The sequence below is a fragment of the Macaca thibetana genome, chromosome 18, assembly GCF_024542745.1.
Source record: "Macaca thibetana thibetana isolate TM-01 chromosome 18, ASM2454274v1, whole genome shotgun sequence".
Taxonomy (NCBI): Eukaryota; Metazoa; Chordata; class Mammalia; order Primates; family Cercopithecidae; genus Macaca; species Macaca thibetana.
The window spans coordinates 9,467,862-9,539,950 of NC_065595.1; the positions used below are offsets into that span (position 1 = coordinate 9,467,862).

Consider the following 72,089-nt stretch of genomic DNA (forward strand, 5'->3'; position numbering starts at 1 on the left):
GAGACAAATGCCTGAGATTGAAATTGAGTTGATTCTACTTTGCTGTGCTGATTGTGCCTGGTAATTGGACATTGGAATTAGAACTGCCCTGACCTTTCACAAGAAGAATGAATAAAGCTCTGTTCAATTTGCTGGACTTTTTTTCTATATGTGAAGCATTTTTGTTGAATGGAGTAATTTACTCTTATTTTTAAATGAGCACCACCAAGAAGCCTGATTCTCACATTGCTCTGTACATTTATTCACTAATTCTAGTTCTTAAATCAATAAAAACCAATCTTTTTCTCACTTTCCTGTCATCTCTTGCTCTGCTCCCAATTTCCTGCCCACCTCGCCTTCCCACGTCCTCTGTTTGTGGAACTTACTAGAGCCAGCCTGGTGCATGGGAAGCAGGACTTATCTTCCCAGCTGTTGATGGTTCTCAGCCACCCACTGAGAGGCCCCCAATTCTTAGAGTTACTCCACCTAGTGTCATTTCTTCAGTGGCACATTCAGATATATTGTTTAGAGTTATTGTTTTAAAATGGGATGAGAGAGGAGACATGGAGTTCCAGCTTCCGATTATGCACCAAAAAACAAGAACAGGGCTATGATTTATTTCTCCAAAGCACATTTCACTGATGTTACATAACTCATCCTTTTTGTTTCTGCATTTAATCATTTCACAAACATTTTTTGACTGTTGCTATATGGTCAGCCATATCCAGGTACTTAAATAAGACATAATATTGCTCAAAACAGGAAAACAAACAAACAAACAAACAAGCTCCTGGCCCTCATGAGGCTTGTATTCCAGCGGTAGAGACTAGCAATAGTAAACATAAGTGAAATACATTAATAAAAGTAAGTTCAAAATTTGTTTAAATGTAAAATATGTAATATATGAGAAGGTGCTAAAAGCAATGAAGAAAAAAATTAAAAGCATAGAAACAATAAACTGAAAGCTTTCAGAAGGAAGACCAGGAATTCATTTTGAACATGACACAATTCAGACACATGTCAGACGAGCCGAGATCACCCAAGCAGAGATCCTAGTAGGCAGCTGGATAAGCAAGTATGAAAATCAAGAGATAGATATGGACTTAAAATATAAACTTGGGAGTCATTTCCAGAAAGATTATATTTAAATCCGTGAGACTGTATCGCAGCAGCAAGAAGGAGCACAGATTTTAAAAAGGGGAAGCCCAAGGATTGAGCCGAAAGTACTTCAACATTTAGAGGCCAGAGAGATGAAGAAAAAAACAGTACTAGAAAAACCAAAATGTTTCCCAAGGCAGCAGGTAGTCAGCTGCACTAATTGACACTGACAAAACAAATTTAAAAAAAAATTTTTTTGGCCAGGCACGGTGGCTCAAGCCTGTAATCCCAGCACTTTGGGAGGCCGAGGCGGGCGGATCACGAGGTCAGGAGATCGAGACTATCCTGGCTAACATGGTGAAACCCCGTCTTTACTAAAAATACAAAAAACTAGCCGGGCGTGGTGGCGGGCGCCTGTAGTCTCAGCTACTTGGGAGGCTGAGGCGGGAGAATGGCGTGAACCCGGGAGGCGGAGCTTGCAGTGAGCCGAGATCATGCCACTGCACTCCAGCCTGGGAGACACAGCGAGACTCCGTCTCAAAAAAAATAAATAAATAAAAAAAAATTTTTTTTGAGACGGGAGCTCTATTGCCCAGGCTGGAGTGCAGTGGCTTAATCTCGGCTCACTGCAACCTCCACCTTGCCTCCCGGGTTCAAGCAATTCACCCTGCTTCTGCCTCCTCAGTAGCTGGGATTACAGGCGTCCACCATCATGACTGGCTAATTTTTGTATTTTTTAGGAGAGACGGAGTTTGGGCATGTTGGCCAGGCTAGTCTTGAACTCCTGACCTCAGGTGATCCACCCATCTCAGTCTCCCAAAGTGCTGGGATTATAGGCGTGAGCCACCGTGCCCAGCCTCTCAAATTTGATAAAGAAAGGAAGTTGGCTGGCGGCCTAATTTACATGGAAGTCATTGATGAGAACAATATTGAAGCAGGAATGCAACTCTGAGTACCTGTTACACATCTGGGGATGGAATCACATCCAGGCCTCCAGGGTGATTAGGACAAAACAGTGGTTAAGAGAATGGGCCTTGGTATTGCCTAGGTTTTCTTCTAGGGTTTTTATAGTTTTAGGTCTAACATTTAAGTCTTGAATTAATTTCTGTACAAGGTGTAAGGAAGGGATCCAGTTTCAGCTTTCTACATATATCTAGCCAGTTTTCCCAGCACCATTTATTAAATAGGGAATCCTTTCCCCATTTCTTGTTTTTGTCAGGTTTGTCAAAGATCGGATGGTTGTAGATGTGTGGTGTTATTTCCGAGGGCTCTGTTCTGTTCCATTGGTCTCCATCTCTGTTTTGGTACCAGTATCATGCTGTTTTGGTTACTGCAGCCTTATAGTATAACTTGAAGTCAGGTAGCGTGATGCCTCTAGCTTTGTTCTTTTGGCTTAGGATTGTCTTGGCAATACAGGTTCTTTTTGGGTTCCATATGAACTTTAAAGTAGTTTTTTCCAATTCTGTGAAGAAAGTCATTGGTAGCTTGATGGGGATGGCATTGAATCTATAAATTACCTTGGGCAGTATGGCCATTTTGATGATCTGGATTCTTCCTATCCATGAGCATGGAATGTTCTTCCATTTGTTTGTGTCCTCTTTTATTTCATTGAGCAGTGGTTTGTGTTCTCCTTGAAGAGATCCTTCACATCCCCTGTAAGTTGGATTCCTAGGTATTTTATTCTCTTTGAAGCAATTGTGAATGGGAGTTCACTCATGATTTAGGCAATACCATTCAGAACATAGGCATGGGCAAGGACTTCATGACTAAAACACCAAAAGCAATGGCAACAAAAGCCAAAATTGATAAATGGGATCTAATTAAACTAAAGAGCTTCTGCACAGCAAAAGAAACTACCATCAGAGTGAACAGGCAACCTACAGAATGGAAGAAAAGTTTTGCAATCTACTCATCTGACAAAGGGCTAATATCTAGAACCTACAAAGAACTCAAACAAATTTACAAGAAAAAAACAACCCCATCAAAAAGTGGGTGAAGGATATGAACAGACACTTCTCAAAAGAAGACATTTATGCAGCCAACAGACACATGAAAAAATGCTCATTATCACTGGCCATCAGAGAAATGCAAATCAAAACCACAATGAGACACCATCTCACACCAGTTAGAATGGCGATCATTTAAAACTCAGGAAACAACAGGTGTTGGAGAGGATATGGAGAAATAGGAACACTTTTACACTGTTGGTGGGACTGTAAACTAATTCAACCATTGTGGAAGACAGTGTGGCAATTCCTCAAGGATCTAGAACTAGAAATACCATTTGACCCAGCCATCCCATTACTGGGTATATACCCAAAGGATTATAAATCATACTGCTATAAAGACACATGCACACGTATGTTTATTGCAGCACTATTCACAATAGCAAAGACTTGGAACCAACCCAAATGTCCATCAGTGACAGACTGGATTAAGAAAATGTGGCACATATACACCATGGAATACACTGCAGCCATAAAAAAGGATGAGTTCATATCCTCTGTAGGGACATGGATGAAGCTGGAAACCATCATTCTCAGCAAACTATTGCAAGGACAGAAAACCAAACACTGCATGTTCTCACTCATAGGTGGGAATTGAACAATGAGATCACTTGGACACAGGAAGGGGAATATCACACACTGGGGCCTGTCATGGGGTGGGGGTAGGGGGAGGGATAGCATTAGGAGATACACCTAAAGTAAATGACAAGTTAATGGGTGCAGCACACCAATATGGCACATGTATACATATGTAATGAACCTGCACATTGTGCACATGTACCCTAGAACTTAAAGTATAATAAAAAAAAAATATGTCTTTTTTAAGATTAAAAAAAAAGAGAGAAAGAATGGGCTTTGGAGTTAGGCAGCCCTGGGTTCACATCCCAGCAGCCCCCTTCCTTCTGAATTGTAGGACTCTTGATAAGTCCTGTAAATTCAGTGTACTTTTACTTCTTCCTTTATAAAACAGGGTGTTGTTAATGCCTCAATTTAATTGGCCTCCAACTATAGGCAAGGTATAGCTCTAAGTGTCTTATTATTTTATTCAATGCTCACTAAAGTAAGAATCATTATTTTAGTCATTTGACACAAAAGAACCCAATACCAGAGACATCAGTGACAGAGACAATGACCCTGGCAGCCTCTGAGATGTCCTCAGGAACCCCAGCATCCCACTATTGCCTTCTGTTGAATGTGAGCTGGACCTAGTGCCGCACATGTAACATACGAAATGTGGTAAAAGTAATGGGATATCACTTTTAAGATTAGGTTACACAAAGGCTCTAACTTCTACCTTTCTAACTGTCTCTGTTCACTCTCACTCTCTTTCTCATGCACTCTGGGAGAAGCCAGCTACCATGTTGAGAGCCGCTCAGTGGAGCATCCCATGTGACAAGACACTGATGTCTCTGGCCAACCTGACCTGAGGCCTGCCAACAGCTACATGTGTGAGCTTATCAGCGGGTTCTCCCCTGCTGAGCCTTCAGATGAAGCCAGAGCCCAAGCTGACACTTTGACTGCAGCCTTATGAGACACCCTGAGCCAGAAGAAGACCCAAGTAAACTATGCCTGGATTCCTGAGCCACAGAGACAGTGTGATAACAACGGTATGTTGTTTTTAGCTTTTAAGTTTTGTGGTAATTTGTTACATAGCAACATAACTGATCGAGGTAGTAAATGGCAGGCTGAATTAAAATCCAGACATTTTGGTGCCAGAACCTGCCTAAAAAGAGAGACAGGTATAGAGCAGAGTGCTGTTAGGCTCCTTATGTGATTACAGAGTTTGGTCATTCTCAATGCGTCTTCTCCGTTGCCTCTTTAAAGTCCCAATTCAAGACAAGACAGTACTTTGGAGTGAAGGGAATCCAAATTACAATTATCTTCAAGATTCTCTTCTCCAGAGTGATCACAGGTGGGCAGTAGCCTCCAACCATTCACAAATGGTATGAATAAGCACAGCCCCTGTCCCTGATACTGTTATCGGTGGAGGATGTCCAGGTTCTTGGCGTCTTTAACAAAGAATTGGACAAAATGCACAAACAAAGCAAGGAAAGAATGAAGCAACAAAAGCAGAGATTTATTGAACATGAAAGTACACTCCACAGTGTGGGAGTGGGCCCAAGCACAGAGGCTCAAGGGCCCTGTTACAAAATTTTGGGGGGTTTAAATGCCCTCTAGAGGTTTCCATTCGTTACTTGGTGTTAGCCCTGTGTAAATGAAGAGGATGAAGTAAAGTTACAAAGTCATTTACTCAGCATACGCCCTGTGTAACTGGAGAGGATATTTCCTGTCATAGCTGAAGTGTGAATCGCCCTATGTTCCCTGCCTCCAGACCCTATTTTCCTGCCTCAGATACCTTCCTCTTCTAATTAGTTAAAAATACCTAAATTTATTTTATCAGGCCCCAGGATTTAATACATATGTGTGTGTGTATATATATGTATGTGTGTATATACGTGTGTGTGTGTGTATAATATATATATATATTTTTTTTTTTTCAAAAACACTCATAGAAAGTTCTTCTAAATATAGGATTTAAGTTTTGAAAATAATCAAAGCCGACTAGCACAAATTGCACTATGGACTTCCCCAATATATGAAATTGAATTTTTAAAAAGTCAACAAAATCAGTTCTGTAGGAAAATAAGGGAAGGGGCATTCATAAAAATCGTGAAGCTGTATCAATCAGTGACGTAGGATCAATGTGCTCTGCATGGAGAATAGTTGAGTGCAATAGGTTCAGTATAATGCAAATTACTTTTGTGAGCACCACCTGACTTCCTTCTTTCCTCCCAGAAGCTGTGCTGTAAGTCACTGCCCTACTCCTCCAAACCTGGTACTCGCAGTATTTGAGGTTCATAAAGAATAAGGCCCTGAGCCTCTAAACCAACCGCCCTGATTATTTCTACAAGTAAGCATTCATTTAGTGTCCTCCAAAAGTAGTATGTAATAATATAGTCTGGGCAAAATTGTATTTTAAATGATCTCTGAATGACCTCCTAATCTAAATTATTCAAACAAGGCAAAACCTTGAGGGGCATGTGGAAAAGTGTTATAGAAATAGGGAACTATAATGGCAAAAAAGTAAGAAGTTGTCAAGAAGCACTTTTAACATTAGTTTAATTACCATACCAAAAAATCCAGAGTTATAGCAAAGCTCAAAAACCAGATATTCAGTCCACGTGAAATGCATTAATGTTCAGATTTCATTCTCTGATTGAAATATGGATGTTTTAAAGAAGTGTAAAGCCTATGTAGCTCCAATTTGCTCTAAGGTATCTATAGCTCTCCCGTATGAAATTTTCACTCAAGCAACTTAATTTCCAAATAATTTCATCCAGCATTTGAGTATGAGCTTATAAGGTGTTGCACAGACTATACGTTTTAGTGGTTAATAAGAAAGCCTTCAGAATTTATTTTCTGAGTACAAATAAAGATAAAAGGAATACTATACTATTAAGTAACAATAACAGCAATTTAAAATACTTTTGTCTTGAGAAAAGTGCATTTTAGAATTAAATATTCAAGTGTTTAAAATCAAGCAAGTGCGAAGATTTGGCACAGACTTTTGGCAGTGATTTGATGTTCAGTGTTATTAAAATGCCTTCAGTCCTCGTATGAACCTCAGTCTGTTCCAAGCGACAGGCTTCATCCCTAAATTTAAAGTGGAAAGAATGGGTCTTAGGCTGGACTAAACATTAGAGCAAGAGAGAAAAGTAATTAAATTAACAACATGAAAAATAGAATAAAATATCGTTTATAAATCAAATTAACTTTGTCCTTGAAACGTTTCAGCTACTTAGAATGAGGAAATGCATAGAATCGCCACAAGGGGGTGCTACTGATAAACCAACAACGGCCCTTCCTTGGCCACTCTGATGACTAAATAGTCCTCCAGCCTCCAGCCCAGTGCACTGTCAAGACCAACTCAGACAGTTCACAGCAGGAGAGGAGAGATTTTAAAACAGAAATATGTTCGAGAACATATATCCAGAAAACAGAGCTTCAAACAAAAACAAGTTATCAAAGGGCAAACAGAAGAGAATACCAGGCCTTTATTTTCCCTTATCCCTCATCACAGATTTAGTTATTTTAAAAAGCAATCTTTGCTGCTTTTCAAGAGAGCATTAAACTTGAAATATACTTGCTCTTCATTCTCTTTGGGGAGCAATCCACTTAAAAACAACTCCAAAGCGGAATATCCTGGGGGAGTCCTTCCTGCGGACCCCCCACCACCAACCCAGCCAGCCTCCAATTACACGACCCATCATTTCAGCTAAAAGCGCTGTCTTTTCACATTGCATCCTCAAGGGCTACGTAAAAAAAACCAAATGCAAACAAACAAAAGTCCTTACTCCTGAATGTTTAAAATGCAAATCGAGTTTTGAAAGTCTAAGTCTTTGTTGTGCTCAGAATTACTGCCACTTTTTTTTAACTTCCCTGAAGTGAAGTCACCAAAGAAAGAACGACTGAAACTGTAGTACTAAAAGTTATTCACGGTTTTATTATTGAGCTTAAGAAGCTTTTCCGGTGAATGGCAATACAAAAACAAAGGTTCTCTCACAGCCCTGGGTTTTTGTCTTTTCAATGAAAACATATTCAATTAGTAAGACCCACAATACCTTGAGAGTCAATTATTTTTCAATAATTGTTTTTCATAGTGAGTCACAAAAGTTGTTTTCTTCCATCTTGCTAGCCTAACCTGCTATGCCCAAACCAACTACAATTTAGCTATTTTGGGTACTTCATTTCTTTTCTTGCTGCTCTAAACTTTAATGGACAAAATGTTAATTAAATAAGAATAAAGTAAAATGCATGACAGGGCCTAGCATGTACTAGAAGCAAAATGATTATTAGTTCTTCCCGGTACTCCCAATAGGCATCCTTTTTCGTGTGGAGGAATACCTTTTCTTTCGCCTACACATAAGAACTTTATCCATAGATGATGTTACCTAACTGTCTACTTGCTGTGATGGAGAATTCTGGAAGGTTCTCCCATCCAAGGATGTCTTATCGCACTGATGCCTGCCATTCTCTCTTGGACAGTTCCTTTTATGTGTTGCACTGTGTGAGGCACTGAGGGGCTGCCAATGGCGGATAAAGCACGGTCCTTAACTACAACAGCGTAAATAAATCCTGAGCCTGTGAAACACTGAACCTATGCATAAAGAGTATGTGATCAAATAGGAAATTTAGTGGCACAAAGTGATTGCACGGTAGCACAGCCTGGAAAGGATGCAGGCTTGATAGTGAGACTGATGTTGTAAATTGAGTAGCACCCCCCAGAAAGGTATGTTCAAGTCCTAACTTCCATGGCTCGTGAGTGTGACATTACTTGGAAATAGGGTCTTTGCAGATGTAATTAAGGATCTCGAGGATGAGATCACTCTGGGTTTAGAGTGGGCCCTAAATTCATTCCTTATAAACGAAAGGAGAAGGAGATTAAGCATAGATCGTCACAGAGGGAGACCTCTGTGAACACAGACGCAGAGATGGGTGTGAATCAGCTACAAGGCCAGGAATGCTGAGGCTTGCTGGCAGCCATCAGAAGCTGTTCCAAGAGGGAGAAGCGTGGAACAGATTCTCTCACTGAGCCACCAGATGGAACCAGCCCTGCCAACACCTTGATTTCAGACTTCTGGCCTCCAGCACCGTGAGATGATAAATCTGCTGTGTGAAGCCACCTGGACTGTAGTGATTTGTTACCACAGCCTAAGGACACTAACATAAGTGACCTGGGTTCAAATCAATGCATCCCCAGCCTGTGGCCCAGGGCATCAAACTTTGAATGTCCTCCTCTGTAAACTAGAGTTCCTAGTAGATACGTCGCAGATAAATCAAAAAACAGTCAAGACTGCCGTGATCCCCTCTTCACCCCTTACAGCTTCTTTGACCAAGGGCATGAAACTTAACACCTTGTGTCTCAGTTTCCACATCCATAAAATGGAGATGAAAATAGCAGCTACCTCGTAGACTGGCATGAGAAGTACAGGAGATGCTGCCCAGAGACCACAGAGGCGGGGCACATGAGGCCCTCGGCCCATGCAAGCTGCCTGTGCTGACCTGTTGTCATGGTGACCGCCATGGGAACTGAACTGACCGGAAGACCAGTAAGGTTTGGGATGAGCAGGAAGCTTCCGTAGGAGGAAAAACCTGAAGTGGACCTTGAAGCAATGGTTCCATTTGGATGGGTCACAGAGAGGGATCGGCATCTGGGGCGGGGTTGGCTCAGGAACCTAAGAAAGGAGTGGGACACACTGTGTGCGTGCATGCGCGGACCTCTCCACGTAAGCAGAGGCCCGGAGAGCCTGGTGAGCTCAATTAAGAAGAAGGCTGGACAGCTGGACTGAAATTAAATTCGCTAGAAACCCCACAGCGAGTTTAGAACATGGGATATGGTTTGGCTGTGTCCCCACCAAAATCTCACCTTGAATTGTAATCCCCATAATCCCCGGGTGTCACAAGAAGGCCCCTGTGGGAGGTAATTGAATCATGGGGGTGCTGTTGGGAGGTAATTGAATCATGGGGGTGCTGTTTTCATGGTAGTGAGTGAGGTCTGATGGTTTTATAAGCACCTGGCATTTCCCCTGCTGGCACTCATCCTCTCCTGCGGCCCTGTGAAGAGGTGCCTTCTGCCATGATTGTAAGTTTCCTGAGGCCTCCCCAGCCTCGCGGCACTGAGTCAATTAAACCTCTTTTCTTTATAAATTACCCAGTCTCAGGTATTTCTTCCTAGCAGCGTGAGAACGGACTAATACAACATGATACAATGGAAGACGAGAAGACATTAAAATCGTTGCGTAAGGGAATAATTCACAAGACAAGGATGTTTAGGAAGGATTAACCCAGGAGGACTGAGTAAAGCTGTGCTGCTCAAACCTTCTGTGCTGAAGGGCGAGTTTTCTTCCAATCCATCACTGACCAGTGCTGCTGGAACAGACGGTAGAAATAAATTGCTAGAACATGAAATGGAAACAAGATATCAACTACAAAAATACAAGCCAAATTTTTTACTCTTAGATCCAAACATACATAACGTTGCTCTAATTGTCATAAACATTTTTGAACTCTTATCCCAATTTCTGCCTGATCCTCACAGGGCCACAAGGAGCCACTGGTCAGAAGACAATCCATGGCGGGGTGCTTCTGAAGAGGAGAGGGTGAGCCTAGCAGGGAGGGAAGAGGAGGAGAGGAGCAGAGAAGGCGCCCAGGAGGCCACCGCCATCATCAGGGAAGCAGAAGACAAAGGTGGTGAAATGCAGATGGCGGAGAGAGCCACACGTAAGGTATTTTGAAATGTAAATTGATGGTGAGGACAGTGGGCTATAGCTAAATAAGGAGCAGCTGATCCCCAATAAAATGTGATGTTAATAAAATGGCGTTGTTTATAGAAATGGGAAGAACAGGAGAAAGGTGCCCCAAATGGGAGAAATAACCGCATACTTAGAGTGAACACACCTCAAATACTGTATCTTCTGGACTCCGGGGTCTTACAACGTCGGGTTGCATTTCCACCCCCGCCCCACAATTGACAGAGAACAAGAAATTACTTTGCTAAATATTGCCTTTGTGACTAGAATTATAGACTGAAAATATCAGCACTACTAAATTACAGTAAATTTTGTGGGCTGAAAATAAATACTGTCATGATAGAGAAAGTATTACAAGAAAAACTCTTGGCATATGTGTTTTACAACTTCCTAGGTAATTCCGACGTGCACCTCAGCTTAAAAAGTCACTGCATTACTTTGATGAATATTAGGTAAGAGTAAAAAGGTAGTGGTCAAAAGGATATAACTTATTTTAATGTACATATGTAAATCGATATTCCAAAAAGATAACAATCTTTGTAAATTAGCAAACTAAGAAATGCAAATAAGTCAATCCATACCTCTCTATGGATACAAAAAAAAAAAAAAAAAAAAAAACTCTCTTGCTTAAAAAAAAAAAAAAAGTGAGGAAGTCTCCTGGCCACAGGGGGTCAGTATTGCTTCAAAACAAAATTACCCCAAATCTCTGGGGGCATAATGGTCTTTTAAAACATGATTATATTTTCTTCTTAAAAAAAAAAAAAGGTTAGTTTTTGATATATCTGATTTCTAGGCTTTACTGAGTGACAGATGGTTATAGCATGTGAAAAAATATCAACTTGTTAAAAAATCAACTTGTTAAAAATGTGTATTTCATGCAAAATTGAACTTGGAGCCTCCTCATTTAAAAGCAATCCTAGAAATTAAGAGAAGGGAGAAAATTATATATATGTCAGAGAGGATGCATGTGTTCAATTCAACACAGAACTCAGTGCCAAGGAAAAATGAGAACCATGTCTTCAATTTCTCACTTTGTAACTGAAGAGGTCAGATACACACTCATGACATCTTTTGGTAAAAATACAAAAATGAAAAATAAATGCTGTACTGTAGACAGTGATGGTAGAGAATATTATTGACTGAATCGTTGCAACGTCCTCATTATAAGATTGAGAGAAATGAGGGGTAAAGACGTGGCAGAGGGAAGGAGAGAACACCGTGAACATACGGGTGAAAAATTATAAGTAGCCTGTTGAGAAGATCTTGTGGGGATGATTGGACCAACATTTGGGCATGTTGTGTAAGACAGAATCACACACATTGCCCAAGTTCCAGTTTTATTTGAAACATTCTGATATTCATTCATTCATTGCTCTAGACAAAGTGATGGACAAAAACAAAGCGCAGCCATCATGGAGCTGTGTTAAGTGAGCAAACAAATTCCTGGATATGCAATTCTCTACCTTGTGATAAAGGCTCTGAAAGAACAGGGCTAAGTGACCACAGAAGGCTTCTTCAAAGAAATGCCATTTCACCTGAGACCTGAGGACGTTCAGGCCAAGAGATGGGGATCAGACTGCAGGTCCTGAAATCCCAAGGCCAGCGTGACTGATGCACAGTGAATTAGAGGGAGAGAGAATTCTGGGTCTCAAGGAGTTTTGATATTATCCTAAATGCAATGGGAAACCACTGGATGAAATTGGAATTATGTGATCCAATTTTCACACTTTTTAAAAAGTATTTTGGGCCAGGCACAGTGACTCATGCCTGTAATCCCAGCACTTTGGGAGGCCAAGGTGGGCAGACCACATGAGGTCAGGAGTTCAAGACCAGTCTGGCCAACATGGTAAAACCCTATCTCCACTAAAAATACAAAATTAGTTGGGCGTGGTGGCGGGCACCTGTAGTCCCAGCTACTCGGGAGGCTGAGGCAGGAGAGTCACTTGAACCAGGGAGGCGGAGGTTGTAGTGAGCCAAGATCTCACCACTGCACTCTAGCCTGGGTGACAGAGCAAGACTCCAACTCAAATAAATTAATTAATTAAATTTAAAAGTATTTTGGCTGCTGTGTAAGTGAATGGGAAGGGGATTCAGCAAGAATGGAAATGGAGAAACGCACATGTGCTTAGTAGTGTGGTTGTCCAGGAAGATGATGCCTGGGAAGAAGAAAGCAAACAGATTCCTGGCATTTAGAAGCAGAACCAGAAAGTCTTATTGGTAGGACAGATGAGAGGAGTCATATTTTTGTTCACCCCATATAAGTGTATGCATTTCTGCTTCCACTGCTGAAACCTATAGAAATATTAACCTTTCCTCTTAGAAGTAAAATTATTAAATGATCAGTTTATACAAAGAAGTATCAAATAATAAATCAGTGATTGTGTTGATTTATGTACATAAAATAATATCAATTAAATGCTATGACTTTTTAATGATAATGGAAACAAAATTATATTCAGCCAAATGCTTTTAGAATTAAAGTTTAATAAAGAAAAGATTAAAAGTGAGTATTCCTTTGATATTCTGATTTTATATCCATTGTTCAAAGTCTCTGTTGATTTTTTTCTCTTAGAAATATTCACAGAAAATGAATATATTGAGTTCAAAAATATTCACCTTGAAATCTATAAATTAAAGTCAAATTTCATTTCCATCCTACAAGAGCATTTTCAACAACATGCAGGCACTGTGATAAGAGTATCCACCTCAGCCAGCTGACTACCAGGGGAGATGATGTGTCTGTGGATGCTTCTAAATCTTATCTAAAGTACAAGAACTAAGATGCTTCACGTGGGCAAAGCTAGTCTCCTAAATTAGTTCTGGACTTTCTAGTGAAAATGGAGGTTACCTGGGCAAGCTGGGTTTCACTAAGCAGAACAAGATTGTCAACTCTTACGCCTGGAATCTTATTTGAATAGATTTCTTTCCTTTTTTTCTTTTTCTTCTTTTTTTTTTTTTTTGAGACGGAGTGTCCCTGTGTTGCCCAGTGCAGTGGCATAATCTCGGCTCGCTGCAACCTCCATCTCCTGGGTTCAGGCGATTCTCTTGCATCAGCCTCCCAAGTAGCTGGGACCACAGACATGGGCCATGACGCCCAGCTAATTTTTGTATTTTTAGTAGAGATGGGGTTTCACCATGTTGACCAGGCTGGTTTTGAACTCCTGGCCTCAAGCAATCCACCTGCCTCAGCCTCCCAAAGTGCTGAGATTACAGGCGTGAGTCACTCCCACCCAGCCAGTTTTTGTATTTTTAATACAGACAGGGTTTCACCATGTTGGCCAGGCTGGTCTCAAACTCCTGACCTCAGGTGATCTGCCCACCTCAGCCTCCCAAAGTGCTGTGAATACAGGTGTGAGCCACCATGCTCAGCCAAGTGAATAGAATTTTTTTTTTTTTTTGAGACAGAGTCTCGCTGTCACCCAGGCTGGAGTGCAGTGGCAATCTCGGCTCACTACAACCTCCGCCTCCCAGGTTCAAGCGATCCTCCTGCCTCAGTCTCCCGAGTAGCTGGGACTACAGGTGCGTGTCACTACACCCGGCTAATGTTTTTGTATTTTTTTTAGTAGAGACGAGGTTTTACCGTGTTAGCCAGGATGGTCTTGATCTCCTGACCTCATGATCCACCTGCCTCGGCCTCCCAAAGTGCTGGGATTACAGGCATGAGCCACCACGTCCGGCCCAAGTGAACAGAGTTCCAAAGGTGTTCCTGGCAGGTGCCAGGTGGAGACTTCAATGTGTGGGGGTTTGGGGCACTTTTAAACTATGGAACATAATGATAATAAGGCAATTAACTATAATGACTGTAATTTTCCTGTAGAAGAGTTGAGCACAGAAAGCAAACAAGGCACTGAGCAGTCTCTGTTGAATGCCAGGGATGCATTTAGAACCACACTACCTTTAAGCTTGGTTCGCATAACACTTACCTGGATCTGGTCCCATAAGACTCCCTCTTATGCCCATACGTTGTATACTGCCTTGTCCACATCACTGTCTCTATTCTAAGGAACAGCCCAATAGTTCTTCACTCTTCTCGTTCATGATTGTTACAGGAGCAAATTGGGATAATGGTTGTAAAGTGCTTGAAAAGATGAAAAGTGCAACAGAAATGCAAGACGTTATAATTAATTATAAGTTTTTTATGATTTATCTGTTACATTTTATCATGGTTATCAACCTTATTATCTAAGTAAAGAGTAGGTATATAATTATAATTTTATATTATGTAACAGTACAGATTGTTTATTCTTAGTCCTCAACAAAGAAATGAATACTAAAATCTCCTTAAGAGATTTTTTCTTAACTATAGCTATTTTGGCTTTATCCCAAATCCTTAAATCTGACTTTCCAAGGGTGGGATAGAGGCATATGTGTTTTTACAACTCCCTAGGTAATTCCGATGTTCACCTTAGCTTTAAAAAATCACCGCATTACTTTGGTGAATATTAGGTAAGAGTACAAAGGTAGTGGTTAAATGGATATGACTTATTTTAATGTGCACATATAAATTGATATTCTAAAAAGATACTCTTTCTAAATTAGCAAGCTAAGAAATGCACATATCAATTAATCTATACCTCTCTATGGATTAAAAAAAAAAAAAAAAAGCTGTGCCATATAGATTGTGCTTCTCTGCTTCTCCTGTCACTCACAACTATAGTATCTCTGTATCTCTGTTTCCCCCCTAAAAGGGGAACTCTCCAGAAGGCATCTCACAGGTAATCAAAGCACATTCCCATCTACCAGTGTGGCAACTTCTGTATTTCTGCCCCTTTCCAATGCCTCTGCTGTGTGTGAGTGCTCCTGGCTGCCACTAGCACCGTCACCCATCCATGCCAATTAAGATCCCAATGCCAGTGCTGCAGGGTACTGAGTCCTCGCTTGGAGCCAAAGCCGCTGCACTGCACTGGCCCCAAGGTCACTGAGATCTGTGTGCTGTCCCCTGAGTGCACACAGCGCTGCGATATCCTGTGTTATGCAGTGACGTGGAGAGAATCCCTCCCCCCGCCACTGCCACACACACGCGCCCCCCCGTCTAGGCTTCACTTCTGTGTTGGTTTCCCAAAAGTGCTTCTTTACACTCCCAGTGCCTCTCCAAGATTTTTATAAAATTAGCTGTATCTGTTTTTAGTCCCCAGACTTGAAAACCTCATGTGAAGGATGGGTGTGTAGACAGAGGGAGAAGATCTGAGGCTAAGAGGGCGAGAAGAGCTGAGACAGAGGGCTGAGGGACAGCTGACATCTGGAGCGTTTCTGTCCTGCCTCGTTTGGCTCAGTCTGCTCCTCCCTTTTGTCAGGAGCTGCTCCTTAGAAAGGGCTGCTCCCTGGGTCTGGCAGAAATGCTTGAGTTCTAGTGTGACCACAACATGAGTTTAGGCTGTGACCCTGTTAGGAAAGGGGTCTCAATCCAGACCCCAAGAGAGGGTGCTTGGATCTCTCACAAGAAAGAATTCAGGATGAGTCCATAAAGTGAAAGCAAGTTTATTAAGAAAGTAGAGGAATAAAAAATGGCTACTCCATAGACAGAGCAGCCCTAAAGGCTGCTGGTTGCCCCATTTTTATGGTTATTTTTGATGATATGCTAAACGAGGGATGGATTATTCATGCCTCCCCTTTTTAGACCATGTAGGGTAACTTCCTGACATTGCCGTGGCATTTGTAAACTCTCATGGCGCTGGTGGGAGTGTAGCAGTGAGGACGACCAGAGGTCACGCTCGTGGCCGTTTTGGTTTTGGTGGGTTTTGTCCGGCTTCTTCACTGCAACCTGTTTAATCAGCAAGGTCTTTATGATCTGTGTCTTGTGCCAACCCTCTATCTCATCCTGTGACTTAGAATGCCTTCATCATCTGGGAATGCAGCCCAGTAGGTCTCAGCTTAATTTTACCCAGCTCCTATTCAAGATGGAGTTGCTCTGGTTCACACACCTCTGACAAACCTACCCTTGCAGATGTCATGTTCAGCGTCCCTGATTTGCTGTGGGAGAGAAATCTGACAGGCCAGTAATATCATAAGAAAAAGTATGGGAAAACCTGTTTTATTTACAATTAAGCATATAATTTAGCCCTTATATACAAAGAAATGTTCCAATATTTATCTTTCAGTTTTCATAAACGTGATAAATCTATACTGGCATTCTTTTCCCCTTCTTCTTCTACCCAACGACAACTTTGTTACGGACTCAAAAAATTCTGACCACTATGTAGGTCTATTAACAAAGTATGGGCCGGGCATGGTGGCTCACACCTATAATCCTAGCACTTTGGGAGGCTGAGGCAGGTGAATCACCTGAGGTTAGGAGTTCGAGACCAGCTTGATCAACATGGAGAAACTCCAACTCTACTGAAAAACAAAATTAGCCAGCCATGGTGGCACATGCCTGTAATCCCAGCTACTGGGAGGCTGAGGCAGAAGAATCACTTGAACCCGGGAGGCGGAGGTTGTGGTGAGCCAATATCACACCACTGCACTCCAGCCTGGGCAACAAGAACAAAACTCTATCTCAAAAAAAAAAGACAAAAGTGTGTCAGGCCGGGCTCATGCCTGTAATCTCAGTACTTTGGGAGACTGAGGCGGGCAGATCATGAGGTCAGGAGATCAAGACCATCCTGGCTAAAACAGTGAAACCGTCTCTAATAAAAATACAAAAACTTAGCCAGGTATGATGGCATGTGCCTGTGGTCTCTGCTACTTAGGAGGCTGAGGCAGGAGAATGGCGTGAACCTGGGAGGTGGAGGTTGCAGTGAGCCAAGATTGCACCGCTGCACTCCAGCCCTCCAGCCTGGGTGACAGAGTAAGACTCTGTCAGAAAAAAAAAAAAAAAAAAAAAAAAAAAGAAGGAAAGGAGGGGAGGGAGGGAAGGAAAGGAAAGAAAAGAAAAGAGAAAAGAAAAGAGAAAAGAAAAGAAGTCAATAAAGCCTTCTTTGTCAAAGTTGATCTTTCCCGAGGTGCCATGTCTCCTGGCTCTGTAGTATAGTAGGCACCCATATCAGACATTATTGGTCAAGCACCATCTGTACTTATTCCTGATCTCTGTGGGAGAGGCAAACTCTGGGCTAACATCTCATGAATGAATGCAGAGTTGGGGAGTGTAGGGCTCCCAGTTGCAGCTAAGCATCAGAAATGCCTCTGACCATGATGCAGATCTGACTGTCCCAAAAGCTCTCCATTGGGCTTACCCCATTAGGTAACTGGTGTCATTTCCCAGGCTGTGACATGTATGCAAGCATACATCTTAATTTAGGGAGAAGGGAAAGAGAACTATAAATTGGTCTGGTAACTCCCCCATCTGGCTACAAGTCAGAGAAGATGCAAGCGTGATCTCAGTTTACAAAAAAACATATTTTGAGATAATTTCAGACTTACAGAAAAGTTGCAAAAAAAAGTACCATGAATACCCATACAGACTTCAAGTGGATTCCTAAATATTGACATTTTATCATGTTTGCTCCATCATTCTCTCTGTGTCTTAATGGGTTTTTTTCTGAACAGTCAAGGAGTAAGTTGCAGACATAATGCTTTCCTATTCCTAAATATTTCTGTCTTACTAACCACAGTACAATCATCAAAATCAGAAGTTAGCATTGATATACTACTATTACCTAGCCTGTAGATCTTATGCCAATTGTCCCACAAATGTCCTGTGTAGCAAAAGGAAGAAAATACAGTGTTTTAAGGCTTTTGAGTGGGATCACAATGGCTCTGAGACCTTGTCCAGTAACAGGGACCACGAGAACTGCTAGGACCCAGTCTGCCACAGTCCTGATCTAAAATACCCTTTGGTCTTAAGGATGTGGACATCTGCTGACCTTTTCTAAACTAAAGAGAGAAATTGAGGACACAGAATGTTGGTTATATGCCTTTTATTTTTTTCTCTGTTTCTCTTTTGACCAACATATTTTAACACAGCAACTCCTCACAGACTGCCTGATATACCCAAGGCACTATCTTTAGTTCTGGGGGATAGAGAGTTATATAAGATGTGGTCCCAATACTCCTGTGAATCAAAATGTTATTAAATAATCAGTAACTAAACAGAAATGAAATAGTAATGTTAGGAATGATAAATTCCTCTTCAAAAGGTTTAATTGTGTAATGTTCTTGTTCTTTGTTCAAAAGCCCAACCTCCTTGTACTCTCTTGTTTCTAGCCTGCAAACCCACTCTTGTTGCACCCTGACATGCCCAGACATGTCCAGGCATGCCTTTTACTATAATGGACGGACTACTCCTACCCCCTCCTTTCTTACAAATCACATGCTTACCCTATTTAGAAAAGTTTAAGTCTTAGCCTACTGGGATCAGTTTAGATTGTGCACTCCAACCCTAGCCTATAAGGGAATGACACAGGGACAGGAACTGTGTTAGCGTTAAAAATCCCTTCCTTTGTTCAGTATGCTCTTGTGGTCAGGACAGATGTGAGCAGCACCCTTCTGCAGAAATAAATGTGCCTTGCTGAGAAATTCTCTAAGTGCTGGTTTTTCCTTGTGGCACTGAGCACTTGTTTCTAACAGTAGTAATGTTAACGGTGGCAGAGAACCGAGTTACACCAAGTTGCCAGCAGTGAATCCCTACAGGTCCTCAGCAACTTCAGCCCTTGCCTCCTCAGAAGAAGGAAATTGGCTGAGAGGCATAAGGCAGAAAAAAAGACTGAGGCAATTTTCAGAGCAGGAGTGGACATTTATTTTAAAAGGCTTTACGAATGATACAGTGGACTTTGGGGACCAGGGCAGGGGGAAGGGTGGAAAGGGAGCAAGGGATAAAAGACTACAACCTGGGTGTAGTGTACACTGCTTGGGTGATGGGTGTACCAAAATCTCACAAATAACCACTATAAAACTTACTCATGTAACCAAATCCCACCTGTTCCCCAAAAACCTATAGATATAAAAATGTTAAAAAAAAAAAAAAAAAAGAAAAGCAAGAAGACAAAGAATAATAACTATGCTGAAAAGAAATCTATGAGAAATGAATTTCAGGTTTTCTGGAAAGTTCTGACTGAATGACTCCACTATATTATTAGAGTGGTTTATTATATAGTTCAAGACTATGTAATTATATAATATTCCAAATTGTCACCAATAAAAATGCAACATTGTTGAAAATAGAAAAAAATAAAAAATAAAATGAGTAAATAAATAAATTTTAAATATAAAAAGGCTTTAGAATAGGAAAGAAAGGAAAATTCACTTGGAAGAGACCCAAGTAAGCTCCTGAAAGTCCGAGAGAGAAAAAACAAAAGGCTGGGCATGGTGGCTCATCCCTGTAATCCCAGCACTTTGGGAGGCCCAGGTGGGAAGATCACCTGAGGTCAGAAGTTCGAGACAAGCCCGTCCAACATGGTGAAACCCTATCTCTACTAAAAATACAGAAATTAGCTGGGCATGGTGGCACAGACCTGTAATCCCAGCTACTCAGGAGGCTGAGGCACGAGAATCGCTTGAACCCAGGAGCCAGAGGTTGCAGTGAGCCGAGATCGCACCACTGCACTCCAGCCTGGGCAACACAGCAAGACTCAGTCTCAGGAAAAAAAAAAAAAAAGAAAGAAAGAAAGAAAAAAGAACAACAAACAGCACTTTAACCATGGTCCTGGGACTTTATAGGCTCGCCTCTTTCCCATGATTCTCCCCTTAGGGTGGGCTTCCTGCATGCACAGTGCTTTCCTTACCCTTTGGACTTGAGCACCGTGTGTTTAGTAATTTATACACATGCCCATCTGAGCATTTCTTCCCTTTTCCCCTTTTCCAGTGGTGTGTATCCCACTCGGAACATGGTACTTCGCCATTATTGTCTTTTAACAGGCATGCTCAGTAGCTTCTTCCTGTGGTCTGCATTCAGTTAACATTTTGATGTTAACAGGTGTGGACCATCAGGAAATGGCCTCTCCCTGGCTGCCGAATTATCATTTTTTGAGAGGCAATACGATAATTGCCAAACCATCACCCGACATTCCCAGTGGGTAGGGGTGAGGGAGAGCCCTCTCCTGCCCTGCTCATATGTAACTACCTGTAACAGGAAGAAGGAAGAATACAATATATGGTCGAGTGTTTGATAGACAACATGTCAAATGATTTATATACATATTTATTTTTTACACAAATATGGTGACATTTGGCATTATTATCTCTATTTTATAAATGAGGAAATAGAGGATCATAAAAATCAAGAAATCTGTCCAGCGTCTTCACACAGTGAGATACAGAGCCAGGATTTGAACCAAGGTCGACCTCCAAAGCCCAAGCTTTGTTCCACGAAAACAAGAGGTATAAACAGATAACACAGAGCAAATGTGAGAAGAGAGAAGTGGACACAGGAAGCCTTCCCAGGTCTCAAGGACAAAGGTATATTTGAGCACAGACTGAAGAATGGATGAGATTTTGAGAGTAAAGATGAAAGAAACAATCCAAAGGGGGAAGCCAGCGGCTTGAAGTAGCTGACTGCAGTATCCAATGCTTTGACTCAGCAAAACAGCCAGATCAGGTTCCCATGACAGGGCAGAGGATACACGGCTTCTTGAAAGCTTGAGTGTGCCCAAGGGTCTTTGCAGTTAACAGCAAAAAGCCCAGACAGATAATTCCTACCATTAGGCAGGAAACAGCTTCTCCTGGGGACTCGGTGGTTGATAAGCTTTCTTTTCAGCAGGGAGCTTCTTCTGATTTCTTTTCTTAGGAAGAAGACTTGCCTATTTAAGATAAAGAGTAGAAGGCAGTACTGGGAGCACTTTTCTAAATTAAATAACTCCTCAGGGTGCCAGCCTGTTAAGTGTGGACAAAGAGGCAGGACTTGCTGGGCTCCTGCCCATTCGTGAAGCAAAAATTGCAGAGTTCCCCAGGAAGCCACGCAGTTTTGTTGACATCTAAATTTCTGGCATAAAGAGATGCTATTTGTTTACTTTTTGCATATTCTAAGGAATATGCAAAAAGTAAATATTCTAGGGAAAGACAGTAATGCATGATAGATTCAGCAGGACATTGCATCCTGGACAAAAAATTTATACTATCACTAATTTCTCCTGAAAAATGACTATAGTAGCCTAATTGAATAATTTTCTATTATAAATATTCAAATTATATGAATGACTTAGATTAGCATTTTTTGAAAGATGCTCCTTGTGAAGTTTGGAAAGGTACACGAAGTTCAGCTTTTTAAAATTACATTTAAGATCCAAGGCTTGGGCCGGGCGCGGTGGCTCAAGCCTGTAATCCCAGCACTTTGGGAGGCCGAGACGGGCGGATCACGAGGTCAGGAGATCGAGACCATTCTGGCTAACACGGTGAAACTCCGTCTCTACTAAAAAATACCAAAAAACTAGCCGGGCGAGGTGGCGGGCACCTGTAGTCCCAGCTACTAGGGAGGCTGAGGCAGGAGAATGGCATAAACCCTGGAGGCGGAGCTTGCAGTGAGCTGAGATTTGGCCACTGCACTCCAGCCCGGGCAACAGAGCAAGACTTCCGTCTCAAAAAAAAAAATCCAAGGCTTACTCCTTACAGTGGCTTACTCCTGTAATCTCAGCACTTTGGGAGGCCAGGCGAGAGGATCACTTGAGGCCAGCCTAAGCAACATGGTGAGACCCTGTCTCTACAAAAAATAAAACATTAGCCAGGTGTAGTGTCACGCACCTGTAATCCCAGCTACTCAGGAGGCTGAGGCAAAAGGATTCCTTGAGCCCAGGAGTCTGAGGCTGCAGTGAGCTATGATCACAACACTGCACTCTGGCCTAGGCAATAGAGTGCAGTTTATCTGACTTTAACTCAGCTTCAAATATAAAGGAGAAGCTTTGGGTACCCTAAACTGCCATGGGCTTAACCGCTTACACGCTGCTACCTCTGGCCACTAAGCCAGGAGAGAAAGCAAGTATGCCTCGTTACATCCCAAGCTCTCTTCAGCTGTGAGACATAGGGTAGACTGTAGTCATTCCCCTCCCTCCAAGTTCCTGAACACTGCCTGCCATTTTTTGGAGGTAAACTACTAATTTATTCATTTTATAAAATCATGAATGAGGCCGGGCGCGGTGGCTCAAGCCCGTAATCCTAGCACTTTGGGAGGCCGAGACGGGCGGATCACGAGGTCAGGAGATCGAGACCATCCTGGCTAACCTGGTGAAACCCCGTCTCTACTAAAAAAAAATACAAAACACTAGCCGGGCGAGGTGGCGGGCGCCTGTAGTCCCAGCTACTCGGGAGGCTGAGGCAGGAGAATGGCGTGAACCCGTGGGGGCGGAGCTTGCAGTGAGCCGAGATCGCGCCACTGCACTCCAGCCTGGGGCACAGAGCAAGACTCCGTCTCAAAAAAAATAAATAAATAAAAATAAAATCATGAATGAATGAACAACTAGTGATGATGAAAAGACATGTATTGTCCTATACAGGAGACTGAGATCACCAGCTCGGGTGGAGCCGAGAGGAATTTTGCCAGAAGCCCTGTTCACGGTATGTTTTCTATTTGTCTCTCCAATGTCTTCTTACATGTCTAACCACCACAGTGCAAGGATGGGAAGAATACGAAGATCCTTCCCATTCACTCGTCACTACGAAAGAGATTAACTCACATTCCCATTTAATTCAGGGGCAAGAATGCCCCATATGAAGGATACCTAATAACATTTCTACTTAACCTAACTAATACAATTAAATTGAGAAAAAGAAATAAGTGGTACAAAAAGTAGAAGACTGGAGATAACATTTCTATAAAATTCCTAATTTGTAGAAAATGTGTCACCATTAAAAATGCAAGCAAAACTGTTCAAAGAGTTCAGCAACTACTTTAAACAAATAGGCCAAGCACGGTGGCTCAACCTGCAATCCTAGCACTTTGGGAGGCGAGGCAGCTGGATCACTGAAGCCCAGGAGTTCAAGACCAACCTGGGTAACACAGCGAGACCCCCATCTTTACAAAAAATACAAAAATTAGCTGGGTATGGTGGTACATGCCTATAGTCCTGACTACTCAGGAAACTGAGATGGGAGGATCACTGGAGCCTGGGAGATCGAAGTTGCAGTTAGCCATGATTGCACCACTGCATTTTAGCCTGGGCAACAAGGAAGACCCTGTCTCAAAAAAGCAAAAACAAAAAATCAATAAATAATAAAATAAATGATATAATTAAGCTTATTTTAAGCTTATTTTTAAGCTTATAATTAAGTTATTTTATAACTAAGCATGAACTATAATAGAACAAATGGAGGAAAAAGAAATAACATAAACCATAAGATTCAAATGAATAAATCTCTTTAAAAGTGGACAAGACCTTTATAGAGAAAACTAAAAATATCCTCGAAGGACATACAGTAAAGGATTGTGAATAGTAGAGATGTGATCCATGTTAGTCAATGGTAAGACACATAGATACATTAGAATTTTACTAAAAATATCAGTGAAACTCCAATGTTTAAAATTGTAAATAAGTTTTTTCTTATAACTGAACATGTATATTCTTAATATAGAAGAGCAAAGACATTTCTAAAGACAAAACATGGCAGGGAAGGATAAGATCTTGCCTATTAGATAATAAGGATGATTACAAAACGATACTTAATTAGGAGAGTGAGTTTGTTGCAGTACTAGGCAGTACTAAGTAGATCAGTGTTTCAGAGAGGCTGGACACATACCAGTCTTTTCAATAAATCTGAGAAAACTGGTCATCCATATGGAAAATATTGTATCCCTCACTTACATCATATACAGAAATAATTCAAAGCCTACTAAAACCCCAGGCATGAAAATCAAATCCATTAAAACATTTAAAAGAATTATAAGAGCAAGATTTTATGACTTTATGGTAGAAAATGATTTTTCAAACAAGATCTCTTTAAAAGAACAAATGATTAAAAAAAAAAGGTATATTTGACGACATAAATTTTTTTAAAACTTTCATGAAACAAAAGAACCATAAACAAAGTGAAAAGACAAGCACAAACTGATACAAAAGATGCAATACTTAAAGAAAGGCAAGTGTCGGCCAGACGCAGTGGCTCATACCTGTAATCTCAGCACTTTGGGAGGCTGAGGCAGGTGGCTAATCTGAGGTCAGGAGTTTGAGACCAGCCTGGCCAACATGGCGAAACTCCATCTCTGCAAAAATAAATAAATAAATAAATAAATAAATAAATACTACAAGGCCAGGCCTGGTGGCAGGTGCCTGTAATCCCAGCTACTTGGGAGGCTGAGGCAGGAGAATCACTTGAACCAGGAAGGTGGAGGTTGCAGTGAGCTGAGACTGCACTCCAGCCTGGGCAACAAAGTGAGACTCTATCTCAAGAAATACAATACTTAAAGAAAGGCAAGTGTCTAGAATCCACAAAGGGTGATAAATAAGAAAAAGATAAACTATCCAATATAAAGAGAGATGGGGGTTACAAACCCACCGTTCACAGAATAGGAAACAGAGTCAAGAAACATTTGACAAGATGCTTAATTTCACTAGTAATATGAAAAATAATAGTTAAATGGAATACTGAAATTAAACCACTTCACATCCATCAGAGAAGCAAAAAGTCCATACTCTAATAATAATAAGCATTGACAAAGACATGGACAAACTTCATTTATTTCAAGAGGAAAGACCATGGTTACAGCCACTCTGGAGAACAACTGGGTAAAATCTCATAAAGTTAAAGGTATACTCAGAAATCCCAAAACACTCAGAAATTCCACCTCTAGGCATAGACAATCAAGAAATTCTTGCACATGTGGACCAGGAGATACACACAGCTCATAGCTCTGTTGGTTATGATGATGGCAAAGCATAACCACCCTACAAATCCATCAGCAATCAAATAGATAAATAGATTTTTTAATTAACATAGGGCAATTACTATCAGGAATGTTCTACTGTAAGAATGTTAAAAATATTAACTTATTTAACTTTCAAAAGAACTCTATGAGGTAGATAGGTTTTTATGAATTTTAATACTTCCACTATTTTTAGTGACTATTTTCCCCATTTTACAGATTAGGATATTAAGACAAACAGAAATAAGCCTAAGGTCACACAGCTGGTTAGAAATAAAGTCATACAGTAGAACACTACAGAACAAAGGAAAGGAATGAAATAAAATTGTATGTAGCATTATGGATAAATATCAAATCCTGAGAAAAAGGAGGTTGTAGACTGATACAGTCACATACCATTACATTAGTCTGAAAGATGCAAATCAATACTGCATCAGTTGCCTAGGGCTGCCATCACAAATTAGCACGAACTGGGTAGCTGACAACAGAAATGTATCCCCTCACACTTTTGGAGGCCAGAAGTTGGAATCCAAGGCACCAGCAGGCAGCACTCCTTCAAAGGCCCTACGGGTTCCTGCCTGGCCCTTTCCAGCTTCTGGTGGCTCCAGGACTTCCTTGGCTTGTGGCCATATCACCCCAGTCTCTGCCTCCATATTCACACGCCCTTCTCTTTTCTCTCTTCTAAGGACACTTGTTATTGGATTTAGGGTCCACCAGATGGTGCAGGATCATATCTTTTCTGTATCTGCCAAGACACTTTCCAAGTAAGGGCACACTCACAGGTTGCAGAGGATCAGGATATGGACATAGCCTGTGGGAGGGCCAGCATTCAACCCTCTGCGAATATTATCTGTAACTTACAGGTATTTACCTAAGTAATGAAATGCCATTAAAAAAAAAAAAATCTCATGGAAATAATAAACACTAAACCCTCCTCTGGGAAAGAAGGGAGGGAGAGGGTAACAGGAGAGGAAGGTATTACAGAGGGGGTAAGTGTCTCTGTAATTTGTTCTCATTTTAAACCTAGAGCAAACATGGCATTTTAAAGTGTCCTCATTTCAAATCTAAAGCTAATATGGCAACATGTTGAGCTTTGATAGGGCTGAGGAGCAGACACACACCTGTTGGCCATGATTTTCTCTCTTTTTTTTTTTTTTTTTTTTTTGAGACAGAGTCTCACTCTATTATTGCCCAGGCTGAAGTGCAGTGGTATGATCTCGGCTCACTGCAGCCTCCGTCTCCCAGCTTCAAGTGACTCTCCTTCCTCAGCCTCCCGAGTAGCTGGGATTACAGGTGCCTGACACCGTGCCCAGCTGACTTTTGTATTTTTAGTAGAGACAGGGTTTCACCATGTTGGCCAGGCTAGTCTCGAACTCCTGACCTCAGGTGATCCGCCCACCTCAGCCTCACAAAGTGCTGGGATTACAGGTGTGAGCCACTGCACCCGGCTGATTTTCTCTGTAGCTATTTATAATTAAGAAGTAATTCATAATTAAACAATGCAAAGATGTCCTCTGCCTTAACTCTATCACGGTATTTGGAAGAGTTACTTTTGACAGGTCCTTGTTGAACCTTGTCTGCAAGCTGTTATTAAACGCCTATCGTATGATCCACTACTTCTCTCAGTCCTATTCGAATTGGCTCCAAGTCAGAGCTCCTCCATGCATTCCCAACTCACCTCTTAACATTTACAGACTTTCCTCTCCACCATTTAGTTCGCTTTAGATGTTTTTTTTTTTTTTTCCCTCATTAAGAACACCACTGCTCCAATAATGATGATCTGATTTCCAAATATCAAAGACTAATCCAACACAGAAATATCAAAGCCTGCAGATAAGCAACATGGCTTCCTCGTGATGTTTGTTGTGCTTCTAGAAAACAACTTTTCTCACCATCTTTTAAATCATGTTTTACCTTTTCAATAATGAGTATTCTTGCCTACTTTGAGAACATCCTCACCTCTCTCAGAGAAGTTGTAGCATCAGCAAGTTGATGGGCTGAGACTTATTTCTCTTGGGGTGACCTGCCGATAGCAGAATCATTAGCATAATCTCCTCTAAAGCACTAATTTTTTTCAATATTCTTTTAAAATTCTCCGGCCAAAAACGACGGGAACCATGATTATTCCTGGCCATGCCATCTGTAAAGTGGAGTTACTCTTCTTTCTATACCCAGCCATATAAAATCAAGACAACTCACTGAAATATAATTACTGATGTTTTGAAAAATAAACAGTTAAAGTAAAGCTACAGCAGTTTTAGTAATGTACTGTTTTATTTTAGGTGATGGGAAAACCAAAAGTTACACAACTATTTACGAGGTTCAATGGTGAAAGTAACACATTACTGAAAAAATTAAAATAATCTGAGCAATCATAATAGTATGGAATTTAAAATCAGAGGCAGGGTGAGGTGGCTCAGGCTTGTTATCCCAGCACTTTGGGAGGCCAAGGTGAGTGGATCACTTGAGGTCAGGTGTTTGAGACCAGCCTGGCCAACATGGCGAAATCGTATCTCTACTAAAAATATAAAAATCAGCTGGGCGTGGTGGCACTCACCTGTAATCTCAGCTACTCAGGAGGCTGAGGCAGGAGAATCGTTTGAACCTGGGAGGCAGTGGTTGCAGTGAGCCGAGATCGCACGATGGCTCTCCAGCCTGGATGACACAGCAAGACTCCGTCTCGAAAAAAGAAAAAAAAAAAAAATTTGGAATCAGAAGACTTTAATTTAATTCCTGGTTCTTCCAGTGACCAGCTGCGTGACATTGGACAAGTTAGTTCCATAAACCTCAGTTTGCAACATTGGGCTAATGACAGTAGCTACCTGATGAGATTGACATAGACATTAAAAAATAATAAATAGGCATTCCATATATCATAGCTCAGGCTGCCATAACAAAATATCATAAACAGGGTGACTTCCACAACAAAAATGTATTTCTCACAGTTCCGTAAGCTGGAAGTCCAAGATCAAGGTGGCCACAAGGTGGTGTCATTCTGAGAACACTTCTCTTGGCCAGCAGATAGCAGCCTTCTTGCTGTGGGCTCACGTGACCTCTTCCTTCTGCGCCTGTCCAGGGGAAACAGAGAGGGCTCTCTGGTATCTCTTCGTGAAAGGACACGATATCTATCCAGAGCCCCACCTTTCTGACCTCATTTAACCTTAATTACCTCCTTATAGGTCCTGTCTTCAATTATAGTCACAGTTGGGGGTTAAGGCTTCAACATATCAATCTGGGGGAGACACAGTTCAGTTCGTAATACCTAGGTAATATTAGTATTAGATATTAGGCAGCCACAGGACTGGGTGCGGTGGCTGTAATCCCAGCACTTTGGGAGACCAAGGCAGGCGGATCACCTGAGGTAGGGAGTTCAAGACCAGCCTGACCAACATGGAGAAATCCCGTCTCTACTAAAAATACAAAATTAGCCAGGCGTGGTGGTGCATGCCTGTAATCCCAGCTACTAGGGAGGTTGAGGCAGGAGAATCACTTGAACCCAGAGGCGGAGGTTGTGGTGAGCCAAGATCGAGCCATTGCACTCCAGCCTGGGCAACAAGAATGAAACTCTGTCTCAAAAAAAAAAAAAAAAAAAAAAAAAAAGGCAGCCACAGTACTTCTTCGATGCATGTTTGTTGTTTTTTATTGGCCTGCTAGAAAAACCCACGAGAAATAAAAAATGAAATACTAAACCCTTCAACTCACTGAATGGACCCCCTCTTGGCCCAGGAGACCCCAGAGTAACCTTGAAAACTGAGTTCTTGGCCATGACGGGATGGGGTAGACACACCTCAATGGGCCCCTCCCTTGCTGGCCAGCATTAGGCTTTCTTCCCTAAGAGCGAAACAGAAACCAGTCTTTCAAATGACTCCACTACTATTGACCAACCTGACACTGCCCCTCCTTTTTGCCTGATAAGACACCACGGACCATGGACTCTACAAGGAATGTGCAGTTAGGATTTCTGTGTCCTCTGGTTCACCTTTTGAAGTCAGAAGGCCGAACACTCCGTCCTCTGATCATGCTAACATGGCCATTTTCTGAACATGGATCCCTTGGAGAAGCAGGAAGCTTTATTGCTTATGCATATGTTTCCTCATTCATAAAGATTCATGACTTCTCCTGTAGCTTATTAAACATGTATATTGAGGCACCTCGTTCAGCATATATTCCTGTTCCTGTTGCCCCTCCCTCAAAATATCTGTTTCTGTGTTCCCAGCCTGTCAGATGGCCACCCTGCAGGCTGCAACCCTTTCCAGATTTATGAACCTTGTCATTCTTCAGTTGACAACCATAATCCCTATACCATAACTTGCACTGTATGAAAATTATATTGATAGGTGTAACCAAAATAAAGAGAATCTTCTCATGTTTTTTATTAAGTTATGTAATTAGAGGTATGTGGAATTTTTCACTCTGCTTTCTCATGAAACAAAGCATAATCATTATTTCAATGCTCCTACAAAACACTTACAATCACCACTGTCATGTCTTAATGTTTTACAGTTGAAATAGTAAAAACTATGTCCCTGTAATATACTAAAGTGCTTACCTAAGCATATCTTTTAATGAAAGATGTTTGTTCAAGTTTCCGCCTCAGCCTCTGAGTAGCTGGGATTACAGGCACCTGCTACCACTCCTGCCTAATTTTTGTACTTTTAGTAGAAACAAGGTTTCACCATGTTGGCCAGGCTAATCTTGAACTCCTACCTCAGGTGATCTGCCTGCTTCGGCCTCCCAAAGTGCTGGGATTACAGGTGTGAGCCACTGCACCTGGCCCATTGTACCATTTTATTGCTATGAAGATGTTTAAATTGTTTTTATTTGAAGTTCCTGGGCAATAAAAATAATAAGTTACAGTTTTAAACACTGCCATATATATTTATATATTATACTCTTTGAGAAGGCAATGAATGACACCTCACATCAGTTTATACTTTTATCACAGCAGTGTGAGCTGACATTTCCTGATACCCTTACAAATACTGATCATTATTGTTCCTTTCTACTCTCTGCCAAATTGGCAAGTGGAAAATTACTTAACATTTTTATTTGCCTTTCTTTGGTTTCTATTGAGTTCAACTTTTTTTTTCTTCTTTTAGTTGGAGTCTCACTCTGTTGCCAGGCTGCAGTGCAGTGGCGTGATCTCAGCTCACTGCAACCTCCACCTCCCGGGTTCAAGCAATTCTTCTGCCTCAGCCTCCCAAGTAGCCGGGACTACAGGCACTCACCACCACGCCTGGCTAATTTTTGTATTTTTAGTAGAAACAGGGTTTCACCATGTTGGCTAGGAAGGTCTTGATCTCTTGACCTCGTGATCTGCCCGCCTTGGCCTCCCAGAGTGCTGGGATTACAGGCGTGGACCACTGCGCCTGGCCTGAGTTCAACTTTTTTCACACTTCTTGTTGTCCATCCAAGGTTTCATTTGTACAACACATATCTCTGATTAGTAGAGTTTTATTAAGTATATGATGGTATCTGCAATCTTAGAAAAGGGACTTTATGGGAGGTAACTTCACTATTCCTAAAACCTCCCAACTTGATTCTTCTATCTTACACTCAAAATATTATTAAATCCCATACTGACCCTGCACTGCAGCATCCTGAGAAAACTCCACCTGCACCCTCTGGATGTGACACAATTCCTACATTCCATTGTCAGGCAGATAGTGAAGATTACCTAGTACTAGGTGGGGGGATGTTTTATGGCAATTCCTGGGCTTCAGTTTCATCCAGTGTTGAGTGCCAAACCCTCCAAGATGACACTTCCTCTTTCATCATGTGGATTTTGCATCCTTAAATCTTCTTCTAGTGTGTTGCTGTGTAACCCTCCTTGACTGAATAAACAGTTAGGACTGTATTTCTCAACTCACGGAGAATTCCTGTTGCCTGGTGTCTGGATTTGTCAGAAGTCTCACCCAGCCAATTATAATCAATCTTTATTTTAGAAGCTGTTCTTTTTTCTTTTGTTCCCCCACAGGCTTAATTCACTTTACTTTTTGTGTATAAAACTCTATGTTGTAGCCACAGCTGGAGCCTGGGTCCTCTGCACGGAGACTCTGGTGTGGGTCTTGACCAGGTGGTCAGTGAATTCCTAATAGGGAGACTTAGTGAGTAGGGTCTCGTTCCAAAGGTCAAGGGTCAGGTAGCTGTAGATCTTAGAGATGGCATCAAAGGTGGCCTTGGTGAAGTTGCCCAGGGTGGCAGTGCAGCCCCTGGCTGAGGTGTAGCAGTAATCGACACCAGCTAACATGAGCAGCTTCCTGGGCACAGCCGCCGAGAGGATACCAGTGCCCCCGGGCGCGGGGATGAAGCACGCCAGCACAGAGCCCCAGCGGCCGGTCACCTTGCAAGCGACGGTGTGGGGCTTGCCTATCTTGTTCCCCCCGTAGCCTCTGCGCACGGGGACAATGGAGAGCTTGGCCAGGATAATGGTCCGCGAATGGCAGTGGCCACCTCCTTGGAACAGTTAACACCCAGACCAACGTGGCTATTGTAGTCTCTGATGGCAACAAATGCCTTGAACCTGGTGCGCTGGCCGGTGCGGGTCTGCTTCTGCACCGGCATAATCTTCAAAACCTCGTCCTTGAGAGAGGCCCCCAGGAAAAAGTCAATGATCTCAGATTCCTTGATGGGCAGGGAGAAGAGATACATCTCCTCCGGGGACTTGATCTTCATGTCCTTGACCGGGCGGCCTAGCTTGGTGATGGGCGCCCACCCCCTATCCTCGCCCTTGCCTCCATAAGCTCCGCAGCCTCTGCCCGGGCCTGGTCCACTGACAGCCACTACCCCCGCCCCGGATGCCACTGCGGAAACCTCCGCTGAAACCTCGGCGGAAACCACCGCCAGTTTCACATCCCAGGGTCCCCCGGGGCTTCCGGCCTCCGCTGCCCGGGTGTCATCCGCCATTTGGTGTTTTCGCGGGGAAGATGTAGAAGCTGTTCTTGTTCGTCATCACTAGGTAACATCCTTTGTTTTAGAAGCTCTTCTGTGTTCCTCATCACTACGTAACTTGTTTGTTTTAGAAGCTGCTCTATGTTCATCATCGTTACGTAACATCCTTCGTTTCCTGTTCTTAAGGGCTTCCAGAGAAAACCCGAAGTCAGAAGCACACGGGCATCCACTTTCGGCCGCCCTGCCTGAATATGACATAGACGGGTGTGAACAACATAAGAGTCTTCAGGAGGCTCGGTTTGGTAACTTAGGCGTAGTTAATACATCCACATCATTTTTCTGAATTCTATGTTTTTTCATCTCTTCCTCCACATTTATTCATCTAAAAATGGAGGGAGAGGTTCAAAATTTTTTTAAAAACACGCTGAAGAATAGTGAGCCTTCTTCATTTGGAATTCATCCCAGTGTTAAAACAAATGAAAGAATATTGTGCAAATTTCCAGGAAAATGTCAATGATGACTGGCTAAATTGGAACAAATATCGAAAGACTCCAAAATGTTTACATCCCAGCTGGAGGCAAGTATTTCATTCCAAGTCAGGGACGAGACAAAGTGAGACTGCAGCAGGGGAATGGGCACAGTGTGGGTCCCAGCCCCCAGCATCACCAAGGTGCATTCCTCCCTGAGGACACCAGAGTTGTGACGAGTCCTGTTCCTTTAGTTTTAGATGTTTCCTTGCAGAAGCCACCCCCATTTTGACCACTCCAATAATACTGTAGGTGGAGTTCAAAAGCTGAAGCGGGTACACCGTGCCTCCAGGTTGTGTTTGTGGATGATACCCTATCAGAGTCTGACTGTCGTCTGACATTTGCATCATTTCCCTGAAAGAACATGTGTAGACAGGCCAGCCAGTGGCCCTGTCTGTATGGCAGTGGCTGTGGCACTCAGTGTTGAGTGTGGAACTAGGACTGTGTGATCACTTCCCTGTATTTCCCTTTCCTTATCTTCTTTTGTTTATTTTTCTTTTTTGAGACAGTCTTGCTCTGTAGCCCAGACTGGAGTGCAGTGGTGTGATCTCGGCTCACTGCAACTTCCACCTCCTGGGTTCAAGCCATTCTCCTGCCCAGCCTCCTGAGTAGCTGGGATTACAGCCACCTGCCACCATACCCAGCTAATTTTGTTTTGTATTTTTAGTAGAGACAGGGTTTCACGACGTTGGCCAGGCTGGTCTCAAACTCCTGCCCTCAGGTGATCTGCCCACCTTGGACTCCCAAAGTGCTGGGATTACAGGCGTGAGCCACCACACCCAGCCTAATTTTTTGTATCTTTAGTAGAGACAGGGTTTTGCCATGTTGGCCAGGCTGGTCCTTAACATAAAGAATGATAATGACTTCCTCACAGACTGTTGAGAGAGTTAAATAAGTCAACACACATATAGTGCTTAGAGGAGGGAGCAGTAAATGTTAGTTTAATGATGTGAACACACACAGGCATACTTGATAAAGCCTAGTGAATATTTGATCTATCAGTAACAAAATATTTAAAAAACAGCAATGAAGATCAGCAGTTTATTTTATAATTCGGGAACTAGATAGCCACAAGCAACAGTTTCACTTTGACTTTCAGACACCACTGAAACACCTGTGCTAGTATTCAGGCTAAAGCTCTTGAAGAGGGTAACATATTTTCTCTACCTACCTACCTCTGGCCACAAGCACTTATGTGAATTGGAACTCAGGAAATGGTCAAAATTGATGTACTCACCCCTATTTATATGAATGTTGATTTAAATAAATTATTGAGATAATTTAACACATTGATTGTTCAGATTAGAATTAAACAGAGTGACCTTTGAAAATTTCATCTCATGATTACTCTTCATGGCACCTACCATCAACTCTTTTCTTAACCATTGCTCAATACTTAATCCGCACTCCTAGTCCTACCTTCTAGCTTGAAGTTATCATTAAACTAAATAACAACCTTTAAATGAAAAGCAGGATGATACAGTCTCATTATCCCAATACATAAATCATTTGGTTGTAATGCCACCAAAATCCATCACCACAGTAGCAGCGCCTTTCCCTTGTAATATGAACATTATTTCTAAGTACTTATTCTTCTAAGTCAGAAATGCTCTTCCATTATTACATACATCTGTGACAACCATTTCTGAATTCAGGTTTTGTTTGTTTGTTGGAGACAAGGTCTTGCTCTGTCACCCAGGCTGGAGTGCAATGGTATGATCTCAGCTCACTGCAGCCTCGACCTCCTGGGTTCAAGCAGTCCACCCACTTCAGCTTCCTGAGTAGCTGGGACAACAGGTGTGCACTACCATGCCAGGCTAATTTTTTTTTTTTTTTTTTTTTTTTTTTTTTTTTTTTTTTGTAGACATGAGGTTTCATCATGTTACCCAGGCTGGTCTTGAACTTCTGGGCTCAAAAAATCCACCTCCCCAACCCTCCCAGAGGGCTGGGATTGCAGGTGTGAGCCACCGCACCTGGCTGAATTCTTGTTCCTAGTGGCTTTTGTCCTAAGAAACGTCTGTTTGTTTGTTTGTTTCTTTGGAGACAGGGTCTTGTTCTGTGACCCAGGCTGGAATGCAGTGGCTCAATCACAGCTCAATCTAACCTAGAACTCCTTGGCTCAAGTTATCCTCCTACCTTGGCCTCCCAAAGTGCTGGAATTACAGGCGTGAGCCACTACACCTGGCCCTTAGAAACTCTGTAAGCTATTCCTTAGGGTGAACCTGGAAGCACCTTAGTAGATCCATTAATTCATTTATTCAGCCAACATTTGCTGAGCCCCTGCTGTGCTTTGAGCTCTCCTCTAGGAAGCATGGCAATGCATGCAGGGGCAAGTCTGCGTTCTCCCACGTGAGTGAGGGCTTCACCATCTCGAGGTGAGGTGGAAATGCAAGGGGCTAGGGACAGGAAGAAGCAGATAAAGGAAGGGGACCTGCTTTGCTGGCTGCAGGTACACAGTCAGCAGCTCTGACACGGGAGCTCTCCATCAAGACATCATCGCAGAAGAGATGATTCTTCCTGCGTCTAGGACAACAGCATATACAGTCTCTACCAGATGGCACGGACAGTTTATGGAGGTGGATGTGTAAAGCAAACATCCTCCTCACCACTCACACCCCTCCCCTCACAAGCCTCAAAGCAGCTCAGAGCGTTCTGCAAAGAGGAGGCTCTGGTAGTGCCGCAAGCCCTTGCCTCCTGTTTACATGGCAGCGACTGTCACTCTTTTCCCCAGAAGAAATTTTGCTGTACTCTTCGAAAAGCAAATTAGGAAAGCATTCCTGCTGGCAAATGGAATGTGTCTTCCTGCCATTGCCAGCAGTGCCAGGGAAAAAGAATTGGGGAAGAAAATCAGGGTTTTTTCCCCACAGCCTCACCTAAGCTTGGGTGTTGGTACCCACCTAGAAAGAAGAGTGAGTTTAGTGCTCAGTAACAGTCAGTTTGACCCAGAGCTGGTGGGCAAAGGCCTAGATGTCTGGCCTGCTTTGTCTAATTCTAGAGCTGAGGCTAGAGGAGAAGGCCCTTTCTCTGCATCTTAGTATATTCCTCCAACCCAATATGACAATAAAACACACTTACTTATTTACATTGTTTGGATCTGCCCAAATCTCATGTTGAACTGTAATCCCCAGTGTTGGAGGTGGGGCCTAATGGGAGGTGATTGGATCATGGGGGTGAATTCCTACCTTGGTGCTGTTCTCCTGATAGTGAGTTCCACCTCAAAAGGAAGCTACCTGGTAAAACTGTCTTGCTGCCTATCAGGGTCTTTGAACACATTCAGTGTTGAGGAGCAGTGTGACCAATTTTGTGGCAAGAAAGTCCCTCCCTGTGAAAGACCATCATACCTGGCCTGACAGCAAAGCTGCCATGACTTTTCAAAAGCCAGTCCAGGCCGGGCGCAGTGGCTCACGCCTGTAATCCCAGCACTTTTGGAGGCCCAGGCGGGCGGATCACGAGGTCAGGAAATCAAGACCATCCTGGTTAACACGGTGAAACCCCGTCTCTACTAAAAACAGAAAAATTAGCCGGGCGTGGTGGTGGGCGCCTGTAGTACCAGGTACTCGGGAGACTGAGGCAGCAGAACGGCGTCAACCTGGGAGGCGGAGCTTGCAGTGAGCCAAGATGGCGCTGCTGCACTCTAGCCTGGGCGACAGAATCAGACTCCGTCTCAAAAAAAACAAAAACAAAAACAAAAGCCAGTCCAACTGGCAGCCAGGAGGAGTGTGTGAGTCTCTAGTACCCCAGAAAGGTAATAGAAAACAGGTCTTTGAAAATGATACATTTTATGTTAGAAAGGCATTGGTATATACTAATGTTTTAATTCTTCAACACGTGATGCCACAGCCTCCTAATATCTTCTGGAAAGACCTCTGTCACTCACAAGCATGGTCATGGCCAGAGAAATTTAATCAGAGGGCATTTAGCAATTCCTACTGCTACAAAGAGGGCACCACTCATTGCCTACCAGACCCTCATCCAAGTGCTTTCATTAATTCGTGTCATCCTCCAGTCCACCCTATTATGTCAGCACTTTATAATCATCCTCATTTTCCAGTAAGGTGACTGAGGCTCAAGGTTAATGTCAACTGGAGATACTTACACCTGGAACATGAAGGGAGAGAGAAACAGACATAAACAGAAAGAGATCTGAAGATAACAGAAAAGCAAGGAAATACCAGTAACTAGTGTCATGTTACCTCCCTACCAACTGAAGGAAAGTCCATTCAGATGATTAAAATATCTTAGGTATTCAATAGCTTATTTCTAAATTATTTTTTATTTTAAAATACAAATAGAAACATAAAATAGACTAAAAACGTAATTAGTAAAGGTTCTTGTAACTGCCTTTGGATGTGTGAATTTGGTGAGGCTACAGTCCCCAGTGATTCAGTCAAACCCTACTCTAGGGGTTGCTGGGAAGGTATTTTGTAGATGTGAGTCAAGTCCATAGTCAGTTGACTTTATTTGTTAAGGGAGATTATCTGAGATAATCTGAGGCAGCCTGATTCTGTCAGTTGAAGGATCTTAAAAGCAGAACTGAGACTTCTCTGAAGAAATTCTGCCGGTGCATAGCAACTCCAGCCCCTTCTGGAGACTACCCTACAGATTTCAGACTTGACTATCCAGCCCCGTGGTTACATATCCAATTCCCTGCAATATGCCTCTTAATAACTATGTCCTGCTGGTTCTGCTTCTCTGGTTGAACCCTGACTGATACAGTTGTTAAAATGTTATTGTAATTAATGTATAAGAATGAATTAGTAGTATATTGTGCTGCTAATAAAAGCTAGTACATTTAAGTGGTTTTAAATTTTTCCCTGCGTTCCTGTTTACCTATGAACTTACACTCTCTCAGAGGAGGGACTCAGAAAATCATCTGCTAAGCCAAAGTAAACTCTAAATGTAAATTCCATCTGAACAAATTATGAATGAGTGGAGTCGTAATAAAGTTGCAGAATGTCAAATGAGAGAGAGTGAAAGATGCACCTTCCCTTTGATTTAAAGCACGTATTCACACACACACACACACACACACAAACACACACACACACATTTTAGAAGAGATCTGCTTCCCATGGATATTTTCATTTATTCTAACAGCATTCACTGAATGCCAGTGACATCCTGAACACCTTTCAGCTTTATGACTCTATTAGTCCTTTCTTGCACTGCTATAAAGAAATAGCTGAGACTGGGTGATTTATAAAGAAAAGAGTTTTAATTGGCTCCCAGTTCTGCAGGCTCTACAGGAAGCACAGTGTCTTCTGCCTCTGGGGAAGCCTCAGAAAACTTACAATCATGGCGGAAGGCAAAGGGGGAGCGAGCACTTTGCATGGCAGAGCAGGAGGGAGAGAGCGGGGAGGGGAGATGCCACACACTTTTAAATGACCAGATCTCACCAGAACGCACTCACTATCAAGAGAACAGCACCAAAGGGGAAATTCACCCCCATAATTCAATCACACCCCATTAGGCCCCACCTCCAACATTGGGGATTACAAGTCAATATGAGATCAGGGTGGGGACACAGATCCAAACCAAATCAATGACTGTGCATGTCATTCAACATCTCTACATCTCAGGTTCCTCATCTGTGAAATAGGGATACAAATTGTACCAGCCTTGTGGGACCACAGTGATGATTAAGTTAGTTAAGGTTTCCAAAGTGCTTAGAATAGTCTGACACGTGGTGTGCAACATCTATTTTGTGGGCTGGGGAAGCTGGCAAGGACTTCACAGAGGAGGTGGTGCTAGAAAGACTTGGATTAGGGAGGGAGCACGAGGTACTATCCTGAATCATGGGCAAACCGATTGAGTGAAGCTTGGAGGCAGGAAGGAAGGAAGCTTGTGATAGTAACCCTAACTAAACCAGCCTGCCTGCCGTGGATGGTTCTTACTAGAATCCCCAGGAGAGAAGGTGAGGGCCAGATTTTGAACAAAGCAAAGCCTGGATTCTACCTCTAAACCACATAATCAAGATATCTTAAAAATGACAGTTCATGTTTTTCAAAAGGATTTTGTGGTTAAACAAGCTTGGAAAACAGGGTTAAAAAAAGGCTAACAGGTTTCTTTCAAGCAGGATTTCCCCCAGTGACCTTAATCTGCTAACACACTGCCAGAGGGGGTCCACAGGCAGCAGTTCCCAAAATAGAGGACAGAATCCTCTCGCTTCGAGCATCTCCCAGGAAAACTGTTCCAAGGTGCACACTCCTGCAAATGAGGTTTATGTTATCTATATTTTCTGCATTCTTGATGCTCTGGTGTCTGGACCTTGCTGACAGGGGAGAGACTGCCCCTCTCGGGGCTTGCCAATTCTTAGGGATAGCAAACAACTCACCTGGGAGCTCATCCTTCATATGGAAACTAACAATCCAGAGCCAACACCCACCGCATCTTCCACCTGGCACACATACCCTGGAGACAATGCTCCTCTGCACTAATCATCCAAGAGCCAGGTACCAGACAACTAGGGACAACCTCTGTAGCCCAGAACCCACTGAAATTATTCAGGCTTACCAATCCTAAGCCTACCTAGCCTTGCCTTTCCTGTGGAAGCCACAATAAAGCTTCTTGCCCACACTCTGCTCCCCCTCTCTCCTGCCTCCGGACCCACCCTGGTGTTTCCTCGTGGGGCCCAGCAGGACGCTTGCCCCCTCCTCTTGGGAACTGTTAGTAACAAACTGTCTTTTCCATACCAATCATCTCCCAACCTGTTGGCCTTACCATAGCTCAGTAACAATAAAACTACAATTTGAAATACTGGTGTTGGCAAGAAAGGGCTTTCAAAGACATGTAAGCAGAAGAGTAACATCATTATGTTGCAGAAATATTCATCTCACACATCCTCTCTACACCTCATTTTGAATTCCCAGAGCATTATTAGAGCCCCAGGAAGCCCAATACCAAACTGAAATGTTAATGGAGAGACACAGAGGGGTCTGGGGACCCTGAACCCCCACATATTTGGGAGAAGTCCTACTAAATGTGATGAGACTTTGGGAGTACAGCACGTCTGAAAGAGGGCTGTCCCCTTGACCCACCTGGGATACCCCGTAGCCAGTTGCAGCTTCTCCACTGTGTTTAGGTGATTCTAGAGGTCAGAGGTCATCAGAACTTGTGATGCATCTGCAACTTTGCAAATGGAGGTACCCCAAGGACTTGCGAAAGAAATCCTACCTCTGAGCACTTCATTGCCTCATTTTTCTTATCAGCAATATAAGGAGGTTGACATACTTTGTGAAATACCTTCTGGCTCTGAAATTCTGTGATTCCTATTCTCTCTACAGAGCTACTAATTCCAGCAAATTTTATAATCCTATAAAAATCACTCTAAGTCACAAATATCAGGATTGCTGTAAAACTTTTCTATGTCCTTTTGTTCTTTTCTATATGATGCCAGTTCTCCAAAGGGCACTTCTCTTTTGTGAGTTACAATTACCCCTACTATTTATTGTGAGCCAATTAAAATAAATACTGTACTTTGGAAAAGGAAATGTACTTTTTTCCCTAGACCCATGCCAACCTTCATTCCACACCTTACCGCATCATTTAATCAACTGTGATTTTTATCGACAGTTGGAAAAGACATTAGGGAATTAATGACTCACCGCCCAACCAGAGCTCTTTTAGGTCAAGAGGGCACAGGCTGCACCCCTCCCCCATGCAAAAGAGCACTTGGCAGAGCCCTGAATGGGGACTGCAGTGAAAAAAAAACAAGGAAATGAATCACTGGGCTTGACCAAGACTTACTAGTTCTGTCTCCAAATGAAGAAACAATGACAAAACTGCTGATTGTCTGATAAACAAATTAGAGCCAAGAGTGGGAGACAGAAAGATTTTAACTGTTATCTTCTAAAGGGAGAAGTTTGCAACCTGATAGTAGGTGCTTCCCTGGACTTCCATGAAAACCAGCTGCCTGTCATTTGATCTGTGTGTGGATCTCAGGTTTCTCATACATAAAATGTCAGTTTGGAGACAAGTGGTATTTCAAATTAAATGTCTTCGTTAGTCGTTAAATACGGAGCTCGATACTGAATCCTTTGACCATGCTCTTTTTTCAATACAGAGAATAGATGCCCAGGTATTGCTGGACTGTAACAAAGCTACCAAAGAAGTATGCTCATTGCTCAAAGAAAGATTTGTGCAAAGCGGGAAAAATAGCCTTACGGTCAGGAGCATTATTCCCACCTAAGCCAGTCAACATTGAAATGCTTGACAGCACAATTTGAAGGAGAAGGATATGAGCAAAGAAGATGACGACTGACATTTAGCTTGGCCAGTGGGTTATTAGTCATGAGAAAGAAAGGCAAAAGCAATAATAAAGTAGAAAAGATTTGCCCCATTAGTCAGCAGTGTAAAGAAGCAGGTGTAAATGACAGCACTGAACATTGGAAGATGTGGACCATGCCAGAGAGATTGTCCCTGCGGAAGCATTCAACTGTTGTAGCTAAACAATGTTGTAATTATTCTTACACTCTTGTAGGGCCATCACTATATCTATTTATTCAATATTTATTTATTGAACATCTACTTATACATAACTACCTTAATCACTTTAGTGCCTATAGAGACAAATAATTTCTGCATTTAAGAACTTTTCTGACTGGGCACAGTGGCTCATGCCTGTAATCTCAGCACTTTGACGGGCTAAGGCAGGTAGATCACCTGAGGTCAGGAGTTCGAGACCAGCCTGGCCAACATGGAGAAACCCCATCTCTACGAAAAATACAAAAATTAACTGGGCATAGTGGCGGGCACCTGTAATCCCAGCTATTCGGGAGGCTGAGGCAGGAGAATTGCTTGAACATGGGAGGCTGAGGTTGCAGTGAGCCAAAGTCATGCCACTGCACTCCAGCCTGGGTGGATGACAGAGTGCGACTCTGTCTCAAAAGAAAAAAAGAACCTTTCTGTCAAGTAAGGGAAACAGCTAATGACAACCCACTATAAGTACTATTGCGCTTATAAATAAAAAGAACAATGAGCAAAAATATTGTTACCAAAAATCTTATGCTCAAGGTGAGATTAAAGCTTGCTTCAAAGAACAGATAAGATTTTAACAGGCATGTTGAGAGGTAAACTATTATAGGAAGATTAAACAGAAAGAGCAAAGGTATTCCTTAAAATGGTTTACAAAACCCTTCCAAAGTTGACCTCACCACTCACAGTGCCTCACTGTCTGTAATCCCAGCACTTTGGGAGGCTAAGGTGGGAGGACTGCTTGAGCCTGGGAGGTCGAGGCTACAGTGAGCCATAATCTCACCACTGTACTTCAGCCAGAGTGACAGAATTAGAATCTGTATCAGATTTAAAAAAAAAAAAAAAAAAAAAAAAAAAGCTGATCTCCACTTAAATTTTCTGCTTATAATTCTCCCCACTCACCAAACTTCTTGCATCCTCCTATTTGTCATGTTTTCTGAAACCTCAGGACCAGAAACAGTTTTTTTTCCCCTAAACTTCTATACCTAGAAAACTCCTGATTTCCACTAGAACAGAAAGTAATTATTTCAGGCTTTGAAGTCTATGCTGTCTGACTCAACTATTCGATTCTGCTGTTATGGTGTGAAAATAACCATGAATGATATTTAAATGAATGAGCAGGCCGTGTTGCAATACAACTTCCTTTACGAAAACAAGAAGAGGATTGGATTTGGCCCACAGGTCGTAGTTTGCTAACCTCTGCTATAGTGCAGCATCACTCTCTCCTGGAAGGGAATGATGTGCTTAGTCCCATGAAATATATATGCCCACCCTATGCAATGCAACTGTCTCATGTACTATTGGTTGTTTAATTGAAATTCAAATTTAACTGAGCGTCCTGTGTTCTATCTGGCAATCCTAATATATGTCCATCAGAACTTCCTGTCTTCATAACAGCAATGCCAAAAATCCTAAGTGCTCAATTTCTGGCAAAACATGTGCGTCTCTCGCTTTTCTCCAGCGGACGTTTCCCCCATCCCTTCATCTTCGATTCCCATGCCCCCAGACTCTCTCCCCTCTGCAAGTTTGTGAATTGTTTTTAGAGAATGAGAAAGTAATTTTCATTTCTTTAATGGGTGTTTAAAGAATTAAGGAACATTTGTCATTTCAGATACAGAAAAAGTCTCAGGATTTCCTCCTTCCCTGGGTTTTACACCGTTGTATTAATCTAAAAGTTACCCATTTGATCATCTCCTTATAATTCTCGCTGATGATTCAGGAGCTGTACTGCCTGTGGTTGGATTTGCTGTGATAACTTATCTCCATAGGACAGGAATTTATTAACTGGTTGCATCTAGATTGGAGCTGTTTTCAAGAGTCTCCTCATCTTTTAGACTAAACCTCTCATCTCCAATGCAGAATTAAAGACTCTGCTTCTTATGAAAGAAATCACAGGCACCAGCTACTCTTGAATAATGTTTTCTTGTTGTGGGAGGTGGGCAGTGGGACAGGAGTTAGGAACTGAGCGGAGAGGAATCTTGGAACTCGCAGGCTCTGCCAGCCACAGTTCTCTTGGCACCTTCTCAGCCGCTGTGTCATAGCTCTTTCCTGTGTGTCCTCCGCATATTCAGGTAACTCTCTCTCTGCCCTCCTGGTTGTTCACACTAACATACACCATTTATATTTTAAGGGAGCTTTAGTGTGTGTTTTTAATGATTAACTGCTCTAGCACAGGTGCCTTCTGGCCGCTTCCACCCAAAAACTCCTTCAGCTGAGACGCTGCGACGTCTTCCTGCCCCTCCTATGATGGTGGTCATAACAGTAACAGTGCGGCTGTTGGGAGGTGGCAGGGGAGGTGGCAGGGGAGACTTAGGGTCAATCCTGCTCTAAATCACTGTCATATTCACCTGCAGAATATAACTAATATTGAAACCCACAGACCACAGAGATGAAACACCCACATTTCCAACTCAGATTATAAAGCACAAATCCTTCTGTCTCATCTCCCACCTGCCTCCCACCTCACCTATCCATAAGCTGCCCTTCATGCTGCTGGAAGAATATTCTTTCTGAAACATCAATGCTCACCGGTCTCTCCTGTGCCCAGGACCAGCCCCAGTATCTAGTGGCTGCAGGGCGGAATCAGGCTTGCCTTCACGGCCCCCTCCTTTGGGCCTCTCTACTGTCCCAGCCTCATTCTTCAGTGCAATCCACAGTCAACTTCACATGGCTGTGCGATCTTCAAGTGTGAGTGTGTTTTCTGTGCCACTCACTCTTTCATCCATTCAGTCAACAGATGTTAACTGAATATCTGACTTAAGCCAGGCACAGTGAAACACACTGGGGATAAAGTGGTGGAATGAACTTACAGTCCATTGGCGGATGAAGAGAACTGAACAGGGTCAGAGTGATGGGAGCCCAGGGAGCACATAGGAGGAACAAATAATTCAGAGAGGGAAGGACGTTCTGATTTTTCTTTGCTACATCAGGCAACTGTGTGTGTGTGTGTGTGTGTGTGTGTGTGAGAGTGTGAGTGTGTGTGTGTGTGTATAACTCTAACTTGTAATGTGGAGTCATCCCAGCAAAGATGCCTGGTCGAGGTCTCCTTATTTTTATCTGTGTCCTCTTGTGTTCCCTACTTTATCACTGCCATTTTGCCTATTACCATTAAATTGCTTTACAAAAAACAATACACCTATTCTCCAGATTACCCCCCAAAACACATTTAAATACACTGCACCTAGCCAGCTGCAAATTTTCTATTTCTACTTGGGCCTGAGAATTATAGTATCCACCAGTAACAGTACATACAGATCCCTGACATTTGTATTACAGATGGTAATTTGACACATTTATTGCTCTCAGACCAAAGGTATTCCTGGAGGAATGAATTTTAATTTATTTCTAGCTATTTTTTTTATTACCAATAGACAATTACTTAGATAGCATCTTGAGTGAACGCACCCCTTGTATCCTAAGCATCCTTTGTAGCCAGCTCAATGGATGAGCAAACACGTTGCCTCCTCCGATAAATGCGTTGCCCTTAGATCCCAGCATCACGATCCATCTCTCAGGCCTGCAGGAAACTAGATGCTATCACATCAAGCATTTGCTTTATGGTCTGGGGAAAATTAGCTCTTCAATTTCAAGCTGAAGGCTCCCGGGCAGAGTTGTGTTCTAGAAAGATATATTGCTCTGTGTTGCATTGAACCTGAATCCGTAATCTCAGAGGAGGGTGGGGCCAGCCGAGCCTCCAGAACTCGGCTCAGGCAACAGCTCCATGGCGGCAGGACAGCAGGTGGCACCTCTGACATCTCCTGAGCCTCCTCTCCATGGGACTCTCATCGATGAATTGACCAATAACGTTTTTTCTAGTAAAATAAAATCATTTTAATGAAATAATAAAATAAAATTGGGGAAGGTTTTGGAGATTATTTTCTTTAACCAGAATTCCAATACTTTCATATACTCTATAATTTTAATGTTATCTTAATTGTCTTTTTTTTTTAGTAGTAGTAGTAGTAGTTTGGCTTTTGTTGTTGTTGTTGTTTTTGAGACGGAGTCTCGCTCTGTCACCCAGGCTAGAGTGCAGTGGCATGATCTCAGCTCACAGCAACCTCCGCCTCCCGGGTTCAAGCGATTCTCCTGCCTCAGCCTCCCAAGTAGCTGGGATTACAGGCGTGTGCCACCACGCCCAGCTAATTTTTGCATTTTTAGTAGAGATGGGGTTTCACCATGTTGGCCAGGCTGGTCTCGAACTCCTGACCTCAGGTGTTCCACCCGCCTCGGCCTCTTGAAGTGCTGGGATTACAGGCATAAGCCACTGTGCCCAGCCCAAAGCCACCGCGCCTGGCCCTGTTCTCCTAATTTTCAAAAATAAAACACTCCCAGAGATTTAAGGATATTAAAAAGGTTTTGAAGATAAATTCTAACTGCGGCTACATCTGGAGGGAGAGATTATGGGATTAGCTCTACTTTTTTATTTTCTATATTTTGTATGTTTGAATTTCTTTTAGAGATAATATACTTTCTCAGAGTACACATACATTTTTTGCAACCAGAAAAAGTAATTTTCGCAGGTTGCAAACTTCCTAATTCCTGTTCTATGTAAAGCAAACTCTCAGTGAATGTGCATCACATATATTTTTGCCAACACTATGATGCCATGCTCCGATAAATGCTCCATAAATATTAGTTGAATCAAATACTCAAGAAGGAATCAGCATGTTCCTGTCACCAGGAGCATCGTGTGTAGAGTAGGTCTGGCCGTCACTGTCTGGTCATCGCTGCATAGCTGAATGCAGCTAAAACGAATAGAAGTGAAGAGAGGAGAAACTACAGAACTGGAGTCTCTGAGGGCTGTGCCGAGCCTCTGCCCCTCACATCCCACAGCCCAGCACTAACTAGGTCACACTGGAAGGCTATGCCTGAGAGTGCCTTCGGGTGTTTGTTTGTTTCTTTTATTTTATCTTATTTTTTTAGACAGGCTCTTGCTCTGTTGCCCAGGCTGGAGTACAGTAGTGTGATCATAGCTCACTGCAGCCTTGACCTCCTGGGCTCAAGTAATCCTCCTGCCTCAGCCTCCCAAGCAGCTGGGACTACAGGCCACACCATCACACCTGCCAATTTTTTTGTTTGTTTGTTTAATTTTTATTTTTGGTAGAGATAGGTCTTACTACGTTGCCTGGGCTGAACTCCTGGCCTCAAGCAATCCCTGCATCAACCTCCCAAAGTACCACCCTGTACAGCCCTGGCTTGCTCCCTGTTCCCTGATCGCCTGGCAGCCCTGATTGTAAAACAGGCTTCCACCCTTGCTTCACTGTCACCATCACTGTCACTGTCACACCTGGAGTGGAATGAAGCATGACTTCAAATGACACCACCACCACCACCTCCTGCTCCCCATCACCCAGGATGAGACCCACCTCCTGTGGAGTGTGGTTACCTGGGCTGGAGCTTCGCCAGCCTGAGTCACCCCCTAGGGAGAGGCTCACGTCCTCTGCCTGACTACTTTGTTGAAGAGTTTGCTGAACACCTAAGTAGAGAAAAATAACGAAATGAAGCAGAGTTGTTACCCTGATGCTTTCAGCTTTCTGTTTTATAAAGACTCTGAATACAGACTAATAAGTATTCTAGTAACAGGTGTACTTTTTCTGCTCAATGTTTATTATTCTGCTTGACTTGATTAGGGAACTCATTAAATGTATTAAAATTTGAAAGTAAAGTAAAAATAATTTTATTTTATTTTATTTTTATTTTTGAGACGGAGTCTTGCTATGTCGCCCAGGCTGGAGTGCAGTGGCCGGATCTCAGCTCACTGCAAGCTCCGCCTCCCGGGTTCACGCCATTCTCCTGCCTCAGCCTCCCGAGTAGCTGGGACTACAGGCGCGGCCACCTCACCCAGCTAGTTTTTTGTATTTTTTAGTAGAGACGGGGTTTCACCGTGTTAGCCAGGATGGTCTCGATCTCCTGACCTCGTGATCCACCCGTCTCGGCCACCCAAAGTGCTGGGATTACAGGCTTGAGCCACCGCGCCTGGCCTAGTAAAAATAATTTTATTTTGGGATGCTCTAAGTTTTGCTACGTCACTTCTTAACCTTGAAATTAGCTAATTTAGAATTGCTTGCTGATTTTTAAATATATTTATCATGATTGTCTTTACATGTGACATAGAAACATGACTTGTTTTCATATATGTAAACTTTATAGCAATAGCTTTCATTAATCTTTCCATTAATTTCACTCACATACTTTGAAATGCTGAATACTGGATTGATCTCTGACCGTTTTGCAAATAAAAATATGTACATAAACACACAAAACAAGACATATGAACTAAAAACTTTTAAATGGTATTTTCAGAAGATAATATTTTTCTATTTCAATTCCTTATTGGCTAGATTTTAATTAGCATTATGAGAGCTCATAAGACATGTCTACTAATGTTTCGATGTTTTGAAGAAAATCCTGTTTAGGCCTTGCACGGTGGCTCACATCTGTAATCCCAGCACTTTGGGAGGCCGAGGCAGGTGGATAACCTGAGGTCAGGAGTTCAAGACCAGCCTGGGCAATATGGTGAAACCCTGTCTCTACTAAAAATACAAAAATTGACTGGGCACAGTGGCGCGTGCCTGTAATGCCAGCTACTTGGGAGGCTGAGGCAGGAGAATCACTTGAGCCCGGGAGGTGGAGGTTACAGTGAACCGATATTGCGCCACTGCACTCCAGCCTGGGAGACAGAGCGAGACTCCATCTCAAAAAAAAAAAAAAAAAAAAAAAAAAAACTTGTGTATACTATGATAGGTACAAAACCATCCTGCCCCCTAAACTTCTCTTTTTTTCTAGTTAGAACAACTTGTATAGCTCACATCTGCTGAAAACCAATATAATATTCTTTGCATATTTGAAAAGCCACTTTCATTCATGTACTTTAGTTCACATATTTATGAGAAGCAATGTGTTAATGAACAAGTTAAAGTTTTAAGTAGTTTGGTGTCTTTAAATGAGGGATTTGTGAATGTTTCAATATCTTGACTGAAACAAATGCCATTTTTCAGTTAATCTAAGATACATACTTGGCAGCTAACTTATATCATCTTAATTGAATTTGGAAACAACTCGTTTTTTCTAATAAACTTTTTTCCCACACACACACAAAGAGCCTGCAGAGCACTAGCAAGCATGCTATTTTTACTCAAAGCCTGGGCACAAAACGAAGCTAAACCTGATTAGGAAATGATGTCAAGAGATAAAAGAAGTGCAGGATTTGCTCTCTGGTAACTCCAAGGAAAAAAGTTCCTGCAGCCCTTCAGTTGTCTAGGAGAGCAGCACTGAGAGGCTCGACCAGTGACACCCGCTGAAGATTTCCGTGGGAGAAATCAACCCCTGCAGGCTGGACAGCAGCGGCCTTCGCACCCCTAACACCAACGCAAGGCACCCCTGACACCAACACCAGTGCAATCCATGCTGCCCTGACGGCGGGGGCCCAGTCTAGATGGATGGAAGAGATGCAAGCAGAGGATGGGGAGAGACTTACATCAGCATCCATAGGTTCTGGAAAGTTCCTTGGTTCCCACATATCTAAGGCAATCTGCTGCCAAATCTAGAACAACCAGGGACCGTGGTGAATAACTCAAGACCCTGATGGAGTTTGGGTAGAAAACACCAGAGACAACCCTGAGTTCCTAGAGCTCTTGAGAAAGAGGAATGATAGTTAATGCTTTACCAACAGAATTTGATAGGCTCCACAGACCCCAACCTCACCTTTCAGGGACAAGCTCCCGTTTTCTCGACTTTACATGAAAACATGTTGAAGACCTAGTCCACATGTCCGTCTTTCGGTGGTGGCTTAAAGTTTTTTAGAATTGGAGCCTAAAGCTAAAAGGAGGGTTAAAGGGTTGTGAGTTGAAGGTTAGGAGGATGATCCTGAAACACTGAGTTGGAGCCCAAGTGGCTGTCCATCCAAAAGGTGGCCCTGGTCCTGGTCAATGGCTGGCCTGAAAAGCCGGGATGTCCTGTGTGACCAGGGCCCTAGGTATGCAAGTCTGGGGAAACCCTTTGTCAAATCCAGGGAGAACATGAAAATGAAGAAAATGTATCCACTTCTTTTTTCTTCTCCCAACTAATGATTGCAGTTCTGCTTGACCAAGAAGGATAGGAATTCATTGTTACCCCACCTGTATTTGTTCATGTCCCAGTGAGTGTAAGTGTGGGAGCTTGGCAAAGCCTCCACTTCCTGCTCCTTTTACTTTTTCTTTTTCTTTCTTTCTTTTTTTTTTTTTTTTTGAGATGGAGTCTTGCTCTGTCACCCAGGCTGGAGTGCAGTGGCATGATCTCAGCTCACTTAGCCCACCTCCTGGGTTCAAGCGATTCTCCTGCCTTAGCCTCCCAAATAGCTGGGATTACAGGCACGCATTACCATGTCAAGCTAATTTTCATATTTTCAGTAGAGATGGGGGGTTCACCATATTGGCCAGGCTGGTCTCGAACTCCTGACCTCAAGCGATCCACCCACCTCGGCCTCCCAAAGTGCCGGGATTACATGTATGAACCACCATGCCAGGCCTCCTTTTACCATTTTACTGGCATCAACTCCTTCATCTTGACCAGTCACTCCTGTTTACTAAACCCTGCACTTTATAAAAACAGACACATTTTATGCCCTTTGAATGAAACTTGTTTGTTTGCAAAATTCTCCCTTTGCCTCTTGTTTAGAATTATAAACCAAGCTTACTGGTAAGCTGGGCTTGTTACTGATATTATCATAGGCTTAAAACTGGCTCTAAAGGTATATCTGTGTGTGTTTTTTTGTTTGTTTAATTTTAATGTTCAAAACACATTGATTTACTAAATCACTTGCAATTGACTTATATAAGACAATTTCAACAAATAAAATGTATACTGAAAAATTATTGTATACAATGGACCTGTCTCTAGAAAAAAAAAAAATAAGTCTTATTTATCAATTGAGGAACAAAAGTATTCCTTTTAGTTTAATGTAGGTTTTAGAAAAACATTTCTTGGCCAGGTGCGGTGGCTCACGCCTATAATCCAAGCACTTTGGGAGGCTGAGGCAGGTGGATTACCTGAGGTCAGGAGTTCGAGACCAGCCTGGTCAACATGGTGAAACCCCGTTGCTAGTAAAAAACACAAAAATTAGCCGGGCATGGTGGTGGGGGCCTCCCAGCTACTCGGGACGCTGAGACAGAAGAATTGCTTGAACCCTTGAGGTGGAGGTTGCAGTGAGCCAAGATCAAGTCATTGCACTCTAGCCTGGGTGACAAGAGCGAAACTCCGTCTCAAAAAACAAAAAAAGAGAGAAACATTTCTTATGGAGTCCTGCCACAACAAAAGTGAAATTCCTAAGAACAACTCGAGTATCCAGTGAAATATTAACAAATGAACTGTAATTGCTTTCAGTCATATTCAGAAAATCTAATGTGTTTACTTGCTTGTTGAGTATTTGCCAGTCTAATCTTTTTGGCTTTGGTGATTAACTTTCAGTGCTTCTTTGCAAGCTTTTCCTGAGGCTGATCAAGTCGGACCTGTCTGTCAACTGAAATCTCCCGGCGATGCCTGTCCTGACCATCAGGAAGGACCTTGAGTTTCCAGCAGTGTTTCTGTTTAATTTCTGCATATGCATGTATTACTGCTTGAACATTCTCAGGAGTTTTAAACCTAGCCTGGTATTCTGTATCTCCTTCTAGAAATCAATATAAACAACTTCCGGGATCACTGCCAAGTATTCTGTACAAAATCACTCCTGACTTAAAATTCATGTAAAAATCGTTCAACTTTTTATAATTCATGAAAACGTTTCATCAAACCTACATGAAGCTTAAGTTCCTAAACAGTTCAAGAGCTCTCAGTTTCTCTGTGTGCGTGTTTTAAGGCAATCAGAAGAAATATCTGAAAGAAGAGTTGCAGTCAGTCTTTTGCTCAGGAGACCCTCCCAGGGAGGGATACCGTAGCCCATGGTCTTGGGAAGCCTGCACGCCGGGCGGCATGTCTGAGGATGGGCGGCCCTTCCTCCTGTCTCCAGACTAAACTATCTGCTTTTTTCCTTCACATTCCTCCATTAACTTAACCTTCTCCCCTCTTCAATATTGGAAAGCCCAAAGTCTCCAGGTGCTGGATATCCAGGCATCACTTTTGTCTTCTTGTCCCTTTCCTCCCCTTCAAGCCCAGCAATTACAATGCCAGGCTACAGGGAACAGCCCTGGGTCCTAGGAAGACGGAAAGAAAGGGAAAGATGCTGGATTACTGATCCTCCCAGCACCATGAGTGCCTTAGTCTATTCTGGCTGCTATAACAAAAAACCACAGACTGGTGGCTGGACATTCATTTTCACACAGATCTGGAAGCTGGAAGTCCCAGATCAAAGTGCCGGGGTTGGTTTCTGGTGAGGCCTCTTTTTGTGGTTTGCAGACAGCTGCCTTCTTACTGTGTCCTCATATGGCCTTTCCTCTGAGCTTGCACAGAGGGAGGGTGGAAGCGGGACGGAGAGAAAGAGAGAGGTGGGGAGAACATGAGAGTACACCAGAGGGTGCAAGCAGACTCTGGTAATCTTTTCTTCTCTTTTTCTTTTCTTTTTTTTTTTTTTTTTTTTGAGACAGAGTCTCACTCTGTTGCCCAGGCTGGAGTGCAGTGGCACGATCTCAGCTCACCTCCAGGGTTCAAGCGATTCTCCTGCTTCAGCCTCCTGAGTAGCTAGGATTACAGGTGTGCACCACCACGCCTGGCTATTTTTTGTATTTTTAGTAGAGACGGGCTTTTGCCATGTTGGCTGGACTGGTCTCGAACTCCTGACCTCAGGTGATCTGCCAGCCTCAGCCTCCCAAAGTGCTAGGATTACAGGTGTGAGCCACCTCACCTGGCCTTTTTTTCTTCTCTTAAGGAGAGTCATCCTATCAGATTAGAGTCCCACCCTTACGACTTAATTTGACCTTAATTTCCTCCCTAAAAATCCTATCTCCAAATACAGTCACGTTAAGAGTTAGAGATTGAGTATGTGAATTCAGGGGAAGAGAAATATTCAACCCCTAACAGTGAGTGAACTGGAGAGGTTCTGGGCACGGTGCCAAGGGTTCAGGAGTCAGATTCTTGAACCTTTCGCTGTCACACGCAATGACTACAGCGAGGAGGATGCTGAGGGCAATGGTGATGACGGTCGTGGTGAAAGTTCACAGACATTAGCTAAGCAACAAAATGGAGAGGAAAAAATTACAGCTTTGATCTCACCATGTGAAATTAAAACCAGTATTAAGAATAGTCATTTACTTAAAATTGTAGTGCAATTTGAAAAGGAAGAGTATGAAGTAGCCTCACCCAGTTAAGCCACACTATTAATATTACTCTTTATTGTACTTTTTAAGTCACACTGCATCACTTGATGGATTGAAAAAAATATTGAAAGAATTAACTGCTTAAAAGAGGGATCTGTGAATAAAGGCAGCTGGGGGAAAAATGAGAGCGTGGAATGTGGTAGGGTTCATTCATGCACTGCTTACATGGAGGGAATATGGCCAATGAAGCCTTACATTTCATTCATTCATTCATTCATTTCATAATTATTTATTGATTGTCTGTTGGTGCTTGATTAATTAGGCAAATTAAATCAGGCTAGCAAGATGACTGTCTGCACCCTGGAGAAAGGATGGGAAGAGGCAGGATTGGAGGTAGGATGGGTGAGAGGGTTCTGTAGCAATCCTGGTCAGAAATAATGGTAGCCTGGACTGCAGTGTTGCCCGATGACTGACAGAGAAATAAGCAAATGCAAGGGGGAGATATTTGGGAGTTAGAATCAGTTCCTGTGGAAAGATTATTCTTACAATCAAGAAGAGAAAATTAAGCTGTTTACATTCTCTTCAGATCAAGGTGATAATGGTAGTTAAGACCACATACTTTGCACTTCAAGACAAGGGGTGTTAGCAATAACGGAGTTAGGAATGTGTGTTCAAATCCTAGCTCTCCCTCACTAGCTATGTGACCCTGAAGGAGTTCTGAACCTCTCTGTGCCTGTTTCCTCGACAGTCCTGTAAGGATTAAAGGAGTCAACATATCCCCTTGACTTCATGCACTTTTGCGTCTGGTCATCTAGCACATTATTTCTCTGACCTTAAGACCCACTAGCAAGGTGGGAATGAAGAACAAGGTAGGAACTCAAGCAACTCAGAGCAATAACACCAGCTCCTTAGAAAATGGGCAGAGGTCCTGAATAGACATTTTTCAAAGGAAGACATAGAAATGGCCAACAGGTGTATGAAAAATGCCCAATCTCACTAATCATCAGAGAACTCCAAGTTAGAACCACAATGAGATACCATCTCACACCTGTAAGAAGGGCTATTACTTGAAAATCAAAAGATAAACGTTGGCAAGGATGCAGAGAAAGGGGAACTCTTGAACACTGTTAATGGGAATGTAAATTAGCATAGCCATTATGGAAAACAGTATGGAAGCTCTTTAAAAAATTAAAATTAAAATTAGAGCTACCATGTGATCCAGCAATCCCACTACTGGGTTTACATCCATATCAATCTGTCATAGAGATGTCTGCACCCCCAAGTTCACTGCAGCAGTATTCACAATAGTTAAGATGTGGAATCAATCTAAGTGTCCAAAAACAGAGGAATGGATTATTGATTTATTTATTTAGAGACGGAGTTTCACTCTTGTCACCCAGGCTGGAGTGCAATGACACGATCACATCTCACTGCAACCTCTGCCTCCTGAGTTCAAGCAATTCTTCTGCCTCAGCCTCCCAAGTAGCTGGGATTACAGGTGTGCACTACCAGGCCCAGCTAATTTTTGTATTTTTAGTAGAGACAGGGTTTCCTCACGTTGGCCAGGCTGGTCTCGAACCCCTGACCTCATATAATCCACCCACCTCAGCCTCCCAAAGTGCTGTGACTACAGGCATGAGCCACCACACCCAGTTGGATTTTTTTAAATGTAGCATATACACACAATGGAATACTCTTCAACCTTTAAGGAGAAGGAAATTCTGTCATTTGTGACAACGTGGATGAACCTGGAGACATTATGCTGAGGGAAATAAGTCAGGCAAAGAAAGACAAATATCACATGATCTCACTTATATGTGGAATCTAAAAGAGTGGAACTCATAGAAGCAGAGGAAGAATGGTGGTTACCAGGGGCTGGGGAGAGTAGGGAGTTGGGGAGATATTAGTCAAAGGATATAAAATTTCAGTTGGAAGGGATAAGTTCAAGATATCTATTGTTCAACACGATGACTATAGTTATTAACAAGATACTGTATACTTGAAAATTGCTAAAAGAATAGATTTTTTTCTTTTTTGAGACGGAGTCTTGCTCTGTTGCCCAGGCTGGAGTGCAGTGGTACAATATCGGCTCACTACAGCCTCTGCCCCACAGGTTCCAGCGATTCTCCTTCCTCAGCCTCCTGAGTAGCTGGGATTACAGGTGCACACCACCACGCCTGGCTAATTTTTGTATTTTGAGTAGAGACAGGGCTTCACCATGTTGGCCAGGCTGGTCTTGAACCCCTGACCTCAGGTGATCTGCCTGCCTCAGTCTCCCAAAGTGCTGGGATTACAGTCGTGAGCCACTGCACCCGGCTGAGAATAGATTTTAATGTTTTCACAATAAAAAATAAGTATGTAGGGCCGGGCGCGGTGGCTCAAGCCTGTAATCCCAGCACTTTGGGAGGCCGAGATGGGCGGATCACGAGGTCAGGAGATTGAGACCATCCTGGCTAACACAGTGAAACCCCCTCTCTACTAAAAAATACAAAAAACTAGCTGGGCGAGGTGGCGGGCACCTGTAGTCCCAGCTACTTGGGAGGCTGAGGCAGGAGAATGGTGTAAACCTGGGAGGCGGAGCTTGCAGTGAGCCGAGATCCGGCCACCGCCCTCCAGCCTGGGTGACAGAGCGAGACTCCGTCTCAAAAAAAAAAAAAAAAAAAAAAGTATGTAAGTAAATTATATATTAATTAGCTCAATTTAATCATTCCACAATGTGTACATATTTCAAAACGTGTATACTATAAATATATATAATTTTAATTTGCCAATTAAAAAATAAAGCATAAAAAAAGAAGCAAGGATATCAGTAGTATAAATATTATTAAAATTGTCCTGGAGTTATTAACCAATGAAAGTAGGCAAGTGAATGAGATACAAAATATAAACATTTAAAATAAATTACATTCAAAATTATCTTCTGATGATGGGCTTGTATACAAAGAAAACCTAGAGAATTGACTAAAAATTATCACAAACAATAAGAAAAGACATAGAATTAATTTTTTTAAAACTCACTTACCCACAAGTAAACACCACCAAGTTAAAAAAGATGATGGGCCGAAGAGGTGGCTCACACCTGTAATCCCAGCACTTTGGGAGGCCAAGGCGGGCAGATCACTTGAGGTCAGGAGTTGGAGACCAGCCTGACCAACATGCTGAAACCCCATCTCTACTAAAAACACAAAAATTAGCCAGACATGGTGGCACATGACTGTAATCCCAGTTACTCGGGAGGCTAAGGCAGGAGAATCACTTGAACCTGGGAGGCGGAGGTTGCAGTGAGTTGAGATCGTGCCACTGCACTCCAGTCCAGGCAACAGAGTGAGACTCTGTCTCAAAAAAAAAAAAAAAAAAAAAAAAAAAAAAAAGATGATGGAAGAAGAGACTCACTTCTGCAACAGCAGCAAAAATGATGAAAGATCTAGTGATAAACATAGCCAAGATATACACAAGGCCTATTCTTTTTTAAAATTTAAATGTGCCAGTTGAGGTGGCTCACACCTGTAATCCCAGCACTTTGGGAGGCTGAGGTAGGTGGATCACCTGAGGTCAGGAATTCGAGAGCAGCCTGGCCAACACGGTGAAACCCTGTCTCTACTAAAAGCACAAAATTAGCCAAGTGTGGTGGCGCATGCCTATAATCCCAGCTACTCAGGAGGCTGAGGCAGGAGAATCACTTGAACCAGGGAGCTGCAGGTTGCAGTGAGCCGAGATCACGCCATTGTACTCCCGCCTGGGCAACAGGAGCAAAACTCAGTCTCAAATAAAATAAAAATAAAATAAAATAAAACAAAATAAAATAAAATAAAAATAAAACAAATTTAAATGCTACTGAGGGCCTGTGATAAAAACTGCCATTTGTTCCTCATGTCCCATCAAAGGGTACAAAGTTTCAGATAGAAAGGAGGAATAAGTTTTGAGATCTATTGGACAACAGGCTGATTATAGTCAATAATAATGTATTATCTATTTCAAAATACCTAAGAGAGTACATTTCAAATGTCTCACTGTAAAAAAAAAAAAAATCAGTAATCAAGGTGATGGATATGTGAATTGGTTTGATTTAATCGTGCCAAATCATATACATATATCAGAACAACACATTGTACCCCAGAAATGCATATAATAATGATTTGTCAGTTAGAAAAATGTAATGCAGCTCCTATATTTTAGCTGGGTGTATAGACACCCAGAATTAAAACTGTGCTTTGCAACCTTGCTTGTAGGTAAGTATGACCTTTAGGCTAAATGCTAGAGCACAGGGTTTAAGTGAAGTGGGATGTCCTAAGGCTGGGAGAGGGCCTTCAAGACAGGAGGTAGGCCCCCTCCACTCTCGTCCTCCAGGCTGAGCATATGAAGGTGGAGCTGGAACAGCCATCCTGCCTGTAACGTAGAGGCTGTGCTGAGGATGCTGAAGTAACAAAATAGAAAAATCTGGGTCTCCAAGGATGGTATGGGGCAACCATGGAGCCCTAGACAAACCTACATTCATGGGAAAGTGGCTCTTGTTTAGGATTTGTTACTTGGTGCGTCAATCAGTCACAGCTGAACTTAATTTTGATCCGGAACCCCAATAAAAGACTTGAAATCAAGACAAGCTGACTCAGCTGTGTCCTAAAAGCACTCCTTTTTTGTGTTCGCTGATTTCACACCAATTATCAACTCCCATCCCTCCATCTCCCCATTTCTCACAAGAATATTTATTTCTATTTTATTGTATTATCCGTGAAAACATTTAAAAACAAATAACAATTTCTTAACTCATCTTCATGACTCAAGAATCCATCTTCCATATTGCTCTAAATTATCTTCCTAGATTAAAAATTTGACCCTAAGGCCGGGTGCGGTGGCTCACGCCTGTAATCCCAACACTTTGGGAGGCCAAAGCGGGCAGATCACGAGGTCAGGAGATCGAGACCATCCTGGTTAACACAGTGAAACCTCGTCTCTACAAAAAATACAAAGAAAATTAGCCGGGTGTGGTGGAACGTGCCTGGAGTCCGAGCTACTGAAGCAAAAGAATCACTTGAACCCGGGAGGCGGAGGTTGCAGTGAGCTGAGATCACGCCACTGCACTCTGTTGCCTGGGCAACAGAGTGAGACTCCATCACAAAAAAATAAATAAAATAAAAACTTTGACCCTGCCAGTCTTGTGCCTGAGATTATTCATCAGTGCTCCACCATTTACAAACTTCAATCCTTCATCATCCGGCCCTTGGCTTTGTCTTCCACTTTCCCTCCCAATTTCCCTACACAACCTTCCCTAGATTTCATCCAAATAGAATCCCTGATGGCCGGGCGCAGTGGCTCACACTTGTAATCCCAGTTCTTTGGGAGGCAAAGGCAGTCAGATTACTTAAGGCCAGGAGTTCGAGATCGGCCTGGGCAACATGGCGAAACCCTGTCTTTACTTAAAAAAAAAAAAAAAAAAATTAGGCATGGTGGTTCACACCTGTAATCCTAGCTATGTTGGGAGACTGAGTCATCAGAATTGCTTGAACCCAAGAGGTGGAAGTTGCAATGAGCTGAGATTGAGCCACTGTACTCCAGCCTAGGTGACGACGCAAGACTCTGTCAAAAAAACAAAGAGAATCCCTTGCAATTTTCCCAGTGCACCGGGCTCTTCCTGCCTCTGTGGCTTTGCATGCAGTTTTTCTCTCCCCCATGCCCGCTCCGCTCTGACCCGCTCACCTATGCATCACTCTCAGCTCATGCTAGTAACACTTGTAGGAGAATCTAGGAGAAGCCCTCCCACGTCTCTCTCTGCCCACCCTAAACTGAGCAGATGACCCTCCTTCATAGTTCATTTCTGGATTTCCTCACTCCCCTGCCATAATTCCCAAATATAGTAGTCTCCCCTTATCCATGGCGCTGCTTCCCTCAGTTTCAGTTACTTGCAGTCAACCCTGGTCCAAAAACAGGTGATGTAGTACAGTGAGGTATTTTGGAAACACATTAACATAACTTTTATTACAGCATACTGTTAGAATTGTTCCATTTTACTTTTAGTTATTGTTCATCCTTTACTGTGCCTAATTTATAACTTAAACTTTTCCATAAGTATGTAATGTATTATAGGAGAAAACATAGCATATATGTGGTTGGCTACTATCCACAGTTGCAGGCATTCACTGGGGGTCTTGGAACGTCTCCCTCGAGAATAGAGGGGAACTGCTATATCGCAGACATTGGGTTTTCATCCCTCTGCCTCGTTAGAACATAAATTCCCTGAGAACAAAGACTGGACTTTGTTCATGTTTGTGTTTCAATAATAGAAACAATTTGGGTGACACAGTCAACTTTTAAAACAACTATTGAGCTAATTAATCAATCTCTAGAGCAGTTTTTTTCATACTTGAGAATTCACAGGCCAATGTAGAGTACTGCTGTTCTCTATACCCAGTGTGAGAAATACTACCTTCAAGTTACATAGCATCACTTTAAATGATCGGTGAGCATCAGTTCCATTGTTTAAAAATACAAACACAAAAAGCCTGGGCATGGTCATTCATGCCTGTAATCCCTGCAATGTGGGAGGCCGAGGCGGGCGGATCACGAGGTCAGGAGTTCAAGACCAGTCTGACCAACATGGTGAAACCCCGTCTCTACTAAAACTACAAAAAATTAGCCGGGCGTGGTGGCGCATGCCTGTAATCCCAGGTCCTGGGGAAACTAAGGCAGGAGAATCGCTTGAACCCGGGAGGCAGAGGTTGCAGTGAGCCCAGATCACACCACTGCACTCCAGCCTGGGTGACAGAGCGAGATTCCTTATCCGCCCCCGCCACACCAAAAAAAAAAAAAACAAACACAGGGCCTAGGGTGGTGGCTGACACCTGCAGTCCTAGCACTTTGGGAGGATGAGTTGGGAGAATCACTTGAGACCAGGAGTTTGAGGTCAGCCTGAGCAACATAGCGAGACCCCATCTCTACAAAAAAAAATTTAAAAATTAGCCAAGAGTGGTGGCATGTGCCTGTGGTCCCAGCTACTCGGGAGGCTGAGGTGGGAGGACAACTTGCACCTGGGAGATTCAGTGAGTGGTGATGGTATCTGAGCTCTAACCTGGGTGACAGTGCAAGACTGTCTCAAAAAAATAAAAATAAAAAACACAGAGGCTAAAACTGAATAGTAGTACTGGGACATAAAAAGGTCACCCAGATAATCATGAACAAGACTGTGGGCTTTTAAACATTATCCAAATAAATTATTCAAGTATTTGAATATTAACTCAACATCCAATTATTATACAAATAAACACAATGTTAAAATATTCTCATTTATATTGCATATCCCTTAAAAACATAACTGTGGATTTCAATTTGAAAAGCGAGTTAATTATTATTTTTCTTAGAAGTCATATGCTCCTTATCCCAGAAAACTGCAAATTTTGTAGCATGTATATGAACGTGGTTTCATAAATGCCTCAACCCTATCATGAACCTCAAGTTAATTCCTACTTTAATGAAATTTCCTAAAATGCCTTCATCTGCAGCTTACTCTGGAAGGTCAGCCTAATTTAAATACTGGAGAACACTTGCCTTTCATCCAAAACAGAATCATTGCATGGCCAAGGAACCCTTAGGAAACACGCCAGTGAGTTTAACAGACTCTTCATTTTTACTAAACTGTCTATGACTGCCTGAAAAGATTGCCTTCAAGGCTAAAATCCCTGTGAGGACTTTTTTGTTCCAGGCCTGGGCTGACTGGACCTTTGGCTTGAGTTTAACCCAGCTTCTCTGCAGACATTCTTCCAAAGACACAGAAAGTTTTAAGCTCCTTGCTGCAGCTCTCCATCAGTACTCACCTCCAGGCCATTTGAGGTCTGAGAAACTCAAAAGCCGAACAGTCTCTGGGGGTAGCAAGTGTGGAGAACCTATCCAAAAAGAGTTTGCAACCATGATGTTGGAATACTTTTTAAGACATGAGATTACCCTTGGGATTCCCTACAGACACAGCATCAGTGCCTCTTGCTTGCTATTTGCAAGGCCCACACTTTTTGAAATAAATTACCTAGTTAGGGGAGGGGGCAGGGATAGCATTAGGAGATATACCTAATGTAAATGACGAGTTAATGGGTGCAGCACACCAACATGGCACATGTATACATATGTAACAAACCTGCACATTGTGCACATGTACCCTAGAACTTAAAGTATAATAAAAATAAATAAATAAATAAATAAAATTACCTAGTTAGAAATAATGTAAGAAAAAGCAAAATTGCCTCCTGGAAGGGTCACCAGAGGAGTGTTCAAAATTAATGCTGGGTCTATTTGGAAGAAAGGAACCTCAAAAATGTGAAGGAATATTTTGACAGTTAACATGTAGCTAATTACAGCATGTTTCAAAAGAGGAATCTGCATTTTACAGAAGTAATTTTCACAAATAAAATTACTCCTGCCGGGTGCAGTGGCTCACACCTGTAATCCCAGCCCTTGAACCCAGGAGGCGGAGGTTGCAGTGAGCCAAGATCACGCCACTGCACTCCAGCCTGGGCAACAGAGACAAAAAGAAAGAAAGAGAGAGAGAGAGAGAGAAAGAGAGAGAGAAAGAGAGAAAGAAAGAGAGAAAAAAGAGGTACATGTATATGTAAATGTTAAAAGAAAGCAAAATTGAGTGCAAAGTTATGGATACATAAAGGAAAAAAATGTGGAAAGACAAAAGAAGGGAGAAATTGAAGTGCAAAAAAACAGAAAGTGACACAGGACAATAAACAAGCATTCATGCTAAATGTATCTTACTTCAGGATGCTATAAAAAAGTTAACATAATCCCAGCACTTTGGGAGTCCGAGGCGGGCGGATCACAAGGTCAAGAGATTAAGATCATCCATAGTGAAACCCTGTCTCTACTAAAAATACAAATATTAGCTGGGCGTGTTGGCGCACACCTGTAGTACCAGCTACTCAGGAGACTGAGGCAGGAGAATCACTTGAACCTGGGAGGCAGAGGCTGCAGTGAGCTGAGATCATATCACTGCACTCCAGCCTGGCGACAGAGCAAATATGCGTTTCAGAAAAAAAATAAAAAATAAAAAATAATTAACATAGGCTGGCCCTTTAAGTAACACACATTTGTTTCTCAAAGTTCTGGAGGGTGGAAGGTCCAAGATCAAGGCCCCTGAAGATCTGGTGTCTGGTGAGGGACTGCTTCCTGGTTTGCAGACAGACAGAGAGAGAGAGAAAGAGAGAGAAAGAGAGGAAATTTATGAGAGGAATTGATCCATATGATTATGGAGACTAAGAAGTCCCGCAATAGGTTTTGTACAAGCTGCAGAACCAGGGAAGCAGGTAGCATGGCTCAGTTCAAATCTGAAGGCCTGAGAAGCAGGGAGACTGATGGTATAATTCTTAGTTTGAGGCAGACGGCCTGAGAATCCAGGGGGCCACTGGTGCAAGTCCCAAAGGTGGCAGAACTAGAAGTCTGCTGTCCGAGGGCAGGAGAAGTAGGCGTCCGAGCGCTGGGAAAGAGAGGGATGAATTCAGCTTCTCTCTGCCTTTTTGTTCTACCCGGGTCCTCAGCAGATTGGATGGTGCCCACCCACATTGGTGAGTGCAGTTCTTCCTTACTCAGTCCTTTGATTCAAAGGCCAGTCTCTTCCAGAAACATCCTCTCAAACCCACCCAGAAATAATACTTTACCAGCTATCTGGATAACCCTTAACCCAGTCAAGTTGACACCTAAAATTAACCATCACGAACATACAAATAAATATATATATATAGGAGAAATCCAAATAAATTCTATGAATGGCACTGGTGTACTTACATTCAATGTAAACACTGGGAGAGGCTGGGGGAAGGGTTCAGAAGACCTTCCTATTCATTTCTTTGGAAAACCTCCTGTGAATCTATAATCATTTTTTTAACTATGAAAAATTTAATGAAAGGATTTTCAAAGTATTATAAGCTAATCAGTTTAAGCACACCTTTATGGATTCTACAGACATCATTCTCTTAGTTATTCCTTTTTCTACTAATTCACATTTTACACACACAAAATTCAAGAAGGTGACACTGTTCTTCAAGAAAAAGGACATTCATATGCATTTTAATGAAGTGTACAAGACTGAGAAAAGTCTTCCATATTTTAATGCCTCATTTTTTTCAGATAAGTGATATTCACCATTGCAAAAATAATCATATGGCTCTTACTCAAATTATTTTTATCAGACAAAAGAAATCGGAAGTGGAAAACCAACTCGTGGTCAGAAAACCAATGGCTGACATTTTCCGTGGGGAGCCCGATTTAAGCGGCTGGAGTCACCTTTTTAAGTCTATTAAACAGAATCTGTATTCACTGCTGTTAAGCTCACTCATCCTAATTGATAGAATTTGAGTGTTAAAGGAACTCTGGTCACCTACTAGTTCGATGAGATTTAACATCATATTTTTAAACTGTCGTAAGTCCAACTGTGCAGTGTGATGAGAGACTCTTTAGACAGATTAGAGCATCAGAATAGAAAGGCCCAAAATAGACTCAAGTGTTGTATGAGCATATAGTAGAAGATAAAAAGCATATCTGTGCAGATTTGTCGGGTTGCTTAATAAATGGTGTTGGGATAGGTTTACCGTTAAGATACAAAAAGAAAAAAAATTAAAAGGTAGCTGTCCCCCACCTTCCTGCAGGCCTAGGGGAACATGGCAATTCTGCTCCATACAGAGAAAATAAATAGGAGGTCTAGGCAGGGGCCACAATAATATGAGGGCTCATAATTTGGGATGCTTTGAAGAGAAATCTCTATTTTTATATGAAGTCTTCCAAATTTTAGCTGTTGGCAACCATGTCAAATATTTTTAAAACAGTGTGTGAAGTGAGCTGCATTTAGTTTCCCAGCACTGCCATAGGGAATGACCAAACCTGGGTGGCTTCAAACAGCAGAAACTTCTTCTCTTATGGTCTGAAGTCAAGAAGTCAAAAGTTGGCCGGGCGCGGTGGCTCACACCTGTAATCCCAGCACTTTGGGAGGCTGAGACGGGCGGATCACGAAGTCAGGAGATCGAGACCATCCTGGCTAACCCGGTGAAACCCCGTCTCTACTAAAAATATACAAAAAAAAACTAGCCGGGCGAGGTGGCGGCGCCTGTAGTCCCAGCTACTCGGGAGGCTGAGACAGGAGAATGGCGGGAACCCGGGAGGCGGAGCTTGCAGTGAGCTGAGATCCGGCCACTGCACTCCAGCCTGGGCGACAGAGCGAGACTCCGTCTCAAAAAAAAAAAAAAAGAAGTCAAAAGTCAAGGTATTGGCAGGGTTGGTTCCTCCTGGAGACTTGGGGAGAATCTGTTACCTGCTTCTCTCCTAGCTTCTCATGGTTGCCAGTAGCCCTGGCTTGTAGACGCATCAGTCCAGTCTCTGCCTCCTTTATCCTGTGGCATTCTCCTCTCTGTGTCATCTGTGTCCAAATTTCCCTCTTCTTATGAAGAGGTTACCTTTGGTCCTTGAAGCCTTTGATTTAGAGGCAGATCTATGCCTACTTTTCCCAAGGGGAAGGGAATGCTACTTTGGCAAGGATTGTAGAAACGAAGAATGTTGATTGTTAGGAGCAGAAAAATCAATGAAAACAAACAAAAAACAATGGAAGAAAAGTTAGGAGTGGAAAGTAAAGAAAAGGCTATTAATGAAAGGTATCAAATCTAAAAGTATGTGGTAAGTGGACCAATTAGTGGATCATCTCTTAGATTGGCCAAAAAAAAAAAAAATCAGTTTTTTGTGTTTTTGATTTTTGGGGAGGGGGAACAGGGTCTCACTCTGTCATTCAGGCTCGAGTACAGTGGTGTGATCATAGCTCAGCCTTGATCTCCTGGTCTCATATGATACTCCCATCTCAGACTCCCAGGTAGCTAGGACTACAAGCATGTGCCACCACAGTCAGCTAGTTTTAAAAAAATTTTTTGTAGAGACAGAGTCTCACAATGTTGTCCAGGCTGGTCTCAAATTCCTGGCCTCAAGTGATCATCCCATACTGGCCTCCCAAAGTGCTGGGGTTACAGGCATGAGACACCATGCCTGGCCCCAAAAATCAGTTTTAACGGATGATCCGAAAATGAGTCAAAGGACTGCTTTAATTCACTCATCTATACTCAGATGACTCTACTCAGAGAAATAAGAATAAAGAAATGAAAGTAACAGAAGCAGCAGACGTTCACCCAGAAATCTGCATATTGTCAAATTTACAGAATCATGCAACAAAATATTCGTTTGACTTTCATCAAAAACTGGATCACTTGTACTGATATAGATACTGATATACACTAAATACAATAGAAAGTTGTGTAATAAGAGATAACCGACTCACATTCATGGATTATGCATTGTATAAATGCTTCATTGTTAGTAGAACCAAAGCTTCCCAGGAAAATAACGTTTAATTCCCTTTGCAATAAAATCCTACTTACATATATTAAGAAACTTCTCAGACCTTCATTCTCTTTTGAATAACCTAAAAATAACTTTATTATTTTCATTTTTCTGCATTTCTTGTGTGAATTTCCACTAAGCTGAATGAAACAAATCATTTACTTCTCAGTATATGTGAGACAATTGTTATATAAATTGTTATATAAAATGAAAGACTATACGTTTTTGATATCAAAGGCACTCAGGTTTTGGAAATTATTTGTGAAAGTTTAAAAGAGGATAAAATAAGAAATTGCTACAAAATCAACCAAGTTCATTCAGTTTCAGCCCATAATCACTTCTCAAGTGTCTGTTTTGCACTAGGCGTTGTGCTGTGTTCAGAGAATTCTAAGACGAATACAGTACATTCCCTCTAGAAGCATATGTATTAGGGGTAAACAGACACGTAAAATAAATAGAACATTTCTACGTAATGCACAAGTGCTACGACAGAGGCATCGGTTGAAATTATAAGTATTCAAATAAGGGAATTTTAAAAATCCATACACAATACATTTTCAATCAAACAAGAAGCAAGGGAGATATATAGGGTTTTTTTTTTAATACTTGTAATAGACTGAACAATGGCTTCCAAAATGTCCACGTCCTAATCTCTGGAAGCTGTGACTATGTTAGGGTACACGGTAGAGGGGAGTTAATGCTGCAGATGAATTAAGGATGCCACTCAGATGACTTAAATTAGGAAGACTATCTTGAATTATCCAGCTAGGCCCAATGTAAACGAGACCATCCTGGCTAACCCGGTGAAACTCCGTCTCTACTAAAAAATACAAAAAACTAGCCGGGCGAGGTGGCGGGCGCCTGTAGTCCCAGCTACTCGGGAGGCTGAGGCAGGAGAATGGCGTGAACCCGGGAGGCGGAGCTTGCAGTGAGCTGAGATCCGGCCACTGCACTCCAGCCTGGGCGACAGAGCGAGACTCCGTCTCAAAAAAAAAAAAAAAAAAAAAAAAAAAAATGAAAACAGAAAGACAGAAGGAGTCAGAATCAGCCAGAGGGTTATGACTATGAAAGAAAGGCACAAAGAGAGGCAGCACTGCTGGCCTTCGAAATGGAGAAAAGGGCCACAAGCCAAGGAATGCAGGCTGCGTGGAGAAGTTGGAAACACAGTGGAGAGCGTCTCCCCTAGAGCCTCCAGAAATGAACATGGCCTGGACTTCTGTCCCCAAGACCTGTTTGATAATAAATGTGTGGGGTTCTTTTTGTTTTGTTTTGTTTTGGAGATAGTGTCTCATTCTGTCACCAAGGCTGGAGGGCAGTGACACGATCTTGGCTCACTGTAACCTCCGCCTCCCAGGTTCAGGTGATTCTCCCGTCTCAGGCTCCCGAGTAGCTGGGATCACAGGTGTACACCACCATGCCTGGCTAATTTTTGTATATTTTAGTAGAGACGGTTTCACCAAGTTGGCCAGGCTAGCCTCAAACTCCTGGCTCAAGTGATCTGCCCACCTCGGCCTCCCAAAATGCTGGGATAACAGGTGTGAGCCACCATGCCTGGCCAGATGTGGCTTTAAACACTAATACAGTAATTTATGACAGCAGCAGCAGGAAACCAACACAATACCCAAGAATGATGAGACCTACAGGATTCTATTTAGCATCCTAAGAAGTTTTCTGAATTTAAAATTTCTGAGGTCATGATCTACTCTCAGTTCTTTTTCACCTTTTCATGGTGAGCTTTTGAAGGAGGCAAGGAGACATGGGGAAGGGAAGGAGAAACTCATACCTGTGTCCTAAGTACTGAGTGGTGAGACAGGAATCTTCCCCTAGATTATCTCACTGGATCCTCACATAAAGGCCTGGAAGGATGATTTTATTGTCCCATCTTCACAAAGAAATGGAGATTCTGAGAATTAAAGATATAATGCAGCCGGGTGCGGTGGCTCACGCCTGTAATTCCAGCACTTTGGGAGGCCGAGGAGGGCGGATCACTTTGTCAGGAGATCGAGACCATTCTGGCTAACACGGTGAAACCCCGTCTCTACTAAAAATACAAAAAATTAGCCGGGCGTGGTGGCGGGCGCCTGTAGTCCCAGCTACTCCGGAGGCTGAGGCAGGAGAATGGCGGGAACCCGGGAGGCGGAGCTTGCAGTGAGCTGAGATCCGGCCACTGCACTCCAGCCTGGGCAGCGGAGGGAGACTCTGTCTCAGAAAAAAAAAAGATACAATGCTGATACACTCCTCTCAGACTGCAAAGCCCTTGCTCAATCAACATGCCAGGTATTGCAAATAAAACCCTAGGCTCCAACACATCGTGGGTTCAGGGGCCTAGGAAAGACCACCATCCTGCCCAAAGGCCTCCTCAGTCTTTTGGTAGCATAGACAAAAAGAGACTATTTTCTATTTAAATATCATATCTCATCAATACTAGGATTCACCTTTGACATAGTTTGTGATATGGTTAAACTTTGTGTCCCCACCCAAATCTCGTCTTGAATGGTAATCTCCGTAATCCTCACATGTCAAAGGAGAGACCAGGTCGGGGTAACTGCAGCATGAGTGTAGTTTCTCCCATGCTGTTCTCATGATAGTGAGTTCTCACGAGATCTGATGGTTTTATAAGACGCGCTTCCCTTTTCACTTGTCACTTCTTCCTCCCGACTTGTGAATCACAAGGTGCCTTGCTTCCCCTTTGCCTTCTGCCATGATTGTAAGTTTCCTGAGGCCTCCTCAACCATGCTGAACTGTGAGTCAATTAAACCTCTTTTCTTTATAAATTACCCAGTCTTGGGCGATTCTTCATAGCAGTGTGAGAATGGAGTAATACAGTTTGGATACTTGTCTCCCCAAATCTCATGTTGAAATGTCATCCCCACTGTTGGAGGTGGGGCCTGGTGGGAGATGATTGGATCATGGGGGTGGATGGACTTCCCATGAATGGGTTAGCGCCATCCTATTGGTGCTGTCCTCACGATAGTGAGTAAGTTCTCATGAGATCGGGTTGTTTAAATGTGCAGCACCTCTCCCCCACTCTCACTCCTGCTCTTGCCATGTGAGGTGCCTGCTCCCCCATGTGATGTTCCTGCTCCCCCTTTGCCTTCTACTATGATTGGAAGCTTCCTGAGACTCTCACCAGAAGTAGATACCGGTACTATGCTTCACTTCCTGTACAGCCTGCAGGACTGTGAGCCAATTAAATCTCTTTTCTTTATAAATTACCCAGTCTCAGGTTTTTCTCTTTCTTTCTTTCTTTTTTTTTTTTTTTTGAGATGGAGTCTCACTCTGTCGCCAGGCTGGAGTGCAGTGGCACGATCTAGGCTCACTGCAACCTCTGCCTCCTGGGTTCAAGCGATTCTCCTGCCTCAGCCTCCTGAGTAGCTGAGACTACAGGTGCACACCACCATGCCCAGCTAATTTTTGTATTTTTAGTAGAGACAGGGTTTCACCATGTTGGCCAGGATCGTCTCGATCTCTTGACCTTGTGATCTGCCTGCCTCGGCCTCCCAAAGTGCTGGGATTACAGGCGTGAGCCACCGCACCCAGCCTCGGGTATTTCTTCATAGCAATGCAAGAACAGCCTAATACAACCCTTTTTTCTGTCTCCTTTTTTTTTTTTTTTTTTTTTTTTTTTCAGGGAGGGCCTCACACTGTCACCCAGGCTGGAGTGCAAGTGGTGCAATCTCAGCTCACTGCAACCTCTGCCTCCTGGGCTCAAGCGATTCTCCCACCTCAGCCTCCCGAGTAGCTAGGACAACAGGTGTGCATCACCACGTCTGGCTACTTTTTGTACTTTCTGTAAAGTGAGTATTTCACCATGTTGCCCAGGCTGGTCTCAAACTCCTGGGCAAAGCAATCCACCTGCCTCAGCTCAGTGCCACAAAGTGCTGTGATTACAGGTATGCACCACTGTGCCTGGCTTTGTTTTTACTTTTAATTGAATTACCATGCATCTTATGCTCATAAAGCCTTACAAGTATAAATGAACATCATTTTTTCCTTCTTAGTGATATGTATAATTACAGTGTGTTTTACAATGGAGACTTCTCAGGGTCAGTGAGTTAGCATAGAATGCATCCCTCAGCTAAGCCCTGGACTATTTTCAATATCAGGAAACATAAATCCCTTGCCCTGCAGCACAAAGAAAATGGTCACCTATTTTTTTAAATATCAACTCACAGATCAAAATGTGGGTGTTTTTTCTCAGAATCTACTCTGTGCTAAGCATGGGCAAGAATCCTTAAAAGGTCACAAAAGAAATGGAAGATGGGGCCTCTACCCTCAAAACATCCACATAAGAGGTAAAACTAACATGAAAAGTCATATGACATATGACACACCCAGGGACCTAACTGGCAGCAACTACACAGAGAGATAGGATCGATTACATCCACACAGTGTGTGTTCATTTTGCTTTGTTTCTTATTTTGTTTTGTTTTTAGTATAGTCTCATCATCAAACTTAGTTCATTAAACTCATTAAAAGCCTATGTAAAAATACTTTCAGGCTGGGCACAGTGGCTCAAGCCTGTAATCCCAGCACTTTGGGAGGCCAAGGTGGGTGGATTACCTGAGGTCGGGAGTTCAAGACCAGCCTGACCAACATGGAGAAACTCCGTCTCTACTAAAAATATAAAAATTAGCCGGGCATGGTGGCACATGCCTGTAATCCCAGCCACTCAGAGGCTGAGGCAGAAGTATCACTTGAACCCAAGAGAAGGAGGTTGCAGTGAGCCGAGATCACACCATTGCCCTCCAGCCTGGGCGACAAGAGCAAAACTCCGTCTCAAAAAACAAACAAGCAAATATATATAAAAATATAATATATATATTTATATAATATATATATTTTATTATATATTATATATAATATATAATTATATATTATATGTTACATATATTATATATTCTATATATTATATATATATAGAATGAAGTAACTTGGTGTAGTGACTAAGTTAGCATGAAGTAACTTAGTGTAGTGACTTGACCTGTGTCCCCTAATAAGATGTTGAAGTCCTAACCCCCATGCCAGTGAATGTGACCTTATCTAGAAATAGGGTCTTTTCAGATGTAATCAAGATGAGGTTATACTGGTTAGAGTGGGCCTTAAATCCAATGACTGACATCTTCAGAAGAGAAAAGAAAGGGAGATTTGAATGTAGAGACATGGAGGAGGCATGAAGAACATGGCCCTGTGAAGATGGAGGCAGAGATCAATGTGATGCAGCTACAGGCCAGGAATACCAGGAATCACCAGTATTCACCACAAGGCAAAGAAAGCTTCTTCCCTGGAGCCTTTAGAGGGAGCATGCCCCCACCAACACCTTCATTTCAAATTTCTGGACTCCATAATGGTGAGACAATACATTTCTGTTATATTAAGCCACCAAGCTGATGGAACTTTGTTACGGCATTGGGTCTGAGAATGGCTCGTACAGATAACCCACATGAGATTGATTAAAATTAAATAAAGTGTTTTTGAAAGAAAGCACTTAACCTCAAAAATAAATTGTTAAAAGCTAAGGGACATGACTCAACTCTTAGAACTATCCAAATATGGCAGGAAAAAAACGTGAAAATCACACACAAAAAAGTGAGAAATTCATGTAGATGTGAATTTATCCAAAGTAGGAAAAACAAATTGTGCAAAAAAAAAACCACAAAAAATTAAACAATAAACAAAAAAAAACAGGGTGGCACCAAAAAAGAGCTCTTCCTCGCCTAAACTCAGGTACACATTAAGTCAGAAAAAAAAAATTAGCAACTATAGCAAACTACATTAAAACTAATGCAGTCTTATTAAAATTATATAAAGCTATATAATAAAACTTCATAATGAAACTATAGTTTTACTGAACAGAGACTGGTCAATAGGAATTTACTGAGTATCTGCTACTTCCGTCTCGAATATAGAAATGGAGGAGTATATACTTAATTTTTTAAAAAGGAAGAAAGAATTTTAAAGTAATACTATGTGCTAAAGTACAGAGAGAGCAATACTCTAACATGCCGGTAAGTGCAAAAACAACGCAGAATATTGGACTAGTGCTAAAGAGAGACAGAGAAGTGACACTGTAGCAGTGTCTGACAGATCTCTTACCTTATTATTATAAATACATAACAATGTTTTTCCAATAAATCACAAAAATGGCTGGGCCAGCTGCAGTGACTCACGCCAATAATCCCAGCATTTTGGGAGGCCAAGGCAGGAGGACTGCTTGAGGCCAGGAGTTTGAGACCGGCCTGGGCAACATAGTGAGATCATTTCTCCACAAAAAAAAAAAAAAAAAAAAAAAAAAAAAAAAAGTATATAAAGTGCCAAGATACAATTCGTGGAAAAAAAATTTAACCATTAGATTCGTTTTCTTCTAAAAGCAAAACCTCTGATAAATTCTTGACATGCCTCAAGAAATACCGTGAAGATAATTCATCAATTAAATGTTTGAAAACATAGTAAAGCCATCATCAGTCTGGAATTATGAGTGACTCAGAACTAGTTGGGACTATGAACATGATGGAATACTAAGATGAATGTGAAAATGTCACATCAGAATATCACAGTTTAAACTAGAGCTACTTAAGCCTTTATTTATGTCTCCTTAGACCACATCAGCATGAACGTTCATGGAGGCACAGGAATAATAAAATTCAGCTGTCCTCACCTCTGTCTCCTGCCCTTGACATGACTAGGATTACTAGGTTCTTTCTTTTTCCAAGCTGTTCAGTGAGTTGATTCACTTGTACACCCAAACATCTATGACTTCATTTCATGTTTGGTGGTTAAATTTGCCGTTAAACATTTGCTGATTATTTTTAGCTGTCCAAACTCTAGAATTAAATGCGCAACATTTGGCTCTGAAACTCCTGTTTGGCACCTTAAATTACCACTGAAAACAAGTCAGCCAGTTCACATATGATGGCTTCTGGGCAATGAAAAGATAGACAGGTGGAATCTGGAGGATGTCCGGCCTAGGACGTCTTAATTTCAAAAAGGTATTTAACATGGTAATGCATTAAGGTACACTTAAAGCCACATGGACAAATCCACCCAGTTAGTGTTAATTAGCTGGAAAAGTGATCCAGAATTCTGTACTCAAGCCCATCCTGCTCAGAATTTCAGTTAATGACTTAGATGATGGTTTACAGGATGATTATGTCAAATTTGCAAAGGAAGCAGAAATTAAGGCCTGGCGCAGTGGTTCATGCCTGTAATCCTAGCACTTTGGGACCAAGGCGGGTGGATTACCTGAAGTCAGGAGTTCGAGGCCAGCCTGACCAACATAGTGAAACCCCATCTCTACTAAAAACACAAATTTAGCTGGGTGTGGTAGCACGTACCTGTAATTCCAGCTACTTGGGAGGCTGAGGCAGGAGAATCGCTTGAACCTAAGAGGCAGAGGTTGCAAGGCTGAAGTGAGCTGAGATCGCACCATTGCAGTCCAGCCTGGGCAACATGAGTGAAACTCCATCTCAAAAAAAAAAAAGGCCAGGCGCGGTGGCTCACGC

General features: G+C 42.5%; 1 long non-coding RNA gene across 2 annotated transcripts; it reads right to left on the reverse strand.

Moving 5' to 3' along the window:
* Window positions 1-7,616: 7,616 nt before the first annotated feature.
* Window positions 7,617-60,098, reverse strand: LOC126941380 (uncharacterized). Of its 2 annotated transcripts, none has more exons than XR_007721281.1 (6): window positions 60,036-60,098; window positions 28,059-28,183; window positions 27,673-27,794; window positions 24,363-24,455; window positions 14,317-14,471; window positions 7,617-10,013 (listed from the first exon to the last, which is right to left on the reverse strand). It is a non-coding gene; the product is annotated as an uncharacterized LOC126941380 (long non-coding RNA). The 2 variants fall into 2 exon arrangements; XR_007721280.1 differs by having other exon boundaries at window positions 7,617-10,039.
* Window positions 60,099-72,089: the final 11,991 nt, after the last annotated feature.